The sequence below is a fragment of the Dendrobates tinctorius genome, unplaced genomic scaffold, assembly GCF_039654945.1.
Source record: "Dendrobates tinctorius isolate UK_male_01 unplaced genomic scaffold, ASM3965494v1 ptg000029l, whole genome shotgun sequence".
Classification (NCBI taxonomy): Eukaryota; Metazoa; Chordata; class Amphibia; order Anura; family Dendrobatidae; genus Dendrobates; species Dendrobates tinctorius.
Window position 1 is genome coordinate 16,329,291 of NW_027361697.1, and position 72,089 is coordinate 16,401,379.

Below are 72,089 nucleotides of genomic sequence, written 5' to 3' on the forward strand. Positions count from 1 at the left end.
CGAGCATTCCTACAAGGAATCTGACCCCCTTAGACTAGCATTTTTTCTGTGATGTTGCTATCAGTGTGTCAAGAGTGGGAGAAGAGGGTTGCATTGACAATCCAACACAATGGACAGCACATTGAACACATTTTATGAGTGGTCTTAAACTTGTAAATAAATCATGAAAGAATAAAGTTACGTTAAAGCCAAGCACACCATTGTTTTTCTTGCGACATTCTCAATAAGTTTGATGTTTCACATGGCCCTCATCCCTTTGGAAAAAATAAAGTTGAATCCAAAATGGCCAACTTCAAAATGACCATCATGGTCACATACCATCTTGAAAAGTTTCCCCCCTCTCATAAACTAATGTACAACAAACAGGAAGTTGATATCACCAAGCATTCCCATTTTATTTAGGTGTAACCACATAAATGGCTCACCCTGTAGTTCTATTGCCGGCGTTCCTGCATGGTGTCCCCTTTGCACTCAATGCCGGGACTGTGCCAGCCCTTGGGGTGGTTCCCTCCTGCTATTTCCTGGTGTGCTTGCCAGGCGGAGCATGGGTACGTTCCCTTGCTCTTAAAGGGGGCAGTACACACATATAATAAATGCTCTCAGTTTGCAGCTGAAAGGCATTTAGTATAGTGTCAGCATCTGCAAGATGGCTCCCAGCCAATCAATATTAATTTGAGCCATTAGGTAGTTGGTGTTCTACCAATGCAATTGTGAGATCCCCTGGTCCTGATGCGGCCAGTGTCCTGAACCCAAAATCCTGGTTCCTTTGTGGCCAGAGTTCAGAATCCAAATCCCTGGTCCCGATTTGGCCATTGACTTGAACTTCATCCCCTGGTCCCAGTGCGAACAGTGCCTGAATATTGTCTCCTGGTCCCAGTGAGGTCAGTTCCAGAACATTGTTCTCTGGTCCGTGTACAGCCAGTGCCTGATCTAGTATCCTAGACCAGTGTGTCTGAAAATAGCCCAAACCAGTGACAGCAAACCAGCAGCTGCAGTTTCAGGATCTGCCTAAGGGTACCGTTACACCTAGCGATGCACCAGCGATCCCGACTAGCAATATGACGCAGTCAGGATCGCTGGTGCATCGCTAGGTGGTCGCTAGTGAGCTGCCACTCAGGCAGACCTCACCAGCGACATCGCTGGGGACGGGGATCGCTACTTACCTGTCAGATGCGGCGATCCTGCGTCCTCCCGCCCGGATCCACGCATCGTTCGTCATCACAGCAGGAAGCGCCGCACGAAGTTACCAACGAGGAATGATCCAGGAGCTTCTCACGCGATCAGGGATAACCAGCGGGGGAGCCGGTCGGAGGTAAGTATCACATGCAGCGATATCGCTAGCCATATCGCTGCAACGTCACAAAATCGGTGACTTTACAGCGATATTGCTAGCGATATCGCAGTGTGTAACGGGGGCTTAAGAGTAGGATCTAGTGGCTACCTGCAGTCCAGTCTGTCTCCACCATCAGGAGCTCCAGTGAGCACCTGTGAACCACTCAGCTATGCCCCTTCCTAGGCAGGTCCAGTTCTGTGGCACAGTGGGTCCACAAACCCTCCTTGGGAGTAACAGAAAACAGCTCATTTAACTTTATGGCAAAATGCATATAAAACTTAACAAACAAGTATGGCACGTATTGTAGATATAGAAGATGTAGCTAAATATAGTGCAGAAAACCAGTGGAATTATTTCATTTTTCAGAAACTGTTCCTAAAAATAACCCTTGTCATCTTTTGTTATTTATATTTAATGTGATAAAAAATAACCACTATTCTAGCTACCTACCTGTCAAGTAAATCAAATACCATCCAATTGAAATGCATATTTTTTGGGGGGAAATTATTAGTTTTTTGGTTGGAAAAAAGTAAACATATACCGGAGTCCTTTCATCTTTCATATCCCTACTCGCATTACAACTCATACGGTTCGCTGTGTTTGGGAATAGCGCCTAAGGCATCCACAAAAAATAATCTGCTTTATTCTCCCTTGCTCATTGAAGTGTAAAGTGAGGTGAACAGATGAGGTTGAAATCCGTACATGTGCTGGCAGGTTTCTTTTTTTGAAGGGGCTAATTTAATTTTCAGCGAATGAAATGGCTTATTGAGTAACACATTTTCCAAATAAGCATTCATGATGTCGAATATTACTGCACTGAACAGGAGAATCATTGGTCAGCTGAGTGTTGCTTCCTTTTTTCCAGGAATAATAGCACTGCTAAGTATCTCTTAAAGATGCTTAGTCATGCAGTACTGTCTTGTCAAAAGCAATCTAGTGAGTCTTTAGGAAAAGTGCACAGAAACCAAGAACTGAAAATGAAAGGGGAGACAATGATTCACAGTCAGGAAAGATACTTTCCTTAAAATGGCAATAGATGTAGAGATTAACTGCTTATTTAATGAGCGTGCCAATACTCTATCAACATCCTAGATTTTTTAATTGCACAATATACACTTCTTCCAATTTTTGGCTAATGTAAGTAATAATTATAGTGGAAAATCAAACAATTCAAAAAATGTTTTGTTACACAATAAACTTGTGCGAATACATTTATACATATATAATACACCTACAGAAAAAAATGGACTACACAACCAAATATTATACATTTAGGTAGATTTCTAAAAATCAGCATTAGGCACTTAATTAAAATTTTGAAGTGGGCATATCTAGTGGGGGAGCAGGAGAGGTATTTGCACCAGTTGCGGCACACCATTGGAGGTGTTTCCCAGGTGCCTGATTTTTGCCAACCCTCTGGAGTGGAATTCAGCTTTTCTCTGAGCAAGTTGCTAAGGGTGGTTTCACATTAGCGCTTTTTAAGCGCACGCACGGCCGGGGGTAGCTCCGCCCCAGAGCCGGCTCTCTGCCCGGCGTGCCCGCCCCTTGCTTGTATCGCCGCCTCCTAGCGCACAGCGGCGCCTGCGATCGGCGCACCCTATCTTTAGCATAGGGTGCGCAGATCGTGCGCAGGCCGTGCGCTAGTTGCGCTTTGACCTGCGCTGCGCACTTTTGACGGTGCGCCGTGCGCGCCAAAATCAAACTTTTCGGATTTTGGCGCGCACGGCGCACGGTCAAAAGTGCGCAGCACAGGTCAAAGCGCAACTAGCGCACGGCCTGCGCACGATCTGCGCACCCTATGCTAAAGATAGGGTGCGCCGATCGCAGGCGCCGCTGTGCGCTAGGAGGCGGCGCTACAAGCAAGGGGCGGGCACGCCGGGCAGAGAGCCGGCTCGGGGGCGGAGCTACCCCCGGCCGTGCGTGCGCTTAAAAAGCGCTAATATGAAACCAGCCTAAGCTAACCAGAGAAAGTGTAACACAGGCTCAGATCATTCAACTGAACCTGCATCTTTCACTTGCGAGTGAAATTGAAACCTTGATCGCTGGCATTTCTAAGTAAAGGCCCGTCACACTAAGCGACTTACCAGCGATCCCGACACCGATATCAAGGTGTCAGGATCGCTAGTAAGTCGCTATGTGATCGCTGGTGAGCTGTCACACAGACAGCTTCACCAGCGATCAGCACAGCGATGCCAAGCGCCCGGCATCTCTGGCCATCCCTGTAAAAAATAGAATCAAAATAAAAGATATAGTTATTCTCACCTTCCGATGTCCCGTTCAGCCATCCTCCCTCTCTCCACGCTCCGGTCCCAGTGATCCTTTGCGAGAATGACCGCGAGATGTCACGGTCTCGAGGGATAACAAAGTCTCGCGGTCATTCGTGCAAAGGATCACTGGGACCGGAGCATGGAGAGAGGCAGGATGGCTGAACGGGACATCGGAAGGTGAGAATAACTATATTTTTTATTTTTTTATTATTTTTTACACCTGATCGCTGGTCTCCTACCTGTCACACACAGCGGTGCGTGCTGGCCAGTGGGAGACCAGCGACCAAAGAAATGTCCAGAGGTTTCTTGCAGCGATCAGCGATACCGGCAGGGGGGCCGCTCGCTGATCGCTGTCACACACAGCAATCTTGCTGGTGAGATCGCTGTTACGTCACAAAAGTTGTGACTCAGCAGTGATCTCGCTACCGAGATCGCTTAGTGTGATGGGGCCTTAAGGGCGACATAAGCAGCATGATCAGATCATTAGGCAATGCATAGGCGGGGTAAATGTCATTATGGTAAGTGCTTCAATGGAACTGAAGAAACTGAAAGCTTACTGTATTTGGGAATCTAGAGACTCCCTGGTCTGCACCTACATTGATTGACCAGAGCTCCTTCCCTTACATACCTCCGACTTCTCAGGATGCTCCTTTTGTAAGTACTGTATCTGTACCTTCCACGATAAGTAGATATGGGCAGCAATGTCTGCCCAGCGCTTTATGACTGTGGCTTTCAGCCACCATACCTCAGCACAGACTTACCTCTTATTGTCAGTCCAGTGAGCACACATTCATTTCTTTACTGCTGTCTTATAGACAGCAAGGCTCTGTGATGCCATGTTTAAACACAAGGCCAGCTCCAGCTTTTTGTGGGCACCGGGTGTCAGGAAAATATGAATATGTTTATATTCTATGTTCACTTCCAGGGCTCATGCTGCCTTTCCCCCATTATATTTGTGCCGTGCAGCACTGAGCGCTCATGTGCAGGCTTGTTACTGCAGCGTCCAACCCCCTCCCTTTTCCCTCCTGTTTTCCACTCACCCCTCACTCCTGCTATACAAGCTGGTGTAATGTGAGACCATGGTATGCCTGGCAACACAGGATCCTTTTATGACCCTGACTGGTTAAAAGCAGTTGTGTAGCACATGGATTTTAATGTTCCTTTTTTCAGTCAAGCTCAAATATAATAACCCAGAATAATCATAGATGCAGGAAACTTATATTTTGGCATCTGCATCATTTAAGCTACACCCAACAACGTTTTGTGACTTCTGCGCCCACCAAAACTCGAGAAAAGGGTATATGCCTCCCAGTAATACAGAGCTATACAATGTTTGGTATCAAAAGAAAGGTAATTTCGTAATAAGAAAAATGATATCCCTGATGTCTCATTGCGAGGTTTCCACCCAGAGTTATAGCAAATAGAAGTTTTGATAACTGTTCAAAAGGGGGTATATATCCTAGAGCTCAGTCTCCCCCAGTGAGGTCACTGAAGGAAAGCTATAAAGCTCAGATGCTGACTCAGTGGGGTGCCATTTGCCCAGGGTGCCAGCTAGGAAGCTGTGCTGATAGACCATTTTCCCTTGGTGAAGGTGCCCCTCCCTCTCCTCCACATGGTGTGCGATGGACTGATAAGTGTAAGTTCTTATTTTAATCAACTTTATTTTGTAATTGTCTGTATATACTGTATCTTGTCTCTTTATGTGTAACATCTGTTATATTTTTGTAAACACTGCCTATCCTTTCCAGAGTAAATCTATAAATTTACTAGTTTCATTTCTCCTTGCTCTATAGCATACCGCCACGACCTCCATGCTAATTATGCTACCATGTGGGTTGGCTCCTGACCCGATAATGATTTTAATGTCAGACAAAGAGCTGGTGGCAGCAACGTGTTCTGGAGTATTTGTGAGACCCTGGCAGTAACAGAACGGAGAGTTATGTGTGTATTTCCTTCCTGAGACTGGGGATATGCATACCACCCTCATTGCAGAGTGCCCAATAGCCAGTACATGGCAAGGCAGCCTTTCTGGTGACTACTTATCCTTGGTGTAGTTCACTCACCCACCTGAGGGTAAGGGTTGCACCAGAGAACTGCATGTTCCAAAACAGGAACTGAAGGTGGAAACAAAAGTTGTGGGTGGTTATAGGACCCATGACCACTAATAAATAGTACATTTGTGACAATTGGTGGGATATAATAAATTCCTGACAACTGGGAGCTACCACACATCCCCAGTTCCTGACACATTGGTGACAGAGCGGTGGGATAATAGAGAATTAGTAACCTGGTTTGAGCAATCATTCCTCTCACTAAAAACTTGCACGGTTCTTGCGAGGACCCTGTGCAAAAAGTTTTGGAGAACAAACTCAGTATTTATTAATAAAGACAATACAACATATATAGCGGTTACCCCCTCCCCTTCTCTTTGTTTTCTGTCTTATCTTTTATTTGTCAACTATGGCTACACTGTGAGAGGCCTGGTATAAGCAGGAGAAAAAGGACACTCTTGATGGAATATGTTCGACCAGAGGTATTGACCCCCCCATGGCAAAAAACAAAAACCAAATGGTCGCTGAACTGGTGCAATTTTCAGCAGAGTCAGTCCGTCCCCAGAGCCCAGGGGATGCAGGAGCCAGCCCAAGTGCAGTGCTGCTACGGAGGTCCAACCTCTGAATGCCAGCCCTACTTGCAACCAGGGCAGTCTGGACCCCCTCCTGCTGATGGCCTTGGATCAAATCGATGCAGTCGATCATGAGGGACGTCTTCAGTTGATTCAGCAACACCGACAATCCCAGGCTAAGCAGAAAGAGAGACAGTACCAGTTGGAGTTAGCCTGAATCCAGGGGCAAAGGTCATCCCAGTCCAGCAGCGCTCAGTTCCTTAAACCCCGGTAGGAGAATTTTCGTGTGATGGAAAAGGACAGAGATTTGGACATTTTTCTGTGGGGATTTGAAAAAGCCTGCTGACAGTACCAGCTGCCTGTGACCCAATGGGCCCAATATTTAACCCCAGGGCTCAAAGGAAAAGCTCTGGAGGCATTTGCTTCTCTCCCTCAAGACCAAGATTGGGACTGTCAGGCCATCAAGCAGGCCCTGATAAAGAAGCACCAACTGACTCCTGAGGCTTACCATAAAAAGTTCCAGAACCTCCAACGTGGCCCGCATGACAGCTACAGTGATGTGATGCATGGACTCAGAACCCATTTTGACCAGTGGGTCCAAGGACTGTCAGCGACCACCTTTGAGCAGATGCGGGACCTGATGATAAAAGACCAGCTGCTACATCTTTGTCCGGCTGAGGTGCGACAGTTAGTGATGGGCCGGGAGCCAAAAGAAGCAGACAAAGCAGCACAGATCGCCAACACCTACAAGGCCAACTGGAAACCAGAGTTGTGGAAGCCAGTCACCGCCAGCTGGAAAGGGGGTAAGCCATCAACCAACCCCAGTACCCCTGCCAGCTGACTCACCGGAGGCCTCGTCCACTTTGCCAGCGCAAGGCCTACATCCGATACTCGCAAGTGCTATTTCTGCAATTGGCCTGGACATCTCAGTGCCACCTGTCCAGAGAAGCATTCAAGGCCACAGGGCCTAATGCAGCAGTTCTTTTGGTGGGTGGGACGGTTAGGAGGGCTTGTGAAAATTTGCAGAACATCACCGTGGGGAACAAGGTCGCCATTAGCCTCAAGGACACCGTGGCCAAACGAATCCTCATCTGACTCGAACTGATGGCCCCTGAAGAGATTATTCCAGGGGTGCGTCTTATAGTCCAGATGTACCAGCTCTGTGTGGTGGGGAGGTGGGGGAGCGGTTTTGGCGGAGCAGTGGGTCACAGAGGCAGGAGCCGGCAGCTTCGGCTAACTCCTGTGCCCGCTGCTAAAGAGAAATGAATATTCACTGCATTCCATGCCCGTGAGTGTGGAAGGCAATAAATATTCATTTATTTTTGGCATCCTGGTATGATTGGTCCCATCCTTATTCTGGTATGATTGGCCCCATCCCAGTCCTGGTATACATAGCCCCATCAGAAAAGAGTAGAAAAAACAAACCACTACACTTACCTTCCTCCGCACCCTTGCAGTGTCCTGCTCCATTGCCAGCAGCTCTTCAGGTATTCATTGTTCTTCAGTAGTGTGCAGTTTCAGCCGGAGCCTTACAGCTGCAGTTGTCATGTGTGCCGATACTTAAGAGAATTGAATAATCAGAATTTTTGGCCATCAAGTAGGCTGAAAAAGGAATAAATTACTACATGGTAAGACTAAGTAGTATGTTGTATTGAAGCTAAATAATGTTTGCTAAAGAGCACATACTGTAGATTTTAACTCTGCATTGAATGCACTCCTATGAAGGAGGCCTTAGAAAGTTTTTTCATTTTGGATTTTTGACCCACACAAATATTAAATAAAGAGCTTGGTATCTGTACTGGTGTCCAAAGTAGTTGCTCAGGGAAAAAATTCTCTATACATCTGATAATCACTTTATAGTTGGAGTTTTTGAAACAATAAATTCAGGTACAAGAAAAACTAGAGTTTTACTTCCGTATCTTGAAATTCCATGTTCTCACTTATTTGTCTTTCAACAATGAGATAGATACACTTCAAAATGTCATCCTTTAAAGCATAACATTCTATATAAAATACAGTATATGAAGGATCTCAGTCATATCTATAATAACTTGTGTAATGGATTTTCACTGTTCCGGTCTTAAGTTTTTTACATGTCTGATTCTTATGTAAATATAGTTTCCTATAACCATAGAAACCAGAAGGTTCAGATATGAATTATACAAAAATGGAAAAATAAGCAAATGGTTATCACAAGTGACATCTCTCCCTCTATCATACTTTCTCTCATTCTTGTGGAGTTGCACCTCTTTCCATATGTATATATCTAAAGTTTGTTCCAAACTGCATAATTCGATATTAAAATTGGTATGGTAATTATACACTCAAGGTGGTGAGTTTTCCCTGTGGTCTTTATTTAACGTGGTTACACTAAAGCAAACAAGGAAATTAGACAAAGAGAACAAAATTGCCTTGAACAACGCTTGAGGTGATCAGATGATACATGTATTATTCATGGATTACAGATCATGAAATTTGGGTTTCACATGAAGTTTAGAGCTTAAAAATGAGCCACCACTTGCTCCAGGCTACTGGGTAAGTTGCTGGGCTACAAGGGTCTTTCTGTCTTTTTTGTAACATTCTGGAAACTGCATATTTGTAGAAAATATATACATTAGAAATATTATTTCAGTTCGTTTAACAAGATGATTTATTTGGAAATTCTGTTTAAAGGACATACACATGACTGAACTTCTGAACTTATTAGGATCATAAAAAAACAGATGTATCATAAAGTCACATTACATGTAGTATCAGTTCTGCAGGTTGGCTGAGGGAATTCAGACATCTTGCCATAGCTGCTGCCATGAGACCTAACTGCGAAGAAGGGCCAACTCAATAGAAAGGTGATTTCGTGTCTTCACTGCTGAAGAGGATCATATTGCAGAGTGCCCCCATTTTACACAAGGTTATGAGGTCCTATGATTTTTTGGTATAACTGCAATGAGGAGTAACAAAATATTCTTTTGAGAATGTCCACCAGTCCCAGGATCAGCAAAGGTCCCAGGTGCTGTCCAACACTTACTGTATCTGATATGTGAGACTGTGAAGGGAATTAGTGGACAAATTCCGAGTTGCCGACAGAATTGAGACATATATCCCAGTATGGTACAGTAAGGTGGTGGTTTATTTCACTGTGTTTCAAAGTATATAACTTCTTCTTCAGGAAGAAACCACATGTGGTTTCTCCTGAAGAAGAAGTTAAATACCGTATATACTCTGTGATGAGCGTCGTTTTTCCTTTTAGAGTGGACCCTCTGGGCCATGGCACCCACCCACCTAGGGTGAGCAAACCTAGTGAGAACCCACCCCCTGTACAGGGAGTGTCAGGGGCAAGACCAAGGGGCGAGCCACCACGGCTGCTGGACCAGACGGCCGGCTCAGGGAGACACTATTGAGTGCCTAGCATCAGGACGAACAGGATATGAAACATAAGCGAGGTCACAAGTTTTCTTCAGCAAATGCGGTTACACACTTTAATCAGATACATGGCAAAAACAGAGAATCAGATGCAGGGCACAAACGGTGAAACACGGCAAGGTGCGTGCGAGGGCATGCCAAATGTTCAGACATAACACATGCAGAAAACATACCGGAGTCCAGGGCAGGGTACGTGCTAGGGATCACACAAGGGTTCCTAGGAGGGATGTGTACAAGGACACGCCAGAGTCCAAGACAAGGTGCGCACCGAGAGACATGCCAGAGTCCAAGGCAGGGTGCGTGCAAGGAGACACGCCAGGATCCAAGACAGGGTGCGATGGCATCGGACTCCGGACTACTGGCAACGACTGACAAGATCCAGGCATCAGGCTGCCGAAATCAGCTCCGGACATCAGGCCGCAATCATCTGGTTCCGGACCTCTGGCAGCGGTTGGCAAGTTTCGGGAATCCGGCAGGCAAGCCAGGGTTCAAGGTGGGGTGCGTGCTTGGAGCCATGCCAGGGTTCAAGGCAGGGTGTGTGCTTGGAGACACGCCAGGGTTCATTCAAAGATGGAGGCCTGCTCATGCAGAGGGCATGCCAGGGAAAGGTACAAGGACGGAGGCCTGCACGTGCAAAGGAACACGCCAGGGTCAGGTTCAAGGACGGAGGCCTGCGTATGCCAAGGGGAATGCCAGGGACAGAGTTTAAAAGCAGAGTCCTGCTTGTGCAGAGAGGCATGCCAGGGTCAGAGTTCGATACAAGGTACAGACTAGGACCTGTGCGTGCTAGAGGGCACGACAGGGTACATAGCAAAACCTGCGCGTACCTTTATAGAAGCACGGGGAGGTATGCCAAGGGCAGGTGAGGACCTGCGCGTGCTATAGAGAGCACAGTGCAGAAACAGCGTGAAGTGCAAGGAAGCACAGAGAGCACGGCTGGGGCACTGGCTAGCTGATCGGTCTGCAGCACTAACAGGCGGGCAAGACTCTAGCGAACCCGGCTGAGGCATAGCAGGCGACACAGCTGTCACTGACCGATGAACAAGGCTGAGGCACAAGCAGGCGGGCATGGCTAGGGAGGGCATGGCTGAGGCACAAGCAGGAGGCTAGGAAGGCCAGGCGCATGCAAAGGGCACATGAAGCAACAAAGCAAAGCAAGACAAGAAACAAGGCAGAGATAGGCAGGTACGGAACATGGAGCGGAAACTTAGGCAGAAACAGTGTCAGATCAGAGTGAGAACAGAGCTAGCAGCGGACCATAGGCCGAAGCCCAGAGCCGGGCCAAGGCAGGGCCTTGGGACTAGTCAGGGAGTGTGCTAGAGAGCACCAGAGGACAGAGTCTAGCAGCGGAGCGTAGGCCGAAGCCCAGAGGCGGGCCAAGGCGGAGCCTTGGGACTAGACATAGAAATGTGCAAGAGAGCACAAAAGGTAAGAGAGGAGGAATGGTGTGTGCCAGGAGGCACTACAGAGCACCATAGGAAGAGAGCAAGGCAGAACAAGCAAAGACCGAGAACATAGGAAGGAACACAAGGCAGAGTATAGTGAAGGCAAGACATGGCAGAAACGAGCAAGGCAGAGAACACCAGAAGGACAACAAGTCCAAGCAGGACAAGGACGAACATGGCACAATGGACAAACATAAGACAAGGCACAGGACAAGTGACGGAGTACAAGCACAGAGCGTGCACAGAGTTGCACGACAGAGCAAAGTGCAGGGACACAGAATACAGGAGCGACCCAGCAGGCCAATCAGCCATGTAGGGAAGCAACACAATACTCAGGCCCTGACCATAGGGAGGGGTGGTCTGATATAGCACCATAGCACCAGTACTTCTGGGTCAGGACCAGGGAGGGACTTTGGGTTCAGATCCTCCAGGATCATATAGAGCATCACTAGAACAGCCTGGGTAGAACCATAGAGGAGGTCACATGATCAGGGGTTTCCAGGAATACAGCAGATTGCAGAATCATAGCAGGACTGGAACATAGGAAGAGTCACATGATCAGGGGTTTCCAGGAATACAGTGGATTGCAGAATAAGAGCAGGACTGGAAAGTAGGAAGGGTCATATGATCAGTGGTTTCCAGTAATAAAGCGGATTGCAGAATCAGAGCAGGACTGGAACATAGGAAGAGTCACATGATCAGGGGTTTCCAGGAATACAGCGGATTGCAGAGTCAGACAGAGACAGATGGTTACTCAGCAACAGCATGCAGCCATGAGGTAAGGCGCGCGTGCACACTGCTCCAGGCATCTTGCGGCATGACAGACATGGCGGACATGACAGACATGGTGGACATGACATATTCGAGTATGAGCTGACCCGAGTATAAGCCGAGGCCCCTTATTTTGCCACATAAAACTGGGAAAACGTATTGACTCAAGTATAAGCCTAGGGTGGGAAATGCAGCAGCTACTGGTAAATTTCAAAACCAAAAATAGATACCAATAAAAGTAAAATTAATTGAGACATCAGTAGGATTAATGTTTTTGAATATCCATATTGAATCAGGAACCCCATATAATGCTCCATACAAAATAAGCCTCATATAATGCTCCAGAAAGTTCATGATGGACCCCATAAGATGCTCCATGCAAAAATATGCCCCATATAATGCTGCACAAAGGTTAATAATGGCCCCATAAGATGCTCCATATTAAAGTATGTCCTATATAATGCTGCACAAAGGTTAATGATGGCCCAATAAGATGCTCCATATTAAAATATGCCACATATAATGCTGCACAAAAGTTAATGATGGCCCCATAAGATGCTCCATATTAAAATATGCCCCATATAATGCTGCACAAAGATTATTGATGGCCCCTTAAGATGCTCCATATTAAAATATGCTCCATATAATGCTTCACAAAGGTTAATGATGGCCCCATAAGATGCTCCATAGAATAATATGCCCCAGATAATGCACCATAAAAGTTGATGGCCCCATAAGATGCGCCATAGAATAATATGCCCCATATAATGCTTCATAAGGGTTGATGGCCCCATAAGATTCTCCATAGAATAATATGCCCCATATAATGCTCCATAAAATTTGATGGCCCCATAAGATGCTCCATAGAATAATATACCCCATGTAATTCTCTATAAAGGTTTATGGCCCCATAAAATACTCCATAGAATAATATGCCCCATATGCTGCTGCTATGATTAAAAAAAGACATACTCACCTCTTGTCGCTGGGGTCAAGTGCTAGTGTCCTGAGCAGGCGGGGACACGAGTGCACTATTGGGGCCAGGTGCCGGTGTCGCCGCTGGCTCAGGCCCTCGGCACGTGCAATATTCACCTGTCTCCATTCCACCGCCATGCGCTTTGGTGTTTTCTAGGTACTCTAGCTGTGACTGTTCAGGCAGAGGACACGCACTTCACACGTCATCACGCCCTCTGACCTGAACGCCACAGCCAGAGAATTCGGAAGATACAGCTTAGCGGTGGAATGGGGAGAGGTGAATATTGCATGGCTCACCCTCCCCCATCATACTCATCCTCCTGGCGTGGTCTCTGCACTTCCCTGCTTCTCCGTTGTCCCGGGGCCGGCAGCTCCTTCCAGTGTTGAGCGATCACGTGGTACTGCTCATTAAAGTAATGAATATGTGCTCCACGCCTATGGGAATGGAGTCACGTGCATATTCATTACTTTAATGAGCGGTACCAAGTGACCGCTCAACACTGGAAGTATCAGGATCCTGACAGCGCCGGCGTACAGCCTCCGCTGAGCAGGGACTCACCCGCACTGTAGGGACCCCTGGGGACCAGAATAGCCAGAAAGTATAGGTGCACAGGACCTTAGTGATGAAGTTTAGGAAGCCGGCACGGGACCTACGGTCATGTGACAGCAAGGGGGCGGGGCTTTGCGTCGTGCTTTCAGAGAAGACAGCAAACTCAGAGTCAGGCAAAACGGAGGTCGTTCACAGTACGGACAGCGAGGTACAGGAGGGGTAAACAGATGGGAGGTCAGACAAAGCCAAAGGTCATACACAAGAGGGCGACGCGGTACCAAGGGGACGAGCAGAGAGAAGTCGGGTCACAAGAAGAGAGTCATACACGAGAGGTAGCGCAGTACAAGAGGGACAGGCAGAACTTGTAACAGGGACAGAACCGAATCAAAACCAAACAAGCAAGCAAGATATCAGGCACAAGGCACACGTACGCACAAGGTCAACTAACTCAGCCGAGGGCAGGAGTATAACTGACACCGGACGTAGGTCCAGTGAGCATTAAATAGCCGCCCTCTGCCAGGGAGAGGTGGAACAATTAACCCCCAATCAGACCAGGACGGGCCAAAGCGAAACCCCGTCCTGGATCATGACAGTACCGTCCTCTCAATGGGGGGACACTGGACCCCCAGGTCTCTCAGGGTACTTGGCGTGAAAGGCCTGGACCAACCGATCCGCATGAACCGATCGAGCAGGAACCCACGAGCGTTCTTCAGGACCGTAGCCTTTCCAAAGTACCAGATATTGAAGTGCACGATGGACCAACCTGGAGTCGACAATTCGTTCCACCTCGTACTCCGACTGCCCGTCTACCAAAACCGGTGTTGGGGAAGCTGATGATCCCTCCCCAGCGGACCTCACAGGTTTCAAAAGGGCCTTATGAAAAACATTTGGGATCCGCAGAGATGGCGGGAGACGCAACCGAAAAGCCACCGGGTTAACTGCCTCGGTAATTTCATAAGGACCGATAAACTTGGGTCCAAGCTTCGCAGAGGGGACCTTGAGTCTTATATTCTTGGTGGACAACCATACCTTATCCCCAATCTGCAACACCGGTCCTGCAGATCATTTTTTGTCCGCAAAAAATGTAAACTTGTCTTGGGCCTTCGTAATATTACTCTGGACCTCTCGCCATACCTCCCCCAACCGCTGGATCGTCTCATCCGCCCCAAGACACCCAGAATTCAAACGGGAAAATTCTCCAAAATGAGGATGAAACCCATAATTGCAAAAAAAGGGAGATGTACCCGTAGACTGTTAACACGGTTGTTAAATGCAAACTCAGCCACCGGTAACACAGAACACCAATCATCTTGTCGGTCTGGAGTCAGGCAACGCAGAATTTGCTCCAAAGACTGATTGGTCCGCTCGGTCTGCCCATTAGTCTCTGGATGATAAGCGGATGAAAAGGACAGACCAATACCCAACCTTTTCCAAAAAGCCCTCCAAAACCAGGAAACAAATTGCACTCCTCTATCAGACACCACATTCAAGGGTACCCCAAGCAACCACACCACATGCTCAACAAACAATCTGGACAATGTTTCCACATTAGGTAGAGCTGCCAAAGGTACACAATGTGCCTGCTTACTAAACCTGTCCACCACAACCCAGACGACGGTATTACCCTTGGAGGGGGGAAGGTTGGTGATGAAATCCATGGACAAATGCGTCCATGGTCTCTCAGGAATTGGCAGTGCTACCAATTCCCCGGCCGGCCAGTTATGGGGGGTTTTTGCACGGGCACAAACATCACAAGCAGACACATATTCCCCAACATCAGAGGCTAAAGCAGACCACCAGAATACTCTAGCAATGGCCTTCCGGGTAGCCGAGATCCCTGGATGTCCACCCAGAACTGAGTCATGGAACTCCCGGAGGACCTTAAGGCGAAGCTGAGCTGGCACAAAACGTTTGTCCACCGGCTTAGCCGGCGGTGCAAGAGACTGGGCATCCCGAATCTCTCGTTCCAACATATTCGAAATACCCACCACCACCACCCCAGGCTGAAGAATGGAGGATGGAGGTTCCGGGGGGGGGGGGGGACACCTGATCTAGACTGCGTGACAAGGCATCTGCTCTGACATTTTTAGATCCTGGCCGAAAAGTGATCGAGAAGTTGAATCGGGAAAAAAAGTGACCATCTAGCCTGTCTAGGAGTCAACCTCTTAGCTGACTCAACATAAGCTAGGTTTTTGTGGTCCGTAATTACGGTTATAGGATAGACAGCCCCCTCCAAAAAATGCCTCCATTCTTCAAAGGCCAACTTAACGGCCAGAAGTTCTCGGTTTCCCACATCATAGTTTCTCTCCACAGGAGAGAATTTCTTTGAGAAAAAGGCGCAAGGTCTTAAATTGGTCAAAGTGACGGGTCCTTGGGACAATACCGCCCCCACCCCCACCTCTGAGGCATCTACCTCATACGCTCAGGGGCCGAGGTTGGAAGGGAGAAAGCCCAAGCTCGGGGGGCTCCCCTTAACAGAGACATAATGACCCCCACTCTCTGACTTTCATCCCCAGAAGAGTGTGGTCTTAAGGGAAAAAAAAAGCTTATAGCCCTCATTGAAAACTCTGAACTCTTTTTTATTTCCAGAAAAGGTATCTAGTAACTTCACTGGAGACTCAGGGGAAACTAATGTAATATCCTGTGCCCCGATGAAAAAGCCCCCTGCACAGTGTCAGCGATCAGCTGCTGAGACTGAGCCAGGACTCGTTGTTCTCCAAGGAGTCTCTGAGACATCTGAGTTAGGTGTTTAACCTGCTCAGAAAGAGTGTGCATAGGATCCATCACACACAAGTGAATGGAAGCAGAGAAAAAAAAATGGTATTGGTCAGTTATAATATCAGGATCCTGACAGCGCCGGCATACAGCCTTCGCTGAGCAGGGACTCACCCGCACTGTAGGGACCCCTGGGGACCAGAATAGCCAGAAAGTATAGGTGCACAGGACCTTAGTGATGAAGTTTAGCAAGCCGGCACAGGACCTACGGTCATGTGACTGCAAGGGGGCGGGGCTTAGCATCCTGCTTTCAGAGAAGACAGCAAACTCACAGTCAGGCAAAACGGAGGTCGTTCACAGTACAGACAGCGAGGTACAGGAGGGGTAAAGAGATGGGAGGTCAGACAAAGCCAAAGGTCATACACAAGAGGGCGACGCAGTACCAAGGAGACGAGCAGAGAGAAGTCGGGTCACAAGCAGAGAGTCATAAACGAGAGGTAGCGCAGTACAAGAGGGACAGGCAGAACTCATAACAGGGACAGAACCGAATCAAAACCAAACAAGCAAGCAAGATATCAGGCACAAGGCACACGTACGCACAAGGTCAACTAACTCAGCCGAGGGCAGGAGTATAACTGACACCGGACCTAGGTCCAGTGAGCATTAAATAGCCGCCCTCTGCCAGGGAGAGGCAGAACAATTAACCCCCAATCAGACCAGGACGGGCCAAAGCGAAACCCCGTCCTGGATCATGACAGGAAGGAGCTGCAGGCCCCAGGATGGAGATACAGGGATGGAGACCAGTGATGGTGCAGAGGAGGGTGAGTATGATCTTTTTGGTGGCTGCAACTGCTCCCCATCCACCACTGACTTTCTATGGTAGGACTCGTGTGTAAGCTGAACGGGCATTTTCAGCACAAAAAAATGTTCTGGAAATTTTCAGCTTATACATGAGTATATACGGTACTTCGAAACGCATTGAAATAAACCACCACCTTACTGGTCCATACTGGGATAGACGTCTCAATTCTGTCCAGAAGTGAGGAATTTGTCCACTTACACCCTTCACAATCTGATGTCCGATGGCCACTTGCTGACCCGTGGATCCGCTGTGGCTGATTTTCTACATTATATGCGTACTTAACAGATTGAACAGGTGAGTTTAATCTGAGTGCTAAACTAACTGTATTTCTCAGATAAGACCCTATTTGCGCTGATTTCTCATATAGTTTCTTGTGTATCTGATACAGTATGTTTAATGTTTGTGCATTGATCTGTTAGAAAAGTCAACAGGTTGTCAAGTTGCTCTTAAAGTTAAAGTTGCTTGACAATTGTATTAGTATGAGTATATATCTTACTTTGCCATTGTCCAGAAAGCCAGTGGGGGAGGGGGAGCAGGGGAGAAGCAGAGCAGCGGCAGGAGCTGGCAGTGTGGCACAGTGACAGCTGCAGCCGCCAGCTTCAAGAAGACATCATACTCACCCTCCTCGTGCCGTCGCTGCATCTCCATCCCTGGCTCTCAGTCCCTGCACCTGCAGCTCTTCCACAGTGCTGAGGGGTCATCTCAAAATCGTCCAAAGACATACCGAAGCCCCAACAGGAGTCTCAGAAAACCGAGTCATATATATGGGTTTAAAGAGTGACACGTGAAAGGTGTCAGCATTGCGTAGGTGAGGTGGAAGACTCGCCGAAGGAACAATTAAACGTGGTTCATCCCCATCCTTGGAAGAGACTACCGAATGAGACAAGGCATCGGCATGTCAATTCTTCTTCCCCCCGGACAAAAAATGGAAGGTAAAATTGAATCAGGAGAAGAATAAGGACAACCTAGCCTCACAAGAATTCTGACTTTGTGCAGTCTGGAAATACGTAAGGTTTTTATGGTCCATAAAAACCTTAAAGGGATGTTGAGCTCCCTCCGGAAGATATCTCCACTCTGGGAAAGCCAATTTCATGGAAAGCAGTTCCCTGTCCCCAATGAAATAGTTCTCCACTGGTGAAAAGGTCTTAGACCTTGACCATCTTTTTGAAACAGAACTGCCCCAGCACCAACACTAGTGGCATCCATCTCTAGAATGAAAGGTTTATTGACATCGGGATGATGCAGAACTGGCACCCTAGCAAAATGGGACTTCAAGGAGGTAAAGGCCTTGGAGACCTCCTCAGACCATTGTCTCGAGTCAGCTCTCAAGGGAGCTGCTAGAGTGGAGAAGTGAGGGATGAACTGGCGGTAATAATTGATGAATCCCAAAAAAAACACTGAACCACTTTGAGGGAATGCGGTTCCTGCCAGTTCAACACCACTTCCAGCTTGGCAGGGTCCATAGATAACCCCTTGCCCAAGATGATGCATCCCAGAAATGGTAGGGACTCTTTCTCAAACACACATTTCTCCCACTTAGCAAAAAGGGAATTAGCGCAAAGGAGCTCAAAAACCTTACAGACATCCTTATGGTGAGTGTCAACATCGGAGGAATAGATGATGATGTCATCCAGATAAACCTACCACAGATGTAGGCAACATTTCCTGGAAGATGTCATTTATGAAGTCTTGGAAAACTGCGGGAGCATTACAGAGACCGAATGGCATGACCAAGTACTCATAATGACCGTCCCGAGAATTAAGGGCGGTCTTCCATTCATCCCCTTCACGTATAAGAAAAAGATAGTAGGCCCCCCGCAAGTCCAACTTCGTGAATATCCTAGCACCAAGCAGCCTGTAAAAGAGCTTGGAGATTAACAGCAGAGGATATTTATTTTTTATAGTGATCACGTACAAACCCCTATAATCTATGCAGGGACATAATTCTCCATTCTTCTTTTGGACAAAGAAGAAACCAGCCCCAGCAGGTGACAATGACTTCTTGATAAACCCCCTCACCAAATTCTCGCTGATGTATTCGGACATCACCTCAGTCTCCGGGAGTGACAAAAGGTGCACACACCCGCGAGGAGGCACTGCGCCTGGAATGAGGTCTATAGGGCAATCATAGGGGCAATGAAGAGTCTCTGTGGCTTTTTTAGAGAACACATCTGCATACTGCCAATAGTGCTTAGGTAGGGGAGTTAGATTAGTCGTGGCCACTGTCGACCCAATCTGAACCTGGCCCCTCAAACAGAGTCCCTCGCACGAACTACTCCATCTCAAAGTGCTCCTTGTTGCCCACTCGATATGAGGAGGTATGCCCAAAAGTACCTCGTCCATGACCTCTGAGATGACTAAAAAGGAAATGATCTCCTGATATTTTGGAGCCATCATGAGGGTAAGAGGTATTGTCTGATTTGTGATTTGGGTAGGAAGAACAGACCCATTAACTCATTAACCACCCTGATGGTGACTGGCTTCTGGAGCATCACTAAGGCTGGGTTCACATAGCGTTAGAGGGGTGCGTTTAACACATTCGTTACATAGCGGCATTAACGCTATGTAACAGATGCATTAACGCACCCATACACTGCTATAGACTAGTGCATCGCTAATGCATCCCATAATCGGCATGCGTTAGCGATGTGCCGTCATTCTGTGATGGACCCTCGGACGCAGGCTGCAGCGTGGGAGTAGCTATGCGTTGAACGGACTGCATTAACGCTATGTGAACCTGGCCTAAGGGAATTGCATACCGTTGAGCGAAGGTGGATGACAAAAAATTACCCTCTGCCTAAAAAATCCACGCAAGCCTCTGTAGTGAGAGTAGTCAGCCCATATGATAGGGTCACACTGAAGGTTAATTGGGAGGACATATTTGCCGTGACTGATGAACCACCTCCGACAGCCACTAGATGCAGCTGTCTCTCCCTACGCCTGGGACATTTATTGGCATAATGTCCAGCCTCCCTACAAGCAAAGCAGGTCGGTTGGGAACATACAGGATGGGATTTTGATTCTGCCCGAGAGACCTCTATGGGCTCCACCGGATTGCTTCTTCGAGTTGGGGATTCCAAAGGATTGGTAAAGTTTGGAGTTAACTGAATCTTTTGTCTACACTGGGCTTGCTCCAATCTTCATTCATCTTGCAGAAGATCAGTGGCTACAGATATTAAATCCTCCAGTGTAGCTGGGATATCCCTAGTGGCCAAAGCATTATTTACGCGGTCAGCAAGGCCCCACCAAAATATGAGAAACAGGACCTTATCTGCCCACTCCAACTCGGACGCTAAGGTCCAGAATTGCATGGCAAATTGACTGACCGTGGAAGAGCCCTGGGTTAACGCCAAGAGTTTGAGTGTGACATCATGGGTAACTTGAGGTCCAAGAAAGACCTGTTTCAGAGCATCTAGAAAGCTAGAGGTGCTCTTGCCCACCTGGTCATTACACTCCCATAATTGCGTAGCCCACTCCAATGCTCTGTCCATCAACAGGGACATCACAAATCCCACCTTAGCTCGCTCAGATGGGAATCGTGAGGCCAGTTCTCCAGCTGAATCGAGCATTGGTTCACGAATCCCCTGCAAACCTTGTTGTTCCCTGATAACTAATCAGGTAGTGGGAAACATGAAAGGGACGGGACAGTAGTCACGGCAGTAACCCTAGTGATGGCTTTGCTGGCTGCTTGTGCCTCAACTGCGGTTAGATCCACAGCTGAAGATGCCCACTCAAGCATGGATAACCTGCCCTCCAGCTGCTGGAGACACTGCTCGTCTGCCATTACTAGTCAGACCCTGGCGCTAGTATACTGTTAGGCTATGTGCACACGTAACGGAACTCTTGCGGAAATTACCACGAGAGTTCCGGAATTCCATTCTGCGGGAAAATCGCATTTTAAATTCCTGCGATTTTCCCGTGGAAAAACTAGCATTTTGCAAGCGTAATTAGCTTGCAGAATGCTAGCGTTTTCCAAGCGATCTGTAGCATCGCTTGGAGAACTGATTGACAGGTTGGTCACACTCGTCAAACATAGTGTTTGACAAGTGTGACCAACTTTTTACTACCGAGGCCGCCTATGCAGCATCAGTAGTAAAAGATAGAATGTAAAAAAAATAAAAAAATGGTGTTATTCTTACCTTCCGACGTTCCGCGCAGCCGTTCCCAGTAATCCTTTGCGAAAATGCCCGCGATGGTGTCCGTTCTCGCGGGATCGCGACGTCTCGCGGTAATTCGCAATGACGTCGTGCAAATGACCGCGAGACTTCGCGATCCCGTGAGAACGGATGCCATCGCGGGCATTTTCGCAAAGGATTACTGGGAACGAGAGCGTGGAGAGAGGCTGGAAGGCTGCGCGGGACGTCGGAAGGTAAGAATAACAATATTTTTTATTTTAAATTCTATTTTTTACAGGGATATGGTACCCAAAGCCCGGAGGACAGTCTCCTCTCCTCCGGACCGTGGGTACCATCCGCAATTGTTCTGCTTACTTTCCGCATGCGGGAAGTAAGCGGAACAATACATTCCTATGGGTGCGGGATCGCCGCGATTCCGCAAAATAATGAGCATGCTGCGTTTTTTACCGTGAAGCGATTCCGCCGCGGTAAAAACCGCAGCATTAGCACAGCATTGCGGAATCCCATAGGAATGCATGGGATGCTTATTTTTTACATTTTCGCGGCAAAATCACGCGGTTAAAACCACCGCAGTAACGCAAAAAAAACGCCACGTGTGAACAGCCTTAGGGTTGGCAGATTGATCTAAATAAAAAATTAATAATAAAGTGCAATCGCAACCTGGGGTCCTCCGTGCAGAGATGAAAAACTGCTGCTAGAGACCAATGGCGAAAGCACAACAGGGATCGATTGCTTGAACACACTGTACAATCACCACACAGTGTGAACGGGACATTAAGTACCAAGCTCCGTTAATTCACAGAGCGGTACCAAGCAAAAGAATACTAAATGCAATACCCTGTTAAATGTCACAGGGAAAAAGCATATGGATTGAACTTGCTCTGAAACTGAACTATGTCAATCGCACACAAGAACGTAACAGATGCTAAGCCAAGAGAAGTCACTTCAGAGACACTAGGTATAATATATTGACTAGAGTTGAACTTGCGCTGTAACTCCACTGTGCTAACCGCACACATGTGGGAAATAGATGCTAAGCCAAGTAGCTAATTGCCCGACATCATGTACAGTACCAGAGCTTAGAGAGACACACAAAGCTTGCAGACAGAATGGTAAAGTATTCACACTCACTCTCCATAACTTTCATGATACTAGCGCGCCAGCATGCACCGTTGAGGGCCCTTTATACATTATGCTCCACCCCAAACTCTCACACACACTCAGCCTATATATCGCCCACGGGCCAATCCAGAGCTGCCACATCACCAAAGCAGGTGACGTCCGACCACCAATAGGAAGATGCCACATCACAGACATGCTCAGTAAGGTGATCTCTGGTCTTAGACTCCAGAGTGTCAGGCTGCACCTTTATATCACTGATTACTAAGGACTTGGCTGGAGTGCCTGCAGTAACCAACCATATAGCATGAACCTGCGCAAGATGCCAGGACCAACTTCTATACTGAGCAGCTCCCGCAGCGGCCAAGCCCAAATGGGAGACCGCAGAGGCAGATAAGACTTGGGGTCCATCCTGTGCAGCAGGAGAATCCTGACACCTAACAATATATTAATCATTTTTATATTGTAAGGTAACAGCACCATCTGCTGGCAATTTAATGTATACATTCTAGTTCAGTTTGCAATGTATTATGGGAAGTTCCTAGGGCATTGTGGGATTGTTCCTGTTGCATTGTGGTCTTATGACACTGTGAAAGGAACAGCAGCCATTGTTCTTGTATACTCTTGAGGGGAAACCACACCACTCGTTTTTATGTCATGCTCCTTGTAAACAGCCTTCTCTAAGCATAGTTGGTAAGCCACTATCTATGTATTACAGTCCTGTGTTTATCAGTATGTTTGCTGTATTAAATAGGTAATCATTTGTTTGTATATTACCTCATGTTACTGTGTACTGCAGACTATCTGTATTTTATGCACTGTGCAGTTATACTGTATATTCCGAAATGCTCCTGTTATTGCACCTTATAGCTTCACCCTTTCCTGTCACATCTACAATCAATAAAAGAAGGTTACAACTTTACAGCCTCTTTTTCGTAAAGAAGACGGGGGTTTAGCTACATGTCTCATTACTAGTGTTGAGCTTTCCGATACCGCAAGTATCGGGTATCGGCTGATATTAGCTGTATCGGAATTCCGATACTGACTTCCGATACTTTTTTCATATCGGATACCAGAATCGGAATCGGAAGTTCCCATAATGCTATGAGCCCGCTCGCTTTGATTCAGCCAATGGGAATCCTCAGAAGTGTGGGCACATCCTGTTAGGCATGTAGGCATGTTATCTATTGGCATGGCTGTGATTGGCTGCGGAAATCATTTCATGATGCACTATAAAAGCCACCGCCGCCGCCATTTCTGGTCACTCTGCTGTGAATTCAGTTAGGGGCAGGCTGCTGTTGAAGACTGTGAGGGACAGTTAGAAATAGCGATTCCACAAAACATATAGTGCTTAACCCAGGCTACATAAACCACCACTGTAGCTTGCTTTTCCCTAGCAGCAGTGTTCACAGCTGTCTGTAAGGGCTGTGTGAGTGCAGCTCACGCTGTGGAGTGGGTCCTTCAGCCATGTCTGGTTGTAGGACGCCCAGCGTGCCTCACTGCTGCCTCATACATATTTTTCTTTTTGAGCTGCTTATTTTTCTTAAATTCTATCTAGTGTGCTTCCATCCGTATCCATATACGTTGGTTGCAAACACTAGTAGTAGACAGCGGAGCCTTTCTGCAGCTTTTCAGTGCTAGAGCCCACTTAGCTGCACTGTTCACGGCTGTCTGAGAGGTCTCTGACTGTGTGTGAGTGCAGCTCACGCTGAGTAGGGTGTCCTGCAGCTACGTCTGGTTGTAGGCCGCTCAGCATGTCTCTGCCTCACACATTTTTCTTTTATTGCAGCTCATTTTTTCTCCTATTAGTGTGCATCCATCCGTATCCATATACGGTGGTTGCAAACACTCTAGGAGTATACAGCGGAGCCTTTCTGCAGCCTGTCAGTGCTAGTGCCCACTTAGCTACACTGTTCACGGCTGTCTGAGAGGTCTCTGACTGTGTGTGAGTGCAGCTTACACTGAGTAGTGTGTCCTGCAGCTACGTCTGGTTGTAGGCCGCTCAGCGTGCGTCACTGCCTCACACATATTTTTCTTTAATTGCAGCTCATTTTTTCTTCTCCTATTAGTGTGCATCCATCCATATCCATCTACATTGGTTGGTTGCAAACACTATATAGGAGTAGATAGAGGAGCCTTTTTACTGGCTTGTGCCCTTCAGCTGCAGCCAGATTAGTATTACCCAATTTTTTTGAAGCCTCATCTTTTGCATTGTAGGTTACCTGCCTGCATTGTAATAGCTCCAGAAAGTTGGTGATACTCTCACTTTCAAATCTTTGGTCACATCCTTTTAGTTTTTTTTCCCAAAAAAAAACCAACAAAGTTCACCAAACACTACATTTGAAAGTTGTGTAGGCCACATTAGCTCCCATTAAAGTGTAGTCGACACACACACTGCATAAAATTAGTGTTTCTTAAACCTGTAACCAGCTGTTCAGGAATAAGCACACTAAGGCCCCCCTTTGTACTTTTCTGCCTATCTTTCTCAGTCTAGCAAGATGAAGAAAGCAGGAAGTAAGGGACGTGGGCGTGGGCGTGGAGTTTCAGCAGGGAGAGGACGTGGGGATTCTGCATGGAGAGGACGTGGGGATTCTGTGCCTGCTGTTGGCACCAGTGAGTCAGCATCCCCCAGTTTTAGCAGGCAACAGTCCTTTATGCGCAGCTTTGTAGGACCTCACCGTACCCCACTGCTGCGGGAGGAACAAATTGAAGCTGTTGTGGGATGGATGGCAGCTAACACATCGACTTCAATTACTTCCACATCCTCTCAGGGCCAGAGCACCAAAGAGCAACCATCTGTCTCTTCACCACCTGCCAAAGTGCCCAGGCAGTCAGAGAGCCCTGGACAGGAGCCATCACAGTCTCTACTTCTGTTCTCGGAATCTGTTGGTTTGGAAAGAGGGGGCCAGCCAAGCAGCATTCCAGAATGTGAAGAAGAGGGAGTATGCAGTGATGTGCAACTTCTTTGTCCCTATGAATCTGAAGAGGCGGGTGGGCCAGTGCCTATGGTCAGCACACCTCAGTACGCATCAGATGATGACGAGACACAGGTGCCACTTTCTGTTGCTTACGGTGCTGGCGAGACAACCCAGGAGAAGCAGGTGTTTGAAGAGGGGAGTGTAGATGATGAGGTCCTTGACCCATCATGGTGTGAGGAACAGGAAGGTGGTGGGAGCAGCTCTGAGGAAGAGATTGCCCGAATGGCAAAAACCAGAGGGAAAGGGAGGGGGCAGACTTGGTTGCCTGTAGCCTCCACTTCGGCACCCGTTAGGAGCATTTCACTTTCAAAAGGCAATACGGGCGCTCCCAAGACATGCAGTGTGTGGTCCTTTTTTGACACGGTTGCAGATGACATTTTCTTTGTCAAATGCAAGCTGTGTCATCAGAGAGTCAAAAGAGGGAAAAATGTCAGCAACCTCAATACCACTAATATGTGGAAACATGTGCGGACCAAGCACGAGGTGGAGTTACACAGACACACTGAAGACGTAGGCCAATGTACAGCACCACCTACCACCTCTTCAGCTCATGTTGGGGCCTCTTCCTCCAGCTCACACACAGCTGGTTCGGCTTCCTCACAGGATCGCCAAGGAAGAACCTCTGGCACTGTTGTCCGGAGACCCTGTGACATTCCACCCACAGCACCACGTTCCAAGTCATCCTCACGCTCCCAGGCCACTCGACAGCCATCAGTAGCACAGGCATGGGAGAAAAGGCGGCCATACTCGGCAAACCATCCCCGAACCATCCTCTGAATGCTGGCATTGCCAAACTACTGGCACTTGAAATGCTGTCATTCAGGCTGGTGGAGACTGACACCTTCCGGGACTTCATGGCATTGGCAGTCCCACAATACACCGTGCCCAGCCGCTTTTATTTCAGCAGGCGAGCCGTCCCTGCCCTGCAGAAACATGTGGAGGCAAACATAAAGCATGCGCTACTAAACGCCGTCAGTAGCAAGGTCCACCTGACCACCGATGCGTGGACCAGTAACCATGGACAGGAACGATACCTTTCCCTGACTGCCCATTGGGTCAATGTTGTGGAGCCGGATACAGATCTGGAGAGTGGCGCTCTACGTGTTCTGCTAACTCCACGGATTGCAGGAATCCAGTCTGTACACATTGACTCCTCCTCCTACTCAAGTTCCTCTGAAACAGCGCAGCAGGAGCCTGTTATGACCGATATGAGCACAGCCGTGGCCAAACGTCAACAGGCCGTACTGAAATTAATTTCTTTGGGGAATCGAAGCCACACAGTGCAGGAGCTCTGGAATGCCATCAAGCAGGAGAGCGACGTGTGGTTTGTGCCAGCGAATCTCCAGCCGGGCTTGGTAGTGTGTGACAATGGCTGAAATCTGGTGGCAGCTCTTGGCCTAGGCAACCTCACTCATATCCCATGTCTGGCACATGTGCTCAACTTGGTCGTGTAGAGCTTTCTGAGGGACTATCCAGATCTTGATGCACTGCTGTACAAGGTCCGCATAGAGTGCGCTCACTTGCGACATTCCAGCACGGCAAGGTGGCGCCTTGCTGCTCTGCAGCGCCGATTACGCCTTCCGGAACATCGCATCATATGTGACCTACCCACCAGGTGGAATTCTACATTACATATGTTGGAGCGGTTGTGTGAGCAGCAGGCAGCAGTCATGGAGTACCAGCTGCATCAGGTGCAAACAAGTCGCACTGTGCGCCGGTCACACTTCAGCACCACTGAGTGGGCCTCTATGAAGGACATCTGCCTCGTTTTGCGTACCTTCGATGATTCCACGCAGATGGCGAGTGCAGATGATGCACTAATCAGCATGACTGTGTTAGTGGGGTTCAGTAATGCCAGCTGTTCCCCTGCTGTGTAGACGGCAAAGTCTAGTGCTGCCTCCACATGCCAACAACATCAGGCCTGAGCCTGCTCCATGACTCATCCCGGGCTCCAACAATGCCAGTTAGTGTTCAGAAGTGCTGTCTTCGCAGAGAAACACACACTAGCTCCTGTGTTAGTGGGGTTCAGTAATGCCAGCTGTTCCCCTGCTGTGTAGATGGCAAAGTCTCCTGCTCCATCCACATGCCAACACCATCAGGCCTCAGCCTGCTCCATGCCTCATCCTGGGCTCCAACAACACCAGTTGGTGTTCAGAAGTGCCGTCTTCACAGAGCAAAACACACTAGCTCCTGTGTTAGTGGGGTTCAGTAATGCCAGCTGTTCCCCTGCTGTGTAGACGGCAAAGTCTCCTGCTCCATCCACATGCCAACACCATCAGGCCTCAGCCGGCTCCATGCCTCATCCTGGGCTCCAACAACGCCAGTTGGTGTTCAGAAGTGCCGTCTTCGCAGAGAAAAACACACTCGCTACTGTGTCTGTGGGGATCAGTAATGCCAGCTGTTCCCCTGCTGTGTAGACGGCAAAGTCTAGTGCTGCCTCCACATGCCAACAACATCAGGCCTGAGCCTGTTCCATGCCTCATCCTGGGCTCCAACAGCGCCAGTTGGTGTTCAGAAGTGCCGTCTTCGCAGAGAAACACACACTAGCTCCTGTGTTAGTGGGGTTTAGTAATGCCAGCTGTTCCCCTGCTGTGTAGATGGCAAAGTCTCCTGCTCCATCCACATGCCAACACCATCAGGCCTCAGCCTGCTCCATGCCTCATTCTGGGCTCCAACAACACCAGTTGGTGTTCAGAAGTGCCGTCTTCGCAGAGAAAAACACACTCGCTACTGTGTCTGTTGGGTTCAGTAATGCCAGCTGTTCCCCTGCTGTGTAGACGGCAAAGTCTAGTGCTGCCTCCACATGCCAACAACATCAGGCCCGAGCCTGCTCCATGCCTCATCCTGGGCTCCAACAATGCCAGTTGGTGTTCAGAAGTGCCGTCTTCACAGAGAAACACACACTAGCTCCTGTGTTAGTAGGGTTCAGTAATGCTAGCTGTTCCCCTGCTGTGTAGACGGCAAAGTCTAGTGCTGCCTCCACATGCCAACAACATCAGGCCTGAGCCTGCTCCATGCCTCATCCGGGGCTCCAACAACGCCAGTTGGTGTTCAGAAGTTCCGTCTTCGCAGAGAAACACACACTAGCTCCTGTGTTAATGGGGTTCAGTAATGCCAGCTGTTCCCCTGCTGTGCAGACGGCAAAGTCTCCTGCTCCATCCACATGCCAACACCATCAGGCCTCAGCCTGCTCCATGCCTCATCCTGGGCTCCAACAACGCCAGTTGGTGTTCAGAAATGCCGTCTTTGCAGAGAAAAACACACTCGCTACTGTGTCTGTGGGGTTCAGTAATGCCAGCTGTTCCCCTATTGTGTAGACGGTAAAGTCTAGTGCTGCCTCCACATGCCAACAACATCAGGCCTGAGCCTGCTCCATGCCTCATCCTGGGCTCCAACAACGCCAGTTGGTGTTCAGAAGTGCCGTCTTCGCAGAGAAACACACACTAGCTCCTGTGTTAGTGGGGTTCAGTAATGCCAGCTGTTCCCCTGCTGTGTAGACGGCAAAGTCTCCTGCTCCATCCACATGCCAACACCATCAGGCCTCAGCCTGCTCCATGCCTCATCCTGGGCTCCAACAACGCCAGTTGGTGTTCAGAAGTACCGTCTTCGCACAGAAAAACACACTCGCTACTGTGTCTGTGGGGTTCAGTAATGCCAGCTGTTCCCCTGCTGTGTAGACGGCAAAGTCTTCTGCTGCCTCCACATGCCAACACCATCAGGCCTGAGCCTGCTCCATGCCTCATCCTGGGCTCCAACAACGCCAGTTGGTGTTCAGAAGTGCCGTATTCGCAGAGAAAAACACACTCGCTACTGTGTTAGTGGGGTTCAGTAATGCCAGCTGTTCCCCTGCTGTGTAGACGGCAAAGTCTCCTGCTCCATCCACATGCCAACACCATCAGGCCTCAGCCTGCTCCATGCCTCATCCTGGGCTCCAACAACGCCAGTTGGTGTTCAGAAGTGCCGTCTTCGCAGAGAAAAACACACTCGCTACTGTGTCTGTGGGGTTCAGTAATGCCTGCTGTTCCCCTGCTGTGTAGACGGCAAAGTCTCCTGCTGCCTCCACATGCCAACACCATCAGGCCTCAGCCTGCTCCATGCCTCATCCTGGGCTCCAACAATGCCAGTTGGTGTTCAGAAGTGCTGTATTCGCAGAGAAAAACACACTCGCTACTCTGTTAGTGGGGTTCAGTAATGCCAGCTGTTGCCCTGCTGTGTGGATGGCAAAGTCTCCTGCTGCCTCCAAACTCACACTACTACTGATTTTTAACCGTGCTCCACTTAGGCCTCTGGCTCTACTGTCTCTAGTATTTCCCTTGGCCTCCAACCCCGCCAGTCGCTGCTCTGAAGTGGCATCTGCACAATTCACTCTTGTTCCTGTGTTACCGTGGCTCAGGAACGTCAGTTGATCCACTGATGTGTGTCCGGCAATGTCTCCCGCTCTGTCCACATTCCCATTACTAGTAGTGGGAATGTGGACAGAGCAGGAGACCTTGACGGACACACATCAGTGGATCAACTGACGTAAATGAGCCCCAGTCAAACAGGAACAAGTGTGGATTGTGCAAACGCCACTTCAGAGCAGCGATTGGCGGGGTTGGAGGCCAGGGGAAACACTAGAGACAGTAGAGCCAGAGGCCTAAGTGGAGCCCGGTTAAAATCAGTAGTTGTGTACAACCAATATAAAACTCGCTCCAAGTAGGCCTCAGCCTGCTGCATGATTGACCCCTGGGCTCCAACATCGCCAATTGCAGCTCAGAAGTGTCTTTGGCACGGGCACTCCCTCCTGCCCAGCCTGGTTCCAGCACGCCTGCTGTTTCCGGGTAGTGTCAACATCACTTTGCCACCAATACGTTGTCCTGTCGTGTTGCGGTCGGGTTAGCCATGTCTATGGTGCCTGCAGTTTCGGTGCTTCCTATGTGGGCTGCGGGTTCTGGTAATAAAGGCTGGTTCCGTAGTGCCAATAGGACAAGCACCCCCTGTAGGACTGTGGGGTACGTGTTATGAATGAGTCACCGTAGGAGGCAAAAACAAAAATACTAGCTAAGTCCAGAAAACCATAGAAGTTGGCAGCTATTGGATTGCAGACCCCTGAACCTAACAACAACAACTAGCAGTAGCCGTGGTGGGTTCCTACGGTGCCCTAGACCCCTCGATCACAGCCGGAGAATTACATAGCCTAAAGACAGAAAGGGAAATCTAAACTGCCCCAGAGCAGACCCCAAAGCAATAAGCAGCCCCCAACATATAATGACAGTGAAGCAAGATGAAAAAACACTCACACAGATAGAAAGATAGGCTGAGCAAATGATGGGGCCCAAGCTAACTAAATAGGACAGAATAGAAAAGCTGCTGTCTGCAATCCGCCAAAACCCTCCCAAAAACAAGAGCCAACAGACTGATAGGGAAAAAAGCCCTGAAGACGCTAGGCTTCAAAAAGACTATATCAGTACTCAGGTATTATCTGAAGACAGAGCAAAAAGGAATTCAGCTCACCCAGCAGGGAAAGGCAGAAATCCAGAAAAACAAGGCAAAACAAAACCAAAACACAAATGCAAAAAGTAGAGCAGAAAACTTAGCTTTTGAGGAGCAGAAATCAGACTGGTCTCCAAGAATCCCACAGAATAATCACCCGCAAGGCAGAAGGGTGTCGGCTGCCTAATATCCAGTCAGCAATCCCAGTCACCCAGTCATCATCATTCTGCTCAGGTGCTTTGTATTCAGCCTCACTACCTTCCTTCACCAGAAGAGGGAGTTCATCAGACCTCAATGGTGAAGGGGAAAATGAACTCACAACAGTACCTCCCCCTTGAGGAGGGGTCACCGAACCCTCAACCACGCCACCAGGGCGATCAGGGTGAGCCCGATGAAAGGCACGCACCAATCTTTTGGCATGAATATCAGAGGCAGAGACCCAGGAATAATCCTCCTGACCATAACCCTTCCACTTAACCAAATACTGGAGTCTCCGTCTAGCCAGACGGGAATCCAGTATCTTTTCTACCTCATATTCCATGTTACCTTCAACTAATACAGGGTCCGGAGGTGCCACCCCAGGAACAACTGGTTCAACAAACCTCTTCAACAAGGACTTATGAAACACATTATGAATTTTAAATGTGACAGGAAGAGCCAAACGAAAAAAAAGAGACCGGATTAATAATCTCCAAAATCTCGTAACGTCCAATAAATCTAGGCTTAAACTTAGGAGAAGCCACCTTCATAGCGATATTTTTTGATGATAACCAAACCATATCACCAACCTTAAACTGGGGACCAATGGTCCTATGTCGGTTGGAAAACCACTGGGCCTTTTCCTGGGAGAGAGATAACTTATCCACCACTTGGTCCCAGATCTGGTGCATTCCCTCCACCACAGTGTTAACACCTGGGCAGGCAAAAGGCTCCACCTGCCCTGGAGAAAATCGAGGATGAAACCCAAAGTTACAAAAAAAAGTGACATCAAAGTGGCAGAACTAGCTCTATTATTTAAAGCAAATTCGGCCAAGGGCAAAAATGAAACCCAATCATCCTGATCAGCGGAAATAAAACATCTCAAATACGACTCCAAGGTCTGGTTTGTTCTCTCTGTCTGCCCATTGGTCTGAGGGTGAAAAGCAGAGGAGAAGGACAACTGAATTCCCAGCTTGGAACAGAAAGTCCTCCAAACTCTAGACACAAATTGAACTCCTCTGTCAGATACAATGTTCTCAGGAATCCCGTGCAAGCGAACCACCTGTTGCAAAAACAGGGGCACCAACTCAGAGGAAGATGACAACTTAGGGAGTGGTACAAGATGAACCATCTTAGAGAACCTATCACAAATCACCCAAATAACAGTCATTCTCTGAGAGACAGGCATATCAGAGATGAAATCCATTGAAATATGGGTCCATGGCCTCCTGGGGCCCGGCAAAGGCATCAACAACCCACTAGAGAGAGAACAAGGCTTAGACCGGGAGCAAGTGCCACAGGACTGCACAAAATTCCTGACATCACGAGACAAGGCGGGCCACCAAAAAGACCGACTCACCAGATCTCTAGTACCAAAAATACCTGGATGACCAGCCAATGCAGAGCAATGAACTTCAGACATCACTCTCTTCTTCCACTGGTCAGGAACATACAACTTTCCACTGGGACAACGCTCAGGTTTGTCCTACTTGAACTCTTCCAGAGCACGTCTCAAATTGGGCGAGATGGCAGAAAGAACTACCCCTTCGCCTAAGATCGTAGCAGGCTTGGTCACCACAGGAGAATCAGCAAAGAAGCTCCTAGAGAGGGCGTCTGCCTTGACATTCTTAGTGCCAGGAAGAAAAGAGACCACAAAATCAAAACGTGTAAAAAACAAGGCCCACCTAGCCTGTCTAGGGTTCAAGCGTTTGGCCGACTCCAGGTAAATCAAATTCTTGTGGTCAGTGAGGACCACAACTTGCTGTTTAGCTCCCTCCAACCAAGGTCTCCACTCCTCAAATGCCCATTTCATGGCTAACAGTTCCCGATTCCCCACATCATAGTTACGCTCAGATGGAGAGAACTTTCGGGAAAAGAAAGCACAGGGATTCATTTTAGATGTTACAGGATCCTTTTGGGACAAAACAGCTCCTGCACCAATCTCAGAAGCGTCCACCTCTACCTGGAACGGGAGAGAGACATCAGGTTGCCGCAAAACCGGGGCAGAAGTGAATCTTCGCTTCAGCTCCTGAAATGAAGAAACAGCCTCCGGAGACCAATTCAACACATCAGCACCCTTTTTAGTCAGATCAGTCAATGGCTTGGCAATACTAGAAAATTTTGCTATAAATTTCCGATAAAAATTAGCAAAACCCAAAAACTTCTGGAGGGCCTTCAAAGACGTGGGCTGAACCCATTCATAAATAGCCTTTACCTTGGCCGGGTCCATTTCAATAGTTGACGGAGACAAAATAAATCCCAAAAATGAAATCCTCTGTACCCCAAAAAGGCATTTCGATCCTTTGACATACAGGGAATTCTCCCTCAAGATCCGGAACACAGTCCGAACATGTTCCACATGAGAATCCCAATCCTTGGAGAAGATCAAAATATCATCCAGATAGATGATCAAAAATTTATCCACCAAGTCTCGGAAAATGTCGTTCATGAAGCACTGGAAGACAGAAGGGGCATTAGTGAGCCCAAAAGGCATCACCAGGTACTCAAAATGTCCCTCCGGAGTATTAAACACCGTCTTCCATTCATCCCCATGCTTAATGCGGATAAGATTATACGCCCCCCTGAGGTCAAGCTTGGTAAACCAGCAAGCACCTTTAACTCTGGAGAATAGATCCGAAATCAGGGGTAACGGATACTGATATTTAATAGTAATTTTGTTGAGGGCACGATAATCAATACAAGGCCTTAATGAACCATTCTTTTTGGCCACAAAAAAAAAACGGCACCTAAGGGTGAAGAGGATGGTCTAATATGACCCTTCTCCAACCCCTCCTTAATATAGGATCGCATAGCCTCGTGCTCGAGTACAGATAAATTGAAGAGCCGACCCTTAGGAAATTTACACCCCGGGTTCAGTTCAATTGCACAGTCATAACTCCTATGAGGAGGCAAAGACGCAGACTCATTCTCACTAAATACATCATAAAAGTCCGCCAAATAGTCAGGAACATCATGAGACTGAGGAGAGGTGGAAAAAAACGGAGCCTCACTAAGGGCACACCGACAACCCCAACTCACCACAGACACAGATTTCCAATCCAAAACTGGATTATGAATTTGCAACCAGGGAAACCCCAGAACAATGGTATCATGCAAATTATGCAACACCAAAAATCTGCAATTTTCTTGATGGTCTGGGGCGACCCGCATTACCACCTGGGTCCAAAACTGAGGTTTATTTTTCGCCAAAGGAGTAGCATCAATCCCCCTCAAAGGGATAGGCGTCCGCAGAGGTGTCATCGGAAATCCACAACGTTTAGCAAAATCCAAGTCCATTAGATTCAGGGCTGCTCCTGAATCCACAAAAGCCTTGGCGGAAAATGTGGACAGGGAGCAGATCAGAGTAATTGCCAGAAGAAACTTAGGCTGAACACCACCCACAGAAAACGTGTGTGCAAAACGTTTCTCTCGTTTAGGACAGACCGAAATAATATGCGAGGCATCTCCACAAAAAAACACAGCTTATTACGCCTTCTGAACTCCTGACATTGCTCCCTGGACAAAACTCTATCACATTGCATAGGTTCAGACACTTGTTCAACAGGTGGCAACACCTCTCGTGCAGTCCTGCGTTCACTTAAACGCCGATCAACCTGAATGGCTAATGACATAGAATCGTCAAGACCAGAGGGAACAGGAAATCCCACCATAGTATCTTTTACGGCTTCTGACAAACCCTTCCGAAAGAGAGGTGCCAAGGCATTATCATTCCAGATAGTAAGGACCGCCCACTTTCGGAATTTTTGACAGTACAATTCTGCAGAATCTCGACCCTGGCTCAATGCCAACAGGGTCTTTTCAGCCTGATCAATAGCATTAGGTTCATCATAAAACAACCCCAAGGCTTGAAAAAATGCGTTCACATTGGTCAGAATAGGATCATCTGGTTTCAAAGAAAACGCCCAATCCAGGGGATCGCCACGCAGCAAAGAGATGACAATTTTAACCTGCTGCGCGGAGCTCCCTGACGAGTTAGGCTTCAAGGCAAAAAATAATTTACAATTATTTTTGAAATTCAAAAATTTAGACCGATCCCCAAAAAACACATCAGGAGTAGGGATCTTTGGTTCTACAGCATGTGAATGAGCAAGGTAGGCGGAAATTCCCCGCACTTCCACAGCGAGCTGCTCCACACAATCAGACAATTGCTTTATCTCCGTTGAGAGAAAAAAAAAATTCCCCCTACGGCCTCAGAGATATAGAGGAAAAAATATACACACTTTTTTGGGGTTTTTTTTTACAATTCTTTCCTGCTATAGAGTACCCTAGGATCTGCGGTATGGCGGGTGATTCTGTTATGAATGAGTCACCGTAGGAGGCAAAAACAGAAATACTAGCTAAGTCCAGAAAACCAGAGAAGTTGGCAGCTATCGGATTGCAAACCCCTGAGCCTAACAACAACAACTAGCAGTAGCCGTGGGGGGTTCCTACGGTGCCCTAGACCTCTCGATCACAGTCGGAGAACTACATAGCCTAAAGACAGAAAGGGAAATCTAAACTGCCCCAGAGCAGACCCCAAAGCAATAGGCAGCCCCCAACATATAATGACAGTGAAGCAAGATGAAAAAACACTCACACAGATAGAAAGATAGGCTGAGCAAATGATGGGGCCCAAGCTAACTAAATAGGACAGAATAGAAAAGCTGCTGTCTACAATCCGCCAAAACCCTCTCAAAAACAAGAGCCAACAGACTGATAGGGAAAAAAGCCCTGAAGACGCTAGGCTTCAAAAAGACTATATCAGTAATCAGGTATTATCTGAAGACAGAGCAAAAAGGAATTCAGCTCACCCAGCAGGGAAAGGCAGAAATCCAGAAAAACAAGGCAAAACAAAACCAAAACACAAATGCAAAAAGTAGAGCAGAAAACTTAGCTTTTGAGAAGCAGGAATTAGACTGGTCTCCAAGAATCCCACAGAGTAATCACCCGCAAGGCAGAAGGGCGTCGGCTGCCTTATATCCAGTCAGCAACCCCAGTCACCCAGTCATCATCATTCTGCTCAGGTGCTTTGTAATCAGCCTCACTACCTTCCTTCACCAGAACAGGGAGTTCATCAGACCTCAATGGTGAAGGGGAAAATGAACTCACAACAGTTTCGGTAACTGCGGCCGGCTCACGGCCTTGCAACTTTATTTTTTTCCTGGGTACCTTCTGCTACCCATCCGGGTTCCAACACCGTCAGCTGGTTTTCGGCAGAGCCTTTGGCCTAGGTGCCTCCTTCTCGGTATCCGAGTTCCAGCAACGTCTGCTGGTCCTTGGTAGTGCTTTTTAGCACAGGTACCTCCTACTTAGAAACCGTGTTCCAGCACCGTCAGCTGGTCCACGGTTGTCCCTTTGGCTCTTGTTCCTTCTGCTGCCCCTCCGAGTTCCAGCAACATCTGCTGGTCCTTGGTAGTTCTTTGGAGCACAGGTACCTCCTGCTTATTAACCGTGTTCCAGCACCGTCAGCTGGTCCACGGTTGTGCCATTGGCTCTTGTTCCTTCTACTGCCCCTCCGGGTTCCAGTACCGTCAGCTGGTTCTCGGCAGAGCATTTGGCCTAGGTGCCTCCTTCTCGGTATCCGAGTTCCAGCAACGTCTGCTGTTCCTTGGTAGTGCTTTTCAGCACAGGTACCTCCTGCTCAGAAAACGTGTTCCAGCACCGTCAGCTGGTTCACGGATGTGCCATTGGCTCTTGTTCCTTCTGCTGCCACTCTGGGTTCCAGCACCGTCAGCTGGTTCTCGGTAGTGCCATAGAGTATTGTAGCTTCTGCTACCCAGCCTGGTTCCAGCACGCCTGCTGTTTCCGGGTAGTGTCAACGTCACTTTGCCACCAATACGTTGTCCTGTCGTGTTGCGGTCGGGTTAGCCGAGTCTATGGTGCCTGCAGTTTCGGTGCTTCCTATGTGGGCTGGGGGTTCTGGTAATAAAGGCTGGTTCCGTAGTGCCAATAGGACACGCACCCCCTGTAGGACTGTGGGTTTCGGTAACTGCGGCCGGCTCACGGCCTTGCAACTTTGTTTTTTTCCTGGGTACCTTCTGCTACCCATTCGGGTTCCAGTACCGTCAGCTGGTTCTCGGCAGAGCCTTTGGCCTAGGTGCCTCCATCTTGGTATCCGAGTTCCAGCAACGTCTGCTGGTCCTTGGTAGTGCTTTGTAGCACAGGTACCTCCTGCTTAGTAACCGTGTTCCAGCACCGTCAGCTGGTCCACGGTTGTGCCATTGGCTGTTGCTCCTTCTGCTGCCACTCTGGGTTCCAGCACCGTCAGCTGGTTCTCGGTAGTTCCATTGACTCTTGTAGCTAATGCTACCAATCCGGGTTCCAGCACCGTCAGCTGGTTCTCGGGAGTGTCTTTGGCACGGGCACTCCTTCCTGCCCATCCTGGTTCCAGCACGCCTGCTGTTTCCGGGTAGTGTCAACGTCACTTTGCCACCAGTACATTGTCCTGTCGTGTTGCGTTCGGGTTAGCCGAGTCTATGGTGCCTGCAGTTTTGGTGCTTCCTATATGGGCTGCGGGTTCTGGTAATAAAGGCTAGTTCCGTAGTGCCAATAGGACAAGCACCCCCTGTAGGACTGTGGGTTTCGGAAACTGCGTCCTGCTCGCGGCCTTGCAACTTTGTTGATCATGGGTACCTTCTGCTACCCATCTGGGTTCCAGCACCGTCAGCTGGTTCTCGGCAGAGCCTTTGGCCTAGGTGCCTCCTTCTCGGTGTCTGAGTTCCAGCAACGTCTGCTGGTCCTTGGTAGTACTTTTTAGCACAGGTGCCTCCTGCTTAGAAACCGTGTTCCAGCACCGTCAGCTGGTCCACGGTTGTCCCTTTAGCTCTTGTTCCTTCTGCTGCCCCTCCGGGTTCCAGCACCGTCAGCTGGTCCTCGTTATTGTAATTTGCTCTTGCAGCTTCTGCAACCCATCCGGGTTCCAGCACCGTCAGCTGGTTCTCGGCAGTGCCTTTGGCCTAGGTGCCTCCTTCTTGGTATCGGAGTTCCAGCAACGTCTGCTGGTCCTTGGTAGTGCTTTGGAGCACAGGTACCTCCTGCTTAGTAACCGTGTTCCAGCAACGTCAGCTGGTCCACGGTTGTGCCATTGGCTCTTGTTCATTCTGCTTCCTGTTATGAATGAGTCACCGTAGGAGGCAAAAGCAGAAATACAAGCTAAGTCCAGAAAACCAGAGAAGTTGGCAACTATCAGATTGCAGACCCCTGAACCTATCAACACAACTAGCAGTAGCCGTGGGGGGTTCCTACGATGCTCCTCGATCACAGTCGGAGAAATACATAGGCCTAAAGAAAGAAAGGGGAAATCTAAACTGCCGCAGAGCAGACCCCAAAGCAATAGGCAGCCCCCAACATATAATGACGGTGAAGCAAGATGAAAATACTAACACAGACAGAAAGGAAAGGACAGGAAGGCTGCTGTCTGCAATCTGCCAAAACCCTATCAAAGACATAAGCCAACCAGCTGATATGAAAAAGGCCCTGAAGCAGCTAGGCTTCAAAAACTGAATCAGCACTCAAGTATTTTCAGAAGACAGAGCTAAATGAATTCAGCACACCCCAGAAGGGAATGGCAGAAATCCAGAAAAACAAAGCAAAAACAAAGTCAAAGCACAAAAGCAAAAGGCCGAGCAGCAAACTTAGCTTTGGAGGAGCAGGAATTCAGACTGGTCTCCAAGGATCCCACAGAGAAATCACCCGCATGGCAGAAGGGCGTCAGCAGCATTATATCCAGTCCGTAACTCCACTCAGCCAGTCATAATCATCAGCCTCAGGTATTTGACAATCAGGCTCACTACCTTTCTTTACCAGAAGAGGGAGTTCCTCAGGCCTCAGTAATGAAGGGGAAAATGAACTCACAACAGCTTCCCCTCCGGGTTCCAGTACCGTCAGCTGGTTCTCGGCAGTTCCTCAGCCTTCTTGTACCTTCTGCTAATTTTCCAAGTTCAAGCTTGTGGAAATGGTTTTTGATTCTCACTCTGGATCTCCCTGACAATGACCCTGAAGACGACGACCCTGAAGACCACACAGAAAAATACCTAAAAATGACCCTTAAGAAGATGACCAAGAGGACAAAGAACAGGAAGACTACCACCAAGTTGCAGAACAACAAGAGACAGAAGACCAAGAAGCATAAAAACCAAAAGCAGAAGAACATTAAGCATAAGACTAAAAATCAGAGCAAATGATATTATCTAATTTATAAGCAGAAGAAGACTAAGCAGTGTATGGTTGTGAGTCCGTTCCTCCTCGTGGTGCCCCTGGAAAAGGCCTGCTGCTGCAGGCCAAACTGAACGCGGACAAATCCTATTGTAAATCTGTTGTCACAGGCTGAATGGAAGGTGTAATCTTCAAACTTTTATAGATAACAACTACAGGGATGCCTGACACAAATAAGAATATGATGAAGAAGAATAGGAAGAAGCTGAAGAAGTTGAATATGAAGAATAATAATAGTTGAATAAGAAGAATATGAAGAATGTAAAATAAAAATTAAATAGGAAGAAGGTGAAGAAGAAGAAGATGAATAAGGTGAAGAAGAAGTTGAAGAAAAAGATGCTGCTGAGGATGATGAAGGAGAAAGTGTGGGAGAAGTAAAAAAGAAGATGAAGAGCATGGAAGCAGTGAAACATACATATCTGACAAAATATAAAAGAGGTTAACATAGTAAATATCTTTGTAACTCCAAACGTCTTTAAAAAAAAAATTGAATTCCTGCTATTCCATTTGATTGGGCTAAAACTCTATGGCTTTAATGTCTCCTACACCTCCCACAATACATTCTACATTATTATTAGTTGTGTTTCTTCATGTAGAATTAACCTACAGGGAAAGAAAGGGTTTTTTTAATTCCGATATTTCAGTTCCATTGACTTGAATGGGACTTCAGGGGATCGGAATCGGCGATACCCGATACTTTTTTCAGATCGGCCGATCCATTCTGATCCGATATTTTTCAGTATCGGGTGGTATCGCTCAACACTACTCATTACACACCGTGCTAAAGTGTATGAGGACAGCATGATCTATCGATCTGTCATCTGCCATGCTTCTGAACACTATCTATCTCAGTCTTTGAACATCTTTAATACATAAAACTGTTTAATCTCTATGATTTCATTCCATTCGTCTCACACAGATATCACACGGATACACGGATGTCACATGGATGTCACACGAACACGGACCATGGATTTCCCTAGAACTGTTTTTTCCAGTGCAGGAATCACCAGGATGTGTGAAGGAGGCCTAAGAATGTGGAAGCCACTAGCAGCAACAGAAGCACCACCACGGGCACCAGCTGTCTGGCCTTTATTGCTACCAAATGGCATGTAAGGCAATGTTCACACATTCAGTATTTGGTCAGTATTTTACATCAGTATTTGTATGCCAAATTCAAGAGTGCCGCAATAGGAGAAAATGTACAATAGAAACACAAGCACCACTTCTGCATTTTTCACCCACTCCTGGTTTGGACTTCCAAAAGCTGATTTAAAATAATGACCAAATACAGAACGTGTGAACGTGGCCTAAGACTCTCTTTCCTATCTTTTGTGTCTTAACTAAACTTGAGCGAATATGTTTGGAATCGGTCCAATTTGCCATATTCATGCCATATTGATACCCTTTTCGTGCTGATTTTATGTTTCATGATCGGTTCCGAACATATTCGGTAATTTCTACTCTCATTGACTACAATGACGTTTGGCTACGTTCGGCAAATAATGCAAAACCAATATTCGCCAACGATTGTAATCGGAACCGAATTTTGAAAAATTTGTTCAACTACTCTCGTCTTAACCATATGGTACCACTAGATCAAACAATTAACAGTTTAGGTCAATCTAAAGGAATCAATGAGAGGGCACATTCACTTACATAAGCTTAAACAAAAGAACACACTGGCTTATCAATAGGCTTTAATTATTCAGAGAAAAGAGGGAGATACAAAAGCGCAAATAGGGTTTTATCAAACCTCAAGCGGGAGTCACACACAACAATCTCGCTAGCGATATCGCTGCTGAGTCACAACTTTTGTGACGTAACAGCGATCTCACCAGCGAGATCGCTGTGTGTGACAGCGATCAGCAAGCGGCCCCCCCGCCGGTATCGCTGATCGCTGTAAGAAACTCTGGACATTTTTTTGGTCGGGGGTCTCCCGCTGGCCAGCACGCATCGCTGCGTGTGACAGGCGGGAGACCAGCGATCAGCTGTAAAAAAATAGAATTAAAATAAAAAATATTGTTATTCTCACCTTCCGACTTCCCGCGCAGTCTTCCCGCCTCTCTCCACGCTCCGGTCCCAGTGATCCTTTGCACGAATGACCGCGAGACTTCGCGCTCCCACGAGACCATGACGTCTCATGGTCATTCTCGCAAAGGATTACTTGGACCGGAGCGTGGAGAGAGGCAGGATGGCTGCGCAGGACGTCGGAAAGTGAAAATAGCAATATTTTTTATTTTAATTCTATTTTTTACAGGGATGGCAAGCGATGCCGGGCGCTCGGCATCACTGTGCTGATCACTGGTGAAGCTGCCTGTGTGACAGCTCACCAGCGATCACATAGCGACTTACCAGCGATCCTGACACCTTGATATCGGTGTCGGTATCGCTGGTAAGTCGCTATGTGTGACTCCAGCTTTACACAGAGTTGCCAACCAAGAGAACTACTCACCTGGTGAGAGTGAAGGAAAGACATATATTAATGGTGGCTGCTGCAGATCCGCAGGTCAGTGCAAGACCTGGTTGAAGTATACACTTAGGTAGGAAGGAAGGATCATCACTGCGCTGCCGCAAGAAGAATTCCAAAAATTGTAGAGGTTTCAACATGGTTTATTCTACACGTTTCAGAGTTCAGGTGGCCTCTTCATCAGGACATACCACAAATATTGTACAATATTTGTGGTAAGTCATGATGAAGGGGTCACCTGAACCCTGAAAGGCATAGAATAAACCACGTTGAAACCTCTACAATTTTTGGAATTCTTCTTGCGGCAGCGCAGTGATGATCCTTCCTTCCTACCTAAGTATAGGCTTTAATTATGTATTTCCAATACAGAGTCACATTATTGCACTATTGATGGACTGTTTAAGTTCTCATGATGAGTTATTAGTGAGTTTTTGATGCAGCATATTTTCGCCATGCAAAAAAAGTACCATGTTACAGTTTCCAGCAAAGTGGAAGGGATTTATAGAAATCTCATGCCAACCATGCTTTTACTTTAGCTACATAACTTGACCTGTGGTGCGATTTTCCAATCCTGAATATATCAATTTCTTGTGGATACACTGAGTTTTATATGTGGAATTCCCTTTAGAATTGCAGAAAATATGCAGAAAAAAAACATATACATTTAATGCATTTCTGCTGAGAAAAACCCACTAAAAGCACATGTAACCTACACTTGGCTGTATTAGTAAGGTTTTGACAAAGCTAAATACCAGAAACTATTAAAAACAAAGCAGTTTTATTTAAAACATGAACTACCAACAAGAAACAATAACTGCCGAGTCTAAATCAAAGAAAAGGTGTAAAAAAAATGCACTCAAGAATACAACATAAAAAATGCATGTTACCAAATTTACCTAGTAGTTGCAGAAATGCTGCAGAAAATCTGCCACATCAAATGGTTATTTTTTTTTTAACACACGTTTTTTTCATGCATGTGATCACTACGTTACATTGCTTGTTAAAACTGCAAATGCATCTTATGGTATATGAAAAGGCAGAAAAACTGAATAAATAAATTATTTTGAAAAATATAAATATATGTTAGCATATTGTGGCAGACATGCATAAATAAATATGTAGATGTATTCACTTACCCTTTACAAGTTTTAATATAATAGTGATTTTTATTTCTTTTGCGATGTTCTGCATGCTGCATACATGGTATTATTATCTACAAGTAGCTCAAGCCCAAATGTCATGGCATAAGTGATTGAAAAGCGGATATTTGCTTGCATGATGTGCTCAACAGACATAGCTACTGGAAATCAAAATATATATTTCAGCAGATAACAGCCTCAACCAGCTACCTTTCGGGAGCCAAAGTTGTTCCTTGAGCACCACAAAAGGTAGAGAAGAGAGATTTATAGATACATAAGAATTTGTGTGTGTGTATATATACATATATATGTAAGCCAACAACTAAGTGAAAGAAAATTCACAAAATAATAAAGCATAAATGGATATTCATAATCAATACAATAACCTACTCAAAAAATGAATACACCAAACGGAGTCCAAAACATTAAAACTCAAATAAATTTATTACATAATTACAAATGAGTATACAGAACCAGACATAGTAACATACCATAATTACAGCAAAATACATATAAAAAATACATGTAAAAAAGACATATTGACCACTATAGATAGATAATCATACAAAAATGATAAGGATAATAATAATAAAGTGCATAATATATATGGGCTGAAAAATCAGCTACTCATAAAGTGCATAGAAAATATTTAATATATAAATCCAAATCATATATACCCGTAATGTGTGGCTCAATGTGTGCAGGCCCCCTCCAACGTACGTTTCGCCCACCGTGGCTTTTTCAAGGAGTGTTATGTATATACAGTATATACACACACGTATACACATACATATACTGTGTATATACAGTATATGTATCTGTTAGTTTTAAGTTTGCCATTTACAATGACCCGCAACCTGAAATGTAAAATGTAACTTAAGGAAATGTCTTTTAAATAAATTCAAAGCTGCATTTAATTAGCAAATCACAATAATTTTGTCTAACAATGTACCGTAGTTACTATAAAATAATAAAAGGCTTCTGACTTGTTACACTGAGAGAAACCTGCCCTATAATGTTAGGACAGGTGCTTGAGAGCATGTGTAGTAGAAAGCTTCTTTACTGTGACATAGAGATACCTACAGGTGCTTCTCATAAATTTAGAATATCATCAAAATGTTAATTTATTTCAGTTCAATACAAAAAGTGAAACTCCATTATTATATAGAGTCATTACACACAGAGTGATCTATTTCAAGTGTTTATTTCTGTTAATGTTGATGATTATGGCTTACAGCCAATGAAAACCCAAAAGTCATTATCTCAGTAAATTAGAATACTTTATAACACCAGCTTGAAAAATTATTTTAAAATTCAAAATGTTGACCTCCTGAAATGTAAGTTCAGTAAATGTGCTCAATACTTGGTCGGGGGCTCCTTTAGCATCAATTACTGCATCAATCTGGCGTGGCATGGAGGCGATCAGCCTGTGGCACTGCTGAGGTGTTATGGAAGCCAGGTTGCTTTGATAGCAGCCTTTAGCATGTCTGCATTGTTGAGTCTGGTGTCTCTCATCTTCCTCTTGACAATATATAGATTCTCTATGGGGTTAAGGTTGGTCGAATTTGCTGGCCAATCAAGCACAGGGATACTGTTGTTTTTAAACCAGCGAGATACTTTTGGCAGTGTGGACAGGTGCCAAGTCCTGCTGGAGAATGAAATTTCCATCCCCAAAAAGCTTGTTGGCAGAGGGAAGCATGAAGTGCTCTAAAATTTCCTGGTAGACGGCTGCACTGACTTTGGTCTTGTCTTGATAAAACACAGTGGACCTACTGTTATGAATGAGTCACCGAAGGAGGAAAAAGCAAAAATACAAGCTAAGTCCAGAAAACCGGAGAGGTTGGTAGCTATCGGATTGCAGACCCCTGATCCTATCCACAACAACTAACAGTAGCCGTGGGGGGTTCCTACGATGCCCTAGACCCCTCGAACACAGCCGGAGAACTAAATAGGCCTAAAGAAAGAAAGGGGAAATCTAAACTGCCCCAGAGCAGACCCCAAAGCAATAGGCAGCCCCCAACATATAATGACGGTGAAGCAAGATGAAAACACTAACACAGATAGAAAGATAGGTTGAGCAAACGATGGGGCCCAAGCTAACTAAATAGGACAGGATAGAAAAGCTGCTGTCTGCAATCCGTAAAAAACCCGACCAAAAAATGTCCCAACCGTCTGATAGGAAAAACAGGCCCTGAAGTCGCTAGGACTTCAAAAAGACTATATCAGCACTCAGGTAAATTCTGATGACAGAGCAAAGAGAAAAACTGATCAGAGACAAAAATGGAACTCAGCACACCCCCGACCGGGGATGGCTGAACTCCAAAAAACAAGGTAAACAAAACAAAACTAATAAGTTCAATAGCAGAGCAAAAACTTATCTTTGGGAAGCAGGAATCAGACTGGTCTCCTAGAATCCAGCAGAAAAATCACCAGCGACTCAGAAGGGCGTCGGCTGCCTTATATCCAGTCAGAATTTCCTGTTACCCAGTCATCATCTACCAGATCAGGTGTTTGGTAATCAGCCTCACTACCTTCCTTCACCAGAAGAGGGAGTTCATCAGACATCGACGGTGAAGGGGAAAATGAACTCACAAAAGTACCTCCCCCTTGAGGAGGGGTCACCGAACCCTCATCCATGCCACCAGGGCGATCAGGATGGGCCCGATGAAAGGCACGAACCAATCTTTCGGCATGAATATCGGATGCAGGGACCCAAGAATTATCCTCCTGGCCATAACCCTTCCATTTAACCAAATACTGGAGTCTCCGTCTAGCCAGGCGAGAATCCAGTATCTTCTCAACCTCATATTCCACATTACCTTCAACCAATACCGGGTCAGGAGGTGCCACCACAGGAACTACTGGCTCAACAAACCTCTTTAACAGAGACTTATGAAACACGTTATGGATCTTAAATGTAACAGGAAGAGCCAATCGAAAAGAGACAGGATTAAGAATCTCCAAAATCTTGTAAGGTCCAATAAATCTAGGTTTAAACTTTGGAGAAGCCACCTTCATAGCGATATTCTTTGATGACAAACAAACCATATCACCCACCTTAAACTGGGGTCCAATTGTCCTATGCAGGTTGGAAAACCGCTGGGCCTTTTCCTGGGAGAGAGACAACTTATCCACCACTTGGTCCCAGATCTGGTGCATTCTCTCCACCACAGTGTCAACACCTGGGCACACAGAAGGCTCCACCTGTCGAGGATGAAACCCAAAGTTACAAAAAAAAGGTGACATCAAAGTGGCAGAACTAGCTCTATTATTTAAAGCAAATTCGGCCAAGGGCAAAAATGAAACCCAATCATCCTGATCAGCAGAAATAAAACATCTCAAATACGACTCCAAAGTCTGGTTTGTCCTCTCCGTCTGCCCATTGGTCTGAGGGTGAAAACCAGAGGAGAAGGACAACTGAATTCCCAGCTTGGAACAGAAAGTCCTCCAAAATCTAGACACAAACTGAACTCCTCTGTCAGATACAATGTTCTCAGGAATCCCGTGCAAGCGAACCACCTGTTGCAAAAACAAGGGCACCAACTCTGAGGAAGATGGCAACTTAGGGAGTGGTACAAGATGGACCATCTTAGAGAATCTATCACAAATCACCCAAATAACAGTCATTCTCTGAGAGACAGGCATATCAGAGATAAAATCCAATGAAATATGGGTCCATGGCCTCCTGGGCACCGGCAAAGGCATCAACAACCCACTAGAGTGAGAACAAGGTTTAGACCGAGAGCAAGTCCCACAGGACTGCACAAAATTCCTGACATCACGAGACAAGGCGGGCCACCAAAAAGACCGACTCACCAAATCTCTAGTGCCAAAAATACCTGGATGACCAGCTAATGCAGAGCAATGAACTTCAGACATCACTCTCTTCCTCCACTGGTCAGGAACATACAATTTTCCAATGGTAAAATGCTCAGGTTTGTTCTCCTGAAACTCTTCCAGAGCACATCTCAAATCAGGCGAGATGGCAGAAAGAACTACCCCCTCACCTAAGATGGTAGCAGGCTTGGTCACAACAGGAGAATCAGCAAAGAAACTCCTAGAGAGCGCGTCTGCCTTGACATTCTTAGTGCCCGGAAGAAAAGAGACCACAAAATCAAAATGTGTGAAAAACAAGGCCCACCTAGCCTGTCTAGGATTCAAGCGTTTGGCCGACCCCAGGTAAATCAAATTCTTGAGGTCAGTAAGGACCACGACTTGCTGTTTAGCTCCCTCCAACCAAGGTCTCCACTCCTCACATGCCCATTTCATGACTAACAGTTCCCGATTCCCCACATCATAGTTACGTTTGGATGGGGAGAACTTTCGGGAAAAGAAAGCACAGGGATTCATTTTAGATGTTACAGGATCTTTTTGGGACAAAACAGCTCCTGCACCAATCTCAGAAGCGTCCACCTCTACTTGAAATGGGAGTGAGACATCAGGTTGCCGCAAGACCGGAGCAGAAGTGAACCTTCGCTTCAGCTCCTGAAAGGAAGAAACAGCCTCCGGAGACCAATTCAGCACATCAGCACCCTTCTTAGTCAAATCAGTCAATGGTCTGGCAATACCAGAAAAATAAGCTATAAATTTACGATAAAAATTAGCAAAACACAAAACTTCTGGAGGGCCTTCAAGGAAGTGGGCTGAACCCAATCATAAATGGCCTGTACCTTGGCCGGGTCCATTTCAATAGTTGACAGAGACAAAATAAATCCCAAAAATGAAATCCTCTGTTCACCAAAAAGGCATTTCGATCCCTTGACATACAGGGAATTCTCCCTCAAAATCCGGAACACAGTCCGAACATGTTCCACATGAGCGTCCCAATCCTTGGAAAAGATCAAAATATCATCCAGATAGATGATCAAAAATTTATCCACCAAGTCTCGGAAAATATCATTCATGAAGCACTGGAAGACAGAAGGGGCATTAGTGAGCCCAAAAGGCATCACCAGGTACTCAAAATGTCCCTCCGGAGTATTAAACACCGTCTTCTATTCATCCCCATGCTTAATGCGAATAAGATTATGCACCCCCCTGAGGTCAAGCTTTGTAAACCAGCAAGCACCTTTAACTCTGGAGAATAGATCAGAAATCAGGGGTAACGGATACTGATATTTAACAGTAATTTTGTTGAGGGAACGATAGTCAATACAAGGCCTTAATGACCCATCTTTCTTAGCCACGAAAAAAAACCCAGCACCTTAGGGTGAAGAGGATGGTCTAATATGACCCTTCTCCAACGACTCCTTAATATAGGATCGCATAGCCTCGTGCTCGGGTACAGATAAATTGAAAAGTCGACCCTTGGGAAATTTACACACAGGGCTCAGCTCAATTGCACAGTCATACCTCCTATGAGGAGGCAAAGACGCAGACTTATTCTCACTAAATACATCATAATAATCAGCCAAATAGTCAGGAACATCATGCGACTGGGGAGAGGTGGAGAAAACAGGAGCATCACTAAGGGCACACCGACAACCCCAACTCACCACAGACACAGATTTCCAATCCAAAACTGGATTATGGATTTGCAACCAGGGAAACCTCAGAACAATGGTATCATGCAAATTATGCAACACCAAAAATCTGCAATTCTCTTGATGGTCTGGGGCGACCCGCATTACCACCTGGGTCCAAAACTGAGGTTTATTCTTTGCCAAAGGAGTAGCATCAATACCCCTCAAAGGGATAGGCGTCCGCAGAGGTGTCATAGGAAATCCACAACGTTTAGCAAAATCCAAGTCCATCAGGTTCAGAGCTGCTCCCGAATCCACAAAAGCCTTAGCGGAAAATGTGGACAGGGAGCAGATCAGAGTAATTGTCAGAAGAAACTTAGGTTGAACACCACCCACAGCAAATGTGTGTGCAAAACGTTTCTCTCGTTTAGGGCAGACAGAAATAATATGCGAGGCATCACCACAGAAGAAACACAGCTTATTATGCCTTCTGAACTCCTGACGTTGCACCCTAGACAAAACTCTATCACATTGCATAGGTTCAAACATTTGTTCAACAGGTGGCAACACCTCTCATGTGGTTTTGCGTTCACGCAAACGCCGATCAACCTGAATGGCTAATGACATAGAATCATCAAGACCAGAGGGAACAGGAAATCCCACCATAGTATCTTTTACGGTTTCTGACAAACCCTTCCGAAAGAGAGCTGTCAAGGCACCATCATTCCAGGTTGTAAGGACAGCCCACTTTTGGAATTTTTGACAGTACAACTCTGCAGAATCCCGACCCTGGCTCAATGCCAACAGGGCCTTTTCAGCCTGACCAGTAGCATTAGGTTCATCATACAACAACCCCAAGGCTTGAAAAAATGCGTTCACATTAGTAAGAATATGATCATCAGGTTTCAAAGAAAACGCCCAATCCTGGGGATCGCTGAGTAGCAAAGAGATGACAATTTTAACCTGCTGCGTGGAGCTCCCCGACGAGTTAGGCTTCAAGGCAAAAAATAATTTACAATTATTCTTAAAATTCAAAAATTTAGACCGATCCCCAAAAAACACATCAGGAGTAGGAATCTCTGGTTCAGCAGCATGTGAATGAGCAAGATAGGCGGAAATTCCCCGCACTTCAGCAGTGAGCTGCTCCACACGATCAGACAATTGCTTCATCTCCATTGAGAAAGAGAAAAAAAAATTCCCCCTATGGCCTCAGAGACAAAGAGGAAAAAATATACACAGAAAAAAAAAAATTCTGACAAACTCTTTTTTTTTTTTTTTTTACAATTCTCTCCTGCTATTGAGTACCCTAGGATCTGCAGTATGGCTGGTGATTCTGTTATGAATGAGTCACCGAAGGAGGAAAAAACAAAAATACAAGCTAAGTCCAGAAAACCGGAGAGGTTGGTAGCTATCGGATTGCAGACCCCTGATCCTATCCACAACAACTAACAGTAGCCGTGGGGGGTTCCTACGATGCCCTAGACCCCTCGAACACAGCCGGAGAACTAAATAGGCCTAAAGAAAGAAAGGGGAAATCTAAACTGCCCCAGAGCAGACCCAAAAAGCAATAGGCAGCCCCCAACATATAATGACGGTGAAGCAAGATGAAAACACTAACACAGATAGAAAGATAGGTTGAGCAAACGATGGGGCCCAAGCTAACTAAATAGGACAGGATAGAAAAGCTGCTGTCTGCAATCCGTAAAAAACCCGACCAAAAAATGTCCCAACCGTCTGATAGGAAAAACAGGCCCTGAAGTCGCTAGGACTTCAAAAAGACTATATTAGCACTCAGGTAAATTCTGAAGAGAGAGCAAAGAGACAAACTGATCAGAGACAAAAATGGAACTCAGCACACCCCCGACCGGGGATGGCTGAACTCCAAAAAACAAGGTAAACAAAACAAAACTAATAAGTTCAATAGCAGAGCAAAAACTTATCTTTGGGAAGCAGGAATCAGACTGGTCTCCAAGAATCCAGCAGAGAAATCACCAGCGACTTTTGAATGGCCTTTTCTTAACAATCCCTTCAAGGCTGTGGTTCTCCCGGTTGCTTGTGCACCTTATTCTACCACACTTTTTCCTTCCACTCAACTTTCCAGTAACATGAGCAGTGAGCAGTCTTTCCATCCTGCCATCAGATAGGCAGGATGGAAAGAAGTGTGGGCAACCTCTTCTTTTCTCAGCACATTTGATATCTTCAGTAGCAGATCATAAAGACAAGGTGGACTGCAGTGTCTTCAGCCTCTTCTTACATCAGTACTCCTGACATCTGTAGCCTTAAAATAGATCAACAGGGTGGACAGCAGTTTGAGCAGCCTCTTCTTACCTGAGCACCCCTGGTATCTCCAGTATCAAATCAGATAGACAGTGTTGACAGCAGTGTGAGCAGTCTCTTCTCTTCTCAGCACCCTTTGGTATCTCTAGTATTAGTTTACAATATAGTAGCATAGGAGCCCATCTTTCTACCCTTGAAGGCATGTGAAAGAGCTTTCTACAGCACATGCTCACATGTATCTGTCGTAAAATTAAAGAACAGATTTCTGCCTGTGCAAAGGACAGCAACCATTTTAATTCTATAATGATTGCTTCTTTAGACAAAAATATTTTAATTTGTTATTTAAAGGTATTAAGGAATTAATTTATTTTTGGTGAAATTTCCTTCAGTTCATTTTTTTCTATTCCTTTCTAAAGAACCAATTTAAAGCCAAATCATCTTTCCTTTACAGCACTGTATTAACATTAGAAGGCTGGAAAATATGCTGCTAGAAAGAGTTAGTAAAAAGCTGATTTCAACAATTACTTTCTTACCCTCAATAACTTTGTAAGTTGTATCTGCTTTTTTTTTTCAAACAAACTCATGTGTAATAAATAATAATTTTTATATAGCGCTAACATATTCCGCAGCGCTTTACAGTTTGCACACACTATCATTACTATCCCCGATGGGGCTCACACTCTAGATTCCCTATCAGTATGTTTTTGGGGCTCACTACTATCCCCTATTACTATCCCCGATGGGGCTCACACTCTAGATTCCCTATCAGTATGTTTTTGGGAGGAAACCCATGCAAGAACATACAAACTCCTTGCAGATGTTGTCCTTGGTGGGATTTGATCCCAGGACTCCAGCGCTGCAAGGCTGCAGTGCTAACCACTGAGCTATCATACTGCCCCGTGTACATTCAATATATCAGGGACTCCTGCTGACATCACTGAGGCTGCAGGGAGTCCCCGTAATTTCATACAACGAATTAACCCCTTAAATTAACCCCTACAAGTCCAAAATTTTAACCACAAACCCTCATCTAATTAATAGTGATAGACATAACAAAAAAAACACGAAATGAAATGGTTAACTATATGTAAACCATGTGTCATTTCATGTCGGGCAGGAGAATAATTATTCAAAAGCCGGCAAATGTTTCTGCGGCTATTCTGCAATGATGAACTGTATGAATTTGTAATATATATATTAATGTGTCTCTATGACATGTATAAAAAAAAAAATATATATATATATATATATATATATATATATATATATACAGTGGGGCAAAAAAGTATTTAGTCAGTCAGCAATAGTGCAAGTTCCACCACTTAAAAAGATGAGAGGCGTCTGTAATTTACATCATAGGTAGACCTCAACTATGGGAGACAAACTGAGAAAAAAAAATCCAGAAAATCACATTGTCTGTTTTTTTTTCATTTTATTTGCATATTATGGTGGAAAATAAGTATTTGGTCAGAAACAAAATTTCATCTCAATACTTTGTGATATATCCTTTGTTGGCAATGACAGAGGTCAAACGTTTTCTGTAAGTCTTCACAAGGTTGCCACACACTGTTGTTGGTATGTTGGCCCATTCCTCCATGCAGATCTCCTCTAGAGCAGTGATGTTTTTGGTTTTTCGCTTGGCAACACGGACTTTCAACTCCCTCCAAAGGTTTTCTATAGGGTTGAGATCTGGAGACTGGCTAGGCCACTCCAGGACCTTGAAATGCTTCTTACAAAGCCACTCCTTTGTTGCCCTGGCGGTGTGCTTTGGATCATTGTCATGTTGAAAGACCCAGCCACGTTTCATCTTCAATGCCCTTGCTGATGGAAGGAGGTTTGCACTCAAAATCTCACGATACATGGCCCCATTCATTCTTTCATGTACCCGGATCAGTCGTCCTGGCCCCTTTGCAGAGAAACAGCCCCAAAGCATGATGTTTCCACCACCATGCTTTACAGTAGGTATGGTGTTTGATGGATGCAACTCAGTATTCTTTTTCCTCCAAACACGACAAGTTGTGTTTCTACCAAACAGTTCCAGTTTGGTTTCATCAGACCATAGGACATTCTCCCAAAACTCCTCTGGATCAGCCAAATGCTCTCTAGCAAACTTCAGACGGGCCCGGACATGTACAGGCTTAAGCAGTGGGACACGTCTGGCACTGCAGGATCTGAGTCCATGGTGGCGCAGTGTGTTACTTATGGTAGGCCTTGTTACATTGGTCCCAGCTCTCTGCAGTTCATTCACTAGGTCCCCCCGCGTGGTTCTGGGATTTTTGCTCACCGTTCTTGTCATCATTCTGACCCCACGGGGTGGGATTTTGCGTGGAGCACCAGATCGAGGGAGATTATCAGTGGTCTTGTATGTCTTCCATTTTCTAATTATTGCTCCCACAGTTGATTTCTTCACTCCAAGCTGGTTGGCTATTGCAGATTCAGTCTTCCCAGCCTGGTGCAGGGCTACAATTTTGTTTCTGGTGTCCTTTGACAGCTCTTTGGTCTTCACCATAGTGGAGTTTGGAGTCAGACTGTTTGAGGGTGTGCACAGGTGTCTTTTTATACTGATAACAAGTTTAAACAGGTGCCATTACTACAGGTAATGAGTGGAGGAAAGAGGAGACTCTTAAAGAAGAAGTTACAGGTCTGTGAGAGCCAGAAATCTTGTTTGCTTGTTTCTGACCAAATACTTATTTTCCACCATAATATGCAAATAAAATGAAAAAAAAAAACAGACAATGTGATTTTCTGGATTTTTTTTTCTCAGTTTGTCTCCCATAGTTGAGGTCTACCTATGATGTAAATTACAGACGCCTCTCATCTTTTTAAGTGGTGGAACTTGCACTATTGCTGACTGACTAAATACTTTTTTGCCCCACTGTATATATATGTGTCTAGATCTATTCATTCTTTATTTAACCGGTCTCTGTGATTTTGCTGTATTGGAATAATTGCCGGCTTTTGCTAAAGGACACCGGGTGCGATTTTATCGCAATTCACACATCTAGTCCGTTTTTAGTCCCATTTTTCTCACCCCCATAGACTTGTATTGTCGAATCCGATCCGAAAATTGGTGACAATTGCAGCATGCTGCGATTGTCTCGGTCCGAGGATCAGATCCGATCAAAAATCGCATGATGGGAGCTGCCCCATAGAATAACATTGGGACGAATGCAATGCGATTTTTATCGCATTGCATTCGTCCGATTTAATTGCCAGTGTGACCCCAGCCATAGAGGGAAATCTGACTATTATATCATCCTATCCTAAGGTCATATGGACAAAAATGGGCTTACTTGAAAAATTATTAAAGGACCATTTTTGGGGAAACAAAATCAGCACTATAAACACTTAAAAAGCCATAGTAATCCATTATATAAATTACACTTTCTAGAGATTACACCTGTGCTTTCTTTCACTAACATCAGGATCATATCATGTCATCCATTTTCTTTAAGTTGAAAAAAAGGAAATAGAACAAGCATTGTCTAACCAGGTATACAAAGTGTTCGAAAATGCAGCAATATATTTTGATGTAGACAACTGCAACTCAAAACTTATGTGTCAAGTTACATTTTTTGTCATTAAGATATTTTTCTGCATCAAGATATTTTTCTGCATCATGGTATAGTTGAAACTTTGTACGTCAAGTTAACAAATGCTCAAATTAATATTTCTTTATGTCTGTATTCCCATGATTAGCTTTTGACGCTGCACATTTTTGCTACATCCAAAATGCAATGTCTTACAATTCCAGCAAAGCGGATGGGATCTATAGAAATCTCTTATTCAGTGCTTCAAATCCTTAACTTGTCAATTTCTTTTCTGATATTTCTGAGTTTCATATGCTAATTATGCAAATTGTCTCTTCCGAGAGGAAGAGGACTAGAACTCTAGTGCCACCTATTGGAGGTAGCAATCCTAAAAGTCAATGTCGACCCTTTAACGAGCCTTGTCACATGACTTAGGATAAAAGTCAAGCCAGAATCTCAATTTGCAGACACTGTGTTTCGGGGTTCTGCCCCTTGTCAGTGCAAAGTGTGAGATCTGGTTTGGCTGTGAGAGAGGCGTCTGACCGATCTCCGCAAGGAGAAATGATACTTCTTGGATATGAGTTTCATATGCAAATTCTCACCATGGAAGTGCATTAAGAAAGTAAAATCCGCAGGTAAGAAACGCATGTACATTTTAGTGTGTTTCCACTGTGGAGCAGCACTAGAAGAATGCATGTACTCCATACATGACTGTATCAATAAAGTTTTGTCAAAGTCATATACCAGGATGTATCAAAATCAAAGCAGCTTTGGTAAAGCCATGTCATGCCTAAAACAGACAAAAACAACTTCACAAATATGATAAAAATGCATCCAGTAAAAGGGAATCTAATTTACATAATAGGTGCAGAAATGCTCCAGAAAATCTGTAACTTCAAAAACTCATCTTGGGAAAGTAAGGGTACATGCCCATGATCTGGAATAGCATTTTGGATGCAGCTCACCTTCACTGTGTCCAAAACGCTGTGTTCTAGGTTACATGCACAGTGGATGGGATATCTATAAATCACATGTTCAGTGTGCTTCTATTTGAACCTGTGTAAACTCACCCGTGGTGCGGATTTACGTGCCACAGCATGTCAATTATTTCCAGCGGAGTTGCTAGTCTCACCCATAGCCCTTCTTTACAAATGCGGTAAATCTGCATGATTCAATGAACACATATGGATTTACCTGCGTGATTAGAATGCAGAGTTTAGAATGCAGCAGAAATATACTGCCTCCAAAGTGCTAGTATATCCTTATCGTGGGCACATTGCCTAAAAGGCCAACATTTTATGAATCCCACACTTTTATCTATAGACCTTTACTTTCTGCGTGCTTGCCAACTGTAATTTAGAGTGGCCTCAAAGAACAGTTTCATTAAAGGGGTTCTTGGGTCATATGATACTGATGAGCTTTACATAAAATAGGTAATTAATGTCAGATTAGTGGAGGTCCGAAAACAGCAAAACAACTAATAAGATGTTATTTTCTGCGGCAGCAGCTGGATGTAACTTTTGTATAGAAGTGAGTTGCACAGCACAGCTCAATTTGTAGCTGCCACAGCCAACTACTATTCATTATTTCCAGAAATGCTACCTAATAGGGGTTATTTGCTAGGGCGGTGGCCAGAGGTAAACATTAAGTAGAGCTGTGTCGTACGGCTTCATTCAGTGTAGAGCGGCGACTGATGAGTATTGTACATCAACTCCTGTTCAAGAATATTTAAGCTGATGTACAGAACTCGTCAGCAGTAGTTACACATTGAACGGAGCTGTGCAACACAGCTCCATTCAATGCTAACAACTTGATGGCAACATTTGGGATTAGCCCCCACTGATCTGATATTGTAGATAGTGATGAGCGAGTATACTCATTGCTCGAGATTTTCCAAGCATGCTCAGGCAATCTCTGAGTATTTGGATGTGCTTGGAGATTTAGTTTCTGATGCCGTAGCTGCATGATTTGCGGCTGCTAGACAGCCTGAATACATGTGAGGATTTCCTAACAAACAGGCAATCCCCACATATATTGAGGCTAGTTAGCAGCCGCAAATCATGCAGCTATGGCGACAGAAACTAAATCTCCAAGCACATCCAAATACTCGGAGATCACCCGAGCATGCTCGGGAAATCTCGAGTAATGAGTATACTCGCTCATCACTAATTGTAGACTTATGCAGGATAGGTCATCAATATCATATAACCAGTAAACCCCTTTGAAATGAATAATTACCATTAGCACAAATGAGCAAATATGATCGAATTGAATTGAATTCTACTTGAATATTAAATTCACCAGCATGCAGAATTTTTGTAATTCACTTTCAGATGGATTCAGCATCATGGAAGCCTCCTTTGTCATAAACTATAAATGACCATTAAAAGGTTAAAGAATAAAACAAGTATTTATACCCAGGCATATTGGCCTCTCCAATATGCACCATCATCCGTCCAGTTCTCATCATATTTTTTCATCACCAGTGAACGTTATGATCCTTGCTTGTTCATAACCCTTCTATGTCTTATCAGAGCAAGAAGTTCTGGCCTAGCGTGAGGAGACATGGGGATTCAGCTCTTGAGACAAGTATGCGGTGATGACCGGAGAGTGGATGGTGAAGAGTAGAAGGCCTGGAGAGGTGAGCAGTAAATATTCATTTTGTTCCAGCGTCTATAAAGACTATAAAGCCTGCAGAGCATAATAAGGGACATTAAATTTATGAAGAATAATTTCTCAGTGAATTGAATTTCCCAAAAAATATGTGATTACAAGCGAGTTGGAATTTTTACTGATATACTCTCTAACATCTCTAACAATTAGGCATGTACAAAAAGTTTGGAATACATCTAAAGCATTTTCATGTTAGAAAAAAAATCCAATTTTCTTTCCTTCTATCTAGTACTTGTGAACATTTTCTTTTTTTTGATAAATTTGTTGTTTGTGGTAAACATTTTACTATCTAAGGCTAGATAGCAAGTCACAGGACTGTATTTTCTCTCACTTGAGAAAAATTAGGCCAAATATGCTAATCGCATTCTGATTAGAGTTTGATCAGAGTTTCATCAGAGAGTGATCCGATTTTCTCGGATGTGGAGAAGATGGAAAAAAAAGTGTTCTCCATCTACTCCATTCTGTCAGTCCGTGAAAATCAGACCGCATTCGGATGTCATCTGAGTCCGGTCTAATGTTTTCCAAGGACCCATAGATTTGTAGGGCCGAGCGCGAGCCGATTTACTGATGCTGCATTTTTTTCCTCAAACATACTTGGTCTGAGGAAAAAATTGGACATGTGCCCCATAGAATAACATGTTTTGTTGGATCGCACTTGGACCGAAAGTACGGTCATCTGCACGAGCTCTTAGGTACTTACAAAAGGTTTGGCATAAAATATAAAGTACCTTCAAACCTTGTTGAAAATTTTCGTTAAGGAATCTGGACCAAATTCATCTAAACAATTGGGATTTAAGAGAAAGAAAATCTATCTTTTCTTTCCTTTGTTCTAGTATTTGGGAACATTTTTCAATTTTTTAATAAGAAATTTGTTGTTTGTAGCAAACATTTTACCATCTAACTTTGCATCGTTTGCCACGCACTATCCAGCAGCTCCTTTTGAAAATGTCAGTAAATAATCCATATTAGTGTCTCTTAAATTCATGTATTGTTCTATGAAAACTGTTTAAACTTGGCATAATGGGACCGAACATTCCTTTGAGCAAAACTTTTTTTTCTGCAACACAGCTCTTCCTAGCAGCTGTATTGTGAAAGAAAATGCTGGGATTCATAAAGGAGATCTCCAGCTGGCTGAAACAACCACACGGATTGAGAGAGCAATGTAAAATGATCAAGAAACATCTCATTCATCCCTCGTGTCTCCTGCCTTGCCATTTATTCAACACCAAGAACATTTTTTTCGTGCTGTATAAAATGCAGGGAAGATGGTGAATTTTTGATAAGAACTACAGGGAATGGAGTTCATGTCCCACGAAGGAGAGAGAATATCGTCAAAATGGAATCCATACATATTAAATTGATTACTGAATTATATTATATTCCACCGGTTATATTACAAACTAAGGACCGCGTGTGGGAACGACTTTCTGAAGCTTATGCAAAAATATAATTTCCCACAGCTTCTGCTCATATTTTTCAGTGCAATTATAAGAAAAAGTCCAATTAAAAGAAAGGATTTATTTTATATTTTATTTCTTGCTTTTTTTTTTTGTCACTGAGTAGGACCATATTGCTTTTGAGCAGAAAATATGATAATGTCAGCAAACAAATCAGCATTTTCCGTCAATCAAGCGCATCTTGTTAACTACAAGCCAATGTATCTGGTTAACTAGGGAAAGGAGCAATGGATGTTTCAGGTGAGTTATTTCCTTTGCTTAAGAATATACTATAAGGTGTGAAACAAACCAAATGAATAATTCAGACCCTCAGCAGAGCCGGTCTGTGCATAATTGCGTCTCGATAGGTCTGAAAAGCTATTAAAAAAGTGGTTAGCAAAACTGAATAAATTGAAGGGAACGCATGGTTTTACCAACATGCTTATACATTAATGCAATTACTAGACAAGCTCATGTTTCAAACCTCGGTTAAATTACTTATTAAAGATCCATATATAGTGATCTGTCTTTATCTGGCTTTCTGTGTGAGAGTTAATGGCTTTCATTGTTTTTAAAATTACATTTCAACAGGATATTACTGTTACATGAGATCTTTCGAACAAATACGACTTCCCTCACTTATAAAAAAAAAACACTAAAAAATAAAATTATATTGCACAAAGCATTGAGCCAAGTCATTACTGGAGGAACACAAGATAACCTTTGCCTGTAGTGATAAAAAGGAAACCATCATTTTTTATTAAAAATATATATAGAGAAGAAAAATATGTTACAATTTACTTGTCATGACGGGGTTTTATTAAGATATCTAGGCACAGGTTATACAACTATTATTCTATCAATCAATTTGATGTGTGACGACCATATAAGGCCTCCTTCACACATCTGTATAAAACCGGTACTGGAAAAAACAGTACTGGTGTCATCAGTGTTTTGGATTAGTGCGCCATCAGTGTTTTTCCAGTATGGTTAAAGAAAAAGAAATTGCAAAGCTTCTCCTTTACTTTGGAATGCTTAACACGTACAGCAAACAGATAGCACATGGATGGCACACTGTTGCCATCAGTGCTTTACTTGTTTCTAGAGATGGGCAAAACTGAATAGTAAAGTTTGGGGTTCCGTACCAGTCACCTAGTGTCTGTGCACAGACCCCGAACGGGGATTTCTCCAGGAAGTCCGTGTTACTGTTCGGGTTTGGCAGCCTAAACAAAGCTTGTTGAAAGGCTGCAGTGCAGCGAATCAACAAGCTTTTTCTGTGCGGGCTTCCGGCCCCATCACAGCCATGTCAAATATTAGTATGGCTGTGGTTGGCCAACAAACCAAGTAAAAAAAAATTAATGAAATAAAGCAGAAGTGGGGTGTCCTCTATTTTTGATAACAAGCACAAATAAAACAGACAGTTAAGGACTGCAGCCCACAGCTGTCTTTTAAATAAATAACTTAAAAAAGCGACTTGGGGTCACTCCATTTTTTAATAATCAGCCAAGCTAAAGCACATAGGTGTGGACTGGTATTCTCAGGCTGGGAAGGTCCATGAATATTTGGCCCTCCCCAGCCTAGGAACACGCATCCACCCCAGAAAAGGAGCATCCATTAGATGTGACAATTCTGTCACTTTACCTGGCTCTTCTCACTTGCCCTTATGAGTTGTCAAGTGGGGTAATTTCTTACAATAACTTCTGATTGAGTTGACCTGTGAGCTGCAGTAACATTACTGTAAGTGGCTACCTGAGTTTATAGCAGCTGGTTCTCATGCTGCCCAGCATTCTTCACTCCAGTACCCATCAGTCTGGCACAGAAGCTACCGTGAGACCTGGTGGCTGTGAAAACCTTAAGGGACAATTTAAGGGAAACTTTACTGGAGTTACTAGCTGCTGGAACACCTGGAAGCTGTGAATAAAGGTTACTTTGGTTGTGTATTTTACGGTACTTGTTAATAAATAAATAAATTAAAAAAACAATGTGGGGGTCTTCCCTATTTTTTGTAACTAGTGATTGATATTGGCCCCCTCTCAGACTAATAACAGCAGTCAACCACCCCAGAAATGGCACATAAATTAGATGTGCTAATTTTTGTGGTTAGCCTCGGCTCTTCCTGCTTGCCTTGGTGCGTTGGCAAGTAGGGTAATAGTTTTGAGATTGATGACAGCTGTTTTATGTCATCTGACATCATGTTCAGGGACTAGTAATGGAGAAGTGTATCAGACTTCCCAAACTAGGAGGTATGGATATGTTGCGTCGATTTTGCAGGCACAGGCTCAGTCTTTGTGCCATTGCCACCGGGTGTTCAGTGAACATGACAGCTGACACCTTGCTTTCGTACCCTGGTGAGGTGCCCACACCGTTCCCAGCTGTTTAACCCCCTAAATTCTGCGATCGATATCAATTGCAGCATTTAGAAGGCAGGGAGAGGAAGGGCGCTCTCTCTCCCCTCCAATCGGTACCCCCGCAACATCATCATGAGGGCTCGATTGTTGCCGGCATACGGGTCACCAGGCTACAGCAAGCTTGTTACATCATTGTATCAAAAAATATTTTTATGTAAAAAATAAACTAAAAAGTAACCATGTTTGGCATCTCCGCTTTCAGAATGACCTGACTTATAAAACTGTCACTCTAGTTAACGTCTTCAGTGAACACCCTAATAAAAAAAAACTGGCAAAAAACTATGCTTTTTCATGATACCGCTGAACATTTAGTGGAATAAAATGTGATAAAAAAGAGGAATGTTCTTTATTTTTTGGACTATAAAACACACTTTTTTCCTCCAAAAATGTGGAGGAAAATGGAGGGATGCATCTTATGGTCTGAATGTATCTGCCCTGGCTGTGGTGGGGAGGTGGGGGAGTGGCAGAGCAGAGGGTCACAGGAGGCAGGAGCTGGCTGCTGTGGCTAGCTCCTGAGTCCACTACTAAAGATAAATGAATATCCATTGCATTCCACGCCCATGGGAGTGGAGGGCGGTAAATATTAATTTCTCTTTAATAGCAAGCACACTGTTAGCCGCAGCAGCCAGCTTCCTGCAGCTGCCAGGCATTCACGTGTGCCCGCTACTTAAGGCCTGTTTCACACATCCGTTTTTTGGCATCTGCATGGATCCGCCAAAGTGTGAAAAAACAGATCCGTTTCCGTTTTGCCGCAAATGGATACAAACGCATCCGTTTTTTTGACAGATCCGCGGTAGCCGCTAATGGAAGTCTATGGGACAAAAAAACGGATCCGCCAAAAAAATGGTGGATCCGTTTTTTAACGGAAAACGATGGATTTTGACGGATTTTAAAAAATGGAAGTGTGATCCAGGCCTAAGGGTATGAATTCTCACTGCTCTCCACTCCCATAAGCATGGAATACAGTGAATATTCATTACCTTTAGTAGTGGGCACACGTGAGTGAATGGCAGCTGCAGGAGCCCAGCTGTTGCAGCTAACAGCGTGTCCGTTATTAAAGAGCAATGACTTTTCACTGCTCTCCATGCACATAGTCCCGGCATGGAGAGCAGTGAGGGACTAAATGAAATTAATATTCACTGCATTCCATGCCTGTGGGAGTGGAGAGCAGTGAATATTCATTCCCTTAAGTAGTAAGCACACATGAATGCACGACTGCTACTAATGCTTTGTCTGCTATTAAAGAACAATGAATATTCACTGCTCTCCATAGTCCCGGCATGGAGAGCATTGAGAACTCTGGCAGCTGTCCTTGGCTCGTAAGCAGTGCATGACGTCCCTGTAATGTGCAGCTTACAAGTATAAATCAGCTGCTGGCATCTGAACAAGATGCTGCGAGGGAGCACAGGAAGGTAAGTATTATTATTGTTATTATTATTATTAATATTTATTTATATAGCGCCATTGATTCCATGGTGCTGTACAAGAGAAGGGGTTACATACAAATTACAGATATCACTTACAGTAAACAAACTAAGTATAATGGTTTATGTTTTTTATTATGTTTTCTGATGGGGCCATGCATACCAGGATGGGAATGGGAGCCAATCAAGCAAGGATAAGGATGGGGCCATGCATACCAGGATAGGGATTGTCCTCTTATCGATGAAAATCACATCATGTTTTTTCTTTAAATCATATTCATTGATTGAAGCAAATCACTGGATTACCCCTCTACAAACAGGAATGCCATCATCCTTTCTCACCTTCATTCCACTCACGTGGAGCAACTTCTGGACCAGAAATGTTTGCTGCCACAGTCTTCTGATGTTCTCCATGCTGTATGAGGGATCCTAGGAATGTGTCTAATTAATTACTAGTGTTGCTTCATCAGTATTTTGCACCTGTGTTGCTCCCATCTTTAGCTTTGCCCTTTTGTGTTACTGGTCCAGTTTGAGTTGAGTTTCCTGAAATTTGTGTTCCACATAAATTTGAAAATTTTGCAAATTGATTCATGAGGATCACAAAAGAAATCTTCCAGACCATGATTTGGTGAATCGCAAAAGGCCAACAAAAAAAGTGATAAAAAAATAGAAAAACACTTATACTCAGCTCTCTGGCAGTAGCACTTTTCAATTCCCACTGTCTTATCCTCAGGACCTCTTCTTTTAGTCATAATGTGCCTCTTCTGCCCATTCTTCACTGTAGGCTGAGACTTCCGGTCACGACCATGTCTAGGAGGTCACTGTGCATTGTAAGGTCGTAATGTTGTGATACCACAACGTGTGCTGAGACATTAAAATTGGCAGTGATCCCTGTCTTTTAGCATCCAGAAAATATATACTGTACATACACTATGCATTAGCATACTGCGATTAATGAATAAATGAACTCCAATATTGCTATACACATTAAAAGCTAAAGAGAGGAGCAGTGAGGTGAGTACTATTTTATATTTATTTTTTTAAATCTTATGTTTATTATGCTCTGGTGTCTAGAAACATCCCAGAGCATAGCAAGGACCATACAATTAGAGGAAAATAACTGCACTACTAATCAAATTTTATCCGGGAAATCCAAGCCTACTGTTAAATTTTAAATGATGGGTGCATCACTACCTACTGCCAATGTATAAGATCTGAATGCAGTCATAAAAGGTTGACGAGTGTAGATAGAAGTTGTAGACAAAAAGAAGCAAGAAATATACTACATCCATAAACCTAGAGATGAAAATCAATTCTATGCAAAGTGGATTCCAGTCAAATTTCATGAAATTTGATAGACCTGGCAAATTTGAATAATTTGTAAGTCAATTTGCATAAATTGATAAGAATATACCTACTGACTTTTATTTCAACCACAGAGTGCTGACATGAACTCAGTTGTGACCAAGTGGGCTTCCTTCATATAAAGACTTGAAGTTATCACATTGCATGGTATAGTACAACTAATCAGGAGGCACTATAGGAGCTTATATAATAGCTAGGCAGGGAATGCAGCTGCTATTTTAGAATGATTTAGAAAAATGATAGGCAAGTGAAATGCCAGTCAAATTGTGATTGATCAGTGATACAGTGTACCTGACATCTGACCTGTTGAATTTTAATTAAAATGACAGGGTTTTTTTAGCTTCATTCATGATGCAAGTGACAGTATTGAGTTTTTGCATTTCCTGAGTAGTCCTTTTTATAAAAGGGGAAATAATAAATTTTAAACATGCAAAAGAAAATTTCCCAAAACCCAGACAAATAACCTGTATACATGTTGCACACACATAGCATTGCTCTTCTTTTTCTGTGTCACACATGGAAGGAATCAGCAGCAGCATTGCAGACATTATATGATACAGCAGTACTGAGTTGTGCAGCTGTGAATCCAGCTCTAGGATGAGGTAAATTACTCTCTAAAAGCAGCAGCACAGCTCTATGTTTCTCTGCCTTTGTCAAGTTATCTCTCTGCTCCTCTACATGATACTCCTCATGTCATGACTCTCCTGTTGTGTATCCCAGGACCAGGATCTCCTTGCCTGTCCCTAACACTAGGGATGCCCTAGCTCGCCCTGTTCCCCAGATTACTTCTGATGGTGAAGATGCCAGGGCCATGTACCTTGCCTTAACTCCTGAATCCACCCTCAGTCTGAACCCTTCCCCCACCCAGGGAAGAGAGGAGTAGTAGTGTACCATAATACACCAACCAGACAAACAAGGTAATGTGAACAGGGATAAAGGAAAATACCTATCATACAAATATACTCACATAAACAACAGAGGTAAACACCAGGAGTAAAAGATGGGGTTAAAGCACAGTAGAATTATCACACACTCAAAACCTAGCAACAATCAAAGATAAACCCACAAAACAGCTACTCCAACATTAACCAACAACAACCTCCAGGCATGCAACAAATGCTAACTCTGACAATGAGTGCTAGCCAGGACCCAGTTTATATACGAGATGGAAGAGGATAACAGTGCACAACTGAGAGCCTTAATGCTCCAGGAGCTCTCAGCAGAGAAGATTTACCCCTGTACTGCCAAAACAAATTTTCAACGTTTAATTTGAAGGTGAATTGCTACTAATCAGTGCAGGAGTAGGAGAAATCAAACTCTGTGGTCTTCTGGCTCCCCTATGTCATGGTAAACTTGTGACACCTTCATTATGTTTAGGTTTTGATAGAAGTGGTATTCTGATACATTGGTGAGCTTGCTGTGATCAAGATGGATTTTAGCTGTTTTTTCAGAGTGGATGGTGAGTTTAGGAAGTAAACTGTATTTGTACATTTTTATCAAACAAAGAAGGAATTCTGCAGGAGTGAAATACAAACACCACACTTAAACTACCAATGTGCAGAAAGGCCTGTAGTAAATATATATCACAGTAGAAGCAACTGGCATGGTGATGAGTAAGTGAGACCACTCTGCACGATGATGTTCCGCGACGCAGTCGCTGAGGTTCATTGCACTCTCACTTCTTATGAACCAGAGTATGCACAGTCCAAATTTCAGCACGGTCGACAGTCTCTTTTAGAACTTATGGCAATCTTTCTAGGTAAAGTAAATAGTGAATTAACTTGTACTACTAATTTATGCAAGGTTGGTCTTAAAGACAATGATAATTTACCAGAGTAACATTATCTACTGTAACGAATGGAAGCGGAGGTACAGCTGGTGAAGTGCACATTCGTTTATTGCTATTTTGGTGGAACCACTGGACCACGGTCCGTGGGGCTCCGAAGGGGGCGTGACTATGCGAACCCCAGACACCCGTAGTAAGACCCCTCAAACAGGGTCAGAGTTAAATGTCCGAGGGACACTGGTGCTACCTCCAGTTAAACCCCGGACACATGGAAGCTGGCCCAGTGGAACAGGTGCACAGACAGGGATAACAGATAGTGTAGAACTTGACAAGTGGGATGCAGCTGGATGGGACGGAGCTGCAGGCAGTGCTGACGTCGTCATAGGTAACGGAGAGACGTACGTCCGACCTGGATGGAACATGCACAGGCAGCACTGGTGTCATCCCGAGGATAGAGTAGTAAGCTGCAGATAGACTAAGAAGACAAACAGTATTAGCTGGGTACTGGCAGGACACAGGCAAAGCACAACAGATAACAGGAATGTCAGATCACTGAACTGGAAACTAGCAACAGGAAACACTTGTTGTTCAGGAGTCCTCTCTATGGCAGAGTGGCCAGAAGTAGTACACACAATGATATCATTGGTTAATCACATTTTGAAAAATGAGTGCTGTCTCTTTAAGAGACCAAGAGAGTGCGCACACGCGACCTTAGTCTCTTACCCGGAAATGTGCTGGCAGCGCACCAGGAAGCAGGGGCAGGAGCAGAGCGGCAGGAAGCAGACTGAGAGTGGGGACCCCGCCGGGGGCTCTGTGGAGGTACGGGCACCAGAGTAGGAGGATGGGGACCCCGCGCAGGCCCAGGTGTTACACCTACTTTCTGCCTGCACACAGTAGTAACCTCCCTCTGAATTCCTTTGTGGGGAGGTTGAGCTGATGGACAGGTCTGTCTGTAGTAAGAGACAGAGAGATAGTGAAAATAGTGTCATGTGGCAGTTTGACCATTAGAGGGCAGTGGGAAGTATAGGAGAGGGTGATTGTGTAACTGCGCTGGGTCAAGATAACTACCATTGGTCAAAGGTAACTGCCAGGTGATAGTGGGTGGGGCGACTGGGAGTGTAAGAGGTCAGGGAAGGTTCTGGAAAGTCCAGTCAGCCAAGGGAGCTCAATAGAGAGGAGGACCTTCTGTAGGGAGGAAGGTGGAAAAAACCTACAGAGAGTAACTGACAGTGGAGACGGTCACGGGGGGTGACCCAAAAGGACAGTAGCCACGGACGGAGACGGTCTGTGAGTACCAAGTGTTAGGTGTACTTTGAAGGTTGAAATGCCGTGGTAGATGAGGGGGCGTGGCCTAGCTCACTAGCATGTGAGACTTAGGAATAGGGAGCTCCTGAGAAAAACCTCCCAACCCGACTCTCAACTCGACTATTTCATGCCATTCTGCCTGGATACCTTTTAGGAAGGACCCCTGACCCTATAAGGAACATTTTGACACCAAAACCGACGTTTTTGGACCTCCTGGAGCATAGAAACCATCTGAGGCCTTCCACACCACTGGGCCGCAAAGCCACGGACTAAATTACCACTGTGCAGCCACCCAGACTTCCAGGGCTGCAGCCTCCCTGCTTCCAGAGCCTTAATCAACACTCCACAACCCTTCAGGACCTGCTCCCAGCTCACCCACACTAGCGACGCTAGTCAGGACCCTCAACCTGCAAGTGGGAATCAGCATTTTATTGTAAGGCTTACCCAGCCTTCCCCTCTGGTTCCATAATCAGGGACGCAGCTGCGTCTCCCTTGAGACCCCGGTCCAGACGCTGCAGCCTGCAAAAAGAAGCTCACCATGGGAGATCGTAGGGACTGTGAGTATTACATGACAGATCGCCCCGACCTCCTCCCCTTAGCTTATATAGACTTTCTGGAGAGCCATAACTCTGCCTAGAGTCGGCGCTCTTTATCAGCAGAGACGCGAGATCGCAGCTGCGTTTTAAATGGCGACGCTGCAAAGTCTCAGAACGCATCTCAGTCTCCAATTCCACCACACCTGCGACCTCTCCTGAGCGTCTTCCATTGGGATCGCAGCTGTGATCCCGGCAGAACCCATCCTGAGATAAATAATATCGCCCACTGTGACCCCTCTGCGCATCCTCGTTTGGAGTCACAACAGAGATCTCGACCAACTTTATTATCCCTCTGAGATCGCTGGTGAAGTTTTTGCGGCTCAGCATTTAAGTGGATCCTCTTACAGCATCATGAGCGGCATTAAAACCAGGGGGAAAAATTTAACCTCGCCCTTAAATAAAGCTCAAAACCCTCTGAAATCTGACAAATCATTTAACAACCGACATCATTCAAGGGACCAAGTCAATGCTCGGAGCCCCATTAGATCTAGATCTCCTCTGAGAGACCTCTATCACCAAGCGGATCGTGGTAGAAAAGTTACATTTGTACCAGAAGTCCAATTACAAGAAAGCATGGACTCCACCATAAACGCCAAGCGGAGAATGCCGGGAACCTATGGTGAAAAATACTCAAATACGGCAGGGATATCTGAGTCTGAGGAGGAATCTAGTGACTACTCCCCAAACACAACTCCAGCCAAAAGCAGGTCCAAGATGGAAACACTTGGGTCTAATTTGGATCTCGACATTCCTCCTCCGAAATCACAAACCTCGGATAACATGGAGGTCCTATTCAATAAGTTAAGTGCCCTACTTGACAAAAAACTCGACATTCAAAGTCAAAGACTTAACCTGCAGTTTCAAGAATTCCGCGAGACGGTGGAGAAAAAATTAGTAAACCGGGAGGAGAGGATACATAAGCTCGAGCAGAGATCGTCAGAATACTCAGTGGACCTGGAATACCTATCTTCGGAAATACATAAGCTCAGGACCAAGATGGCGGATCTCGACGATAGAGGCCGCAGAAATAATCTAAAGAACTATCTGAAATCCAGCAAAACTTTCCTGGATCCACACAAGGATCTTAAAGTGTTTCCTGACCTTTCCAAGGAGACTCTGGATCTACGCCGATCATTCAAAAGCATAACATCAGCACTGAAGGAGAAAGGCATCCTTTACAAATGGGGATTCCCCGTGAAGCTGCTGGTTTTCTACAGATACCTACAATACCTCTGTTCTGACCGGAAGAAGGAGCAGACTTCCTCAGGTCTATTAAAGAAGCTCAACCTAACCACGGCAAATGACTTAGGCCTTTGCCATGGAAGATTACCTTGTTTTAATAGGCAGCTTTGACCTGATTAACCTTGTATTGGAGGTTTTCTCTTTTTTTTTCCCGTCCACATCCTGGACCCCGTTGTAAGGAGGTAGTTTCGTAATTTAACTACTTGATCAATTTCTTTATTGTGTTAACCCTTTCGTTGCAGCTAAATTCAAAGTTGACGGCAAGTTAATTAAAGGTTTGGTAGTTGGCAAAGTTCTATAAGTTTTGGTGTTGCTAGTTCAACCTTCTCCTTGAGCATCCAGCGTAACTCCGCTGCAGACTAACCTTAGTCAGTCACACCGCATTGTAACCATGAGCTTCAAAGTGGCATCGTACAATGTCAGGGGCTTGAATAGTCCAAGAAAGAGGAATATCCTCTGGAAGGAACTCCTAGATTCTCGTGTAGACATTGCCTGTATCCAGGAATCAAAATTCCTACACGAGAATCACCCTTACTTTAATCATCATAAATATCCGCATATTTTCGAGTCCTGTAACTCGAAAAAGAAAGCTGGAGTATTGACAATGATTGGGAGTTCTATCCCCTTCGAAGCCTTGGAGGAACACAAGGACGAGGGGGGTAGATTCCATATCTTGGTGTGCAAGACTGAATGATCAGGTATGTACACTGGTCAATATCTATGCTCCTAACCGAGATCAAGTGTCATTCCTCAACAAAGTCATGAAAAAGGTGTCTAATGTGAAAAGAGGTGATTTATTCCTTTTAGGTGACTTCAACATCACTCCCAACAATATTATGGATTCTTCTTCAAGCTCAAGACCTAATCATGATAACCTCAATGCATGGTTAGATAAAAATGAGTTACTGGATGCTTTCAGGTGTTTAAATTCCACATCGAGGGAATATTCACATTTCTCTGAGGTGCATCAATCCGCATCCAGGATTGAATTGATGGTTACAAATGTATTTTCTCTCACTAGATTTAAGGAAATCTCCATTGGAAACAGAACCATTTCTGACCACGCTCCGGTTTTTGGCAAACTTTTATTGGGTCCTCCCTTGAAGAATGCCAAACTCTGGAAGTGTAGTGCAAACATTTTACATAATCCAATCCACAAGACTGTCATCCAGGAAGCTTTAGATAACTTCTTTAGAGAGAATAGAACTGAAGTGACAAACCCATTCACTAATTGGTGTGCTCACAAGGCGGTTGTGAGAGGCGTCATTATTAGCATTACGTCTAAATTAAAGAAAGAGAATAGAGAAAAATTTAACGCCACTCTACTATCAATCCGTAAACTTGAAAGTACCATTGTGAACCTTGCCTCACCATCTCCCACCCTAAAATTAGAACTTGCTAAACTAAGACAAGAACTCAGGACTCAGCTGAATTCCCCCTATGAAGCAATAGTAAAATCTTCTAAGTATAACTATTACACGTCTCTCAATAAATCCATGAGGTACATGGCCAACCGAATCAAAAACAAAAGAATTCATAATAAAATTAATAGAATTAACTCGATTAATGGTAGCTCTAAACTTTCGCATCCCCAGGAAATAGCAAATGAATTTGCGAACTTCTACGCCAAGCTGTATAATTTAAACCCTGACCCTAAGCCGCTTTCCCAAAACCTAGAAAAAATTGATAACTATCTATCAACAATAAATATGCCTTCTTTATCTTCCGATGATATAGTGTTCTTGTCAGTCCCGTTTACTTCTATTGAAATTGAAGACACCATCAAGAAACTTAATCTTCACAAATCCCCATGTCCCGATGGACTAACCAACGCCTATTACAAAGCCTTCAACAATTCTCTCTCCCCTCACCTTACCGAGATCTTCAATTATGCCTCAGGAAAGGGAGCTTTTCCATCCGAAATAATGATGGCTTCGATCTCGGTCATCCCCAAAATGAAAGGGGATCCTGAAGCCAAAGAGAACTTCCGCCCTATTTCACTAATTAACACAGACATTAAGTTGTATTCTAAGATCATAGCGAATAGGCTAAGTCTGATAATTCCTAAACTGATAAGCAATGATCAGATGGGCTTTACAAAAGGGAGACAACCAGCCGATGCAACAAGGCAAATCATCAATATCATAAAATGGGCTAACTCTTCGAAAACACCCATGGCTCTGTTGTCACTCGATGCCGAGAAAGCAATCGACAGACTTAGTTGGTGTTTTCTCAAGCAGACACTCAAAAAATTCGGGTTCGATGATAATCTGACATCCTCCATCATGGCCCTATATTCAGACCCAAGAGCCAGTGTAATTTGTAACACCCATGTCTCAGAGCCACTTACCATATCAAATGGCACTAGACAAGGCTGCCCCCTCTCCCCCATTCTATTTAATTTAGCTATGGAACCTCTGGCCGAACAGATCAGAAAAAAACCCAAAATAGTAGGATTAAACACCTTAAATCGTCATCATAAGATCAGTCTTTTTGCTGATGATGTTATCCTAACTTTAACCAAACCCGAGATCTCCATCCCTGAGGCTCTCTCAGAAACTAACAAATTCTCATCATTGTCCAATTTTAAAATCAATGAACGCAAGTCTAACATTCTCCTGTTAAACATCAGTAAGGACCAAACCAGATGTATTAAAACTGTAACCTCTCTTAACTGGTGTGACAAGGAATTTGCTTATTTGGGATTCACGGTGAACAGTAACCTCACTGGGTTAGTTAAATCCAACCTTAAAAAACTATCTGAATTAATAAATAAGGATTGCATGATTTTCAGGGATAGATCTCTATCATGGTGGGGAAGGATCCTTACAATAAAGCTTTTTACTTTGCCAAAAATATTATACATTTTAAGGTGTATACCACTCCCTATCCCTTCTATCCATCTTTCTAACTTACAGGCACAGATTAATTCTTTCATTTGGGGCTATAAGAAGCCCAGAACGGCCACTCAAACCTTATTTAAGAAAAGATTGAATGGAGGTATAAGCATCCCTAACATCACAGCCCACTATTATTCTTTGTTACTTAAACAAAGTGCCCATTGGTTAATAGACTCAGATCCCCCGGCTTGGCTTGACTTAGAGTCTACACTTAATAACAATAAGCACCCTAGATCCATAATCTATAATGCCACAGCTAACAACCTTCCAAACTCTGTTGCTCATCCAATCTTTCAAGCTGTTGCACTCGCCTGGTTTAAGATCTCTAAACCAAAGAGAGGATCCCATAAAACGACCATCCTTAAGAAACTCCCCCTAACACTCATTTACTCTATGACTAACCATTCATTATCCCCCATCTGGGCAGATTTAAAAATATCAAACTTAGAACACATTTTTAACGGGACGGAATTTTTATCCTTTCAAACACTAAAAACTACATATAATATCTCCTCATCCCTGTTTCTCGAATACCTTACTCTTAAGGATAATATAAAAATATTTCTCGACAAGAAACTAAACTTCACTGAGTCATCCATAAAAATACTAAATAATTGTGGTCATCGTATTTTCTGGAGTCATGGCTTTGTTTATGATAACTACAACCAAGATACGGCCTTGACAAAAAGCCCTTCAATGCTGAGTTGGGAGAAAGACTTAAACTCTTCCTTCACTGTAGAAGACTGGGAGGATTCTCTCTCTTTATCATATCACTCCGTACTCTCCATGTCATTGCAGGAGACCCATTTTAAGGTTGTATCACGTTGGTACTATACCCCCAATAGACTTGCCCATATTGGGACTACGAACTCGCCTCTATGCTGGAGGGACTGCGGTCAGAAGGGAGACATCCTACATGTTTTCTGGAGTTGCCCAACGGTTGGTACCTTGTGGTCGCAGATCTCCTCCCGCATCATTAGCAAACTTACAGGCAAAAC

General features: G+C 45.1%; 1 long non-coding RNA gene across 1 annotated transcript; it reads right to left on the minus strand.

The window, feature by feature from the left end:
- Window positions 1–4,055: 4,055 nt before the first annotated feature.
- LOC141085709 (uncharacterized) lies at window positions 4,056–22,293 on the minus strand. Its single transcript, XR_012231383.1, has 3 exons — window positions 22,229–22,293; window positions 7,661–7,825; window positions 4,056–6,399 (listed from the first exon to the last, which is right to left on the minus strand). It is a non-coding gene; the product is annotated as an uncharacterized lncRNA (long non-coding RNA).
- Window positions 22,294–72,089: the final 49,796 nt, after the last annotated feature.